The sequence below is a fragment of the Protopterus annectens genome, chromosome 2.part0 (genome assembly GCF_019279795.1).
Source record: "Protopterus annectens isolate FY-2018-M chromosome 2.part0, PAN1.0, whole genome shotgun sequence".
Lineage (NCBI taxonomy): Eukaryota > Metazoa > Chordata > Ceratodontiformes > Protopteridae > Protopterus > Protopterus annectens.
The window spans coordinates 1168378345-1168450433 of NC_056728.1; the positions used below are offsets into that span (position 1 = coordinate 1168378345).

At 40.4% G+C, this 72089-nt stretch overlaps 1 protein-coding gene across 1 annotated transcript; it reads right to left on the bottom strand.

Moving 5' to 3' along the window:
• Positions 1-3891: 3891 nt before the first annotated feature.
• Positions 3892-52553, bottom strand: LOC122793402 (alcohol dehydrogenase class-3-like). Its single transcript, XM_044061377.1, has 9 exons — positions 52458-52553; positions 50688-50789; positions 48224-48404; positions 44026-44113; positions 39379-39601; positions 38566-38826; positions 36634-36766; positions 15557-15691; positions 3892-4074 (listed from the first exon to the last, which is right to left on the bottom strand). The coding sequence occupies exons 1-9, from the start codon at positions 52473-52475 to the stop codon at positions 3998-4000; spliced, it is 1218 nt and encodes a 405-aa protein (XP_043917312.1). The 5' UTR covers positions 52476-52553; the 3' UTR covers positions 3892-3997.
• Positions 52554-72089: the final 19536 nt, after the last annotated feature.

Genomic DNA, 72089 nt, shown 5'->3' on the forward strand with positions numbered 1-72089 from the left:
GTGAGGAGTGGAGATATTAAGATAGATTTTCCCCAAAACATGAAATCTGTTAAGGGAGAGCTACAGAGTATATTCTGGAGTGGCAGTTCTAGAAATCCTGGCCAAATACTTCAGATGGAACATTACTTTTCTGGGTAAGCCTCCTTTCAGCTATGACCCAGGAACACTGCAGAGGCAAGTGACTCACTCAGTGACAGTAAAAGCAAACAGAAGTCAAAAGGAAAGTGCTGAAACAACCCTGTTAAACTAGTTCTTATTTTACAAAAAAAAAAAAAGATGTTCAGTGCTACAGCAACCAGCTTTAGATTTGCCATACATTACCATCCCATCAGGCAATACAGTGGCTGTAGTAGAAAACTATAGTTTGACCTCCATTTTGGGAGGAAGCTAACTGTGCAAGAGAGCATACCTCAACTGTTCAGATTTTTACCTAGTCTGTTCATAAAATGTGGTTTTCTGGCAAATCACTGAGGACTGAAGTCACTAAATTATACATTGGAGTTTCACTCCATATCCTTCAGAAAATGGATGCAAGCATAAGTCCTGCATTTATTAGTTAAAATTTGTCCATTTTTCAGGCCTTTGTCCCCCTCTCCATATTTGGCTTGTCCAGATTCTCGTGCCAAGAGGTTAAGATATGCCACAAGAGTAATGCTCTATTTCATGAAGTTTTACAGGCTGTTAGTATTGAAAGGGCTTTAGGTTCCTTTTCATCTGATTGTAAAGCAGATCAGTCTATATGTAAACTGATTTACCATTATCTACTTCCCCTCTTACTCAGCTCAGACAAGTGGGTTCTGCACACCACAGGTAAGCAAAATTTGAGTCTGCATTAATGCAGAATCAATACATCCCCATTATTCAGTATGAAGGCAGATGCCAGAAGTGATACCAAACTTACAGCATGCCACCCAACACTGAAGTGCAGGGATTAAGAAATGCACATACCAGATGTACAGATTCAAAACCTTGTGTAATGGCAACCAATTTAGAATTAGTTTGTTCTTCTGGAAAGTGTACTAGTACTATTCAGTTTCATACAAGGGACACATTTGGAGCCACATTAGACACTTGTGTGCATCTGCACTTTGGCAAAAAGTGGATTCTTGGACTCCCACTTCACGTATGAACATTCAGCTGTTTTAGTACTTGAGATTTGTAGGTTTAGTCACCACCTAATCAGAGGATCATAAGAGCTCATACAAGAGCCACCTTAGAGTTGCCCTCAGCTTTAAAAACAAAGCTCATTCCTGCCCTCCTAACCCAGTCTCAACTTAAGATATTCATTAATACTATTCAGTTTTAACTAGCTAGTGCATGCCACATGAATCCTTCCAACCTACTGTAGGAATTCAGAGTAAAGCTGCACATTTAGAGTCCGACAATGGTGAAACCTTAGGGCTTGAACCCCTTTTTCATGTGCATTTCTATAATTTGGTAGTGTTCCACTTGTGGAACTCTAAGCACACTGTCTAGTCTTGCTGTGTTTGAACAGTTTACTTGTACTGTAAAATTAAAATGGTTGTATCCCACCATTTCCCAAATTCAGGGTTGTTGCACAATTTTATTTAGTGTAGGAGTCCCCTAAACTGCAATAAAATTGGAAGTGAATTGTCTGTTCTTGTTTAACCCACCAGCTGCCTTGGAGAAATGGTGCAGCAGGATTTGCCCTTACCAAGTTTGTGCAGTATTGGAGTAGTTTGCAGAGGTGCTTATTCCCCCTGCAAAGTTTTAGATTTGATCTAACAAATTGGATTTAGGGGCACGAAACACTGCAAACCCATAATATCTAGCGCTATTTGAATGTGCTTTAGTGTTTCTGCAGGAAAATGAATGCTGGACTGAAACTGCCTGCTGTGTATGCAAGTTTACTAATTTTGCAATGGTTTCAAAGGTGCTTGGACACTTAGCTCAATAGCAACCCATTATGGGGGGTCAGGTTCTTCCAGTTCATAGAGGTGCATTTTCCCAGTATCATTTCCAATGTTCTTTACTGAGACCACCTGTTAGTGCCAATCCCCTTCCTACAAGCCTTTCACATAAGCACCAGAATGCATACACATCTCCCTTGACAGTTCGACAAAGGGGCACCATGTGTCTAGGTTGGTCCATACTATATTCTCCACATGTAGTATGGCAGAGTGCACTCAAAAGGTCCAGTAGGGTACCATCATAAAGGGAGGTCCAGGAGAAGCTAGTTTAGAATAGTTTCTAACCATCTGTAAGGAGACAGATGCTACTGTCCATATATGAGTAACCATTCAGGTTGTACTGGTAAAGTTCATGCAGAAGTGCCAAGTCAGCCAGATCCAGCATGCATCAATTTACTAGGCCTTATGCGCAAGACAGTTTCCAGTTAGTGATACTGAATCAGACTTTGCCATGGTTGTGCAGCAACTCCGCCATAGAAAAAAAATGGCCAACAGTACTGAAACCCATCCCCCAATATAGGACCCCAAGCAGGTACATAGGGAGGCCTTTGCCTTATCCAGCTGACTTCATAGTGGATAGCTAGGTTGTCATCTGATCGTAAGCCTAGCATTACATTCCCATGAGCAAACAAATAGCCCACAGGTGGGCAGTACTGGCTGGGACATTTACTAGTTGCCCAATTCATGAAGGACATTGTCCAAATTACATTTTAGAGTAAGAAATGCTTTGAGTATGAAAACTATTCCATACAATAGGGACGAACATACACCAGAAAAATTACAGCAGTCGACAGACTGCATAAAAAACTGACTAGCTACAGGACAGTGATTTACATGTTAAAACCCACCATCCAGGATTCATAAATGCATGAGTGTGGAAGACAAGCATGTTGGTTGAACATGGTTATTTACTAAGCATTGGTTATAATCAAGGACTTGCATTTTAGGTAGGTGAAGGACTGAGACTGGTACTAGATTCCTACTTTACCAGGACAATGCAGGATTTGAAATGCTAATCTATTCAATTTAGAGCTACAGGAGTGGGTCTACAAACTAAAGTTTAACCACAGAGTACTTCCAAGATTTAGCAAATATTTAGAACAAAAGGCCAGTATTTAGCATTTTAACTTTGCCCCAAGAGTCCAATTATGTACAACCTCCAAGCCCCAAGAGTCCAATTATGTACAACCTCCAAGCCAGTACAAGTGTCAGCATTCAGTTGTACCTAAAGCCTCTCCCAGATAAAGTCTTAGAATATTGAACTTTCAGGTCTATACTAGACATAGAACCCACAATTCCCCAGTCTAGAATTGGCTTACAATACTTACCAAGAAAGGGCAAAGATGCTGGTTAGGATGCAGGTATTGCTATATATTTTACATAAATGAAGACCTACTGCTAACAGAAGCAAGGAAATAGCTTTACAGGTAAAAGCTTAGATGCTGGTTCAACATATCTTAAACTAAAAGTAACCTGGCAAGACAATAGCCTCTGTCCAAGTAGCAAAAAAACAACTTACTAAAACTGTTGATTTGAGAAAATCCTTCTGTTAAAGATTAGTTTAAGGTCTGGTGCCAAAGACATTTTCTTATGCTTTATATTACTTTACCCCCTAGCCCCCCCCCCCCAGATTAGATACCACCATGCAATTAAGATTTTGGAAACTTCTTCCCAATGCCCAAGCTTTACAATTTCAAGTGCCATACCACTTTTGGTAGAAAGTCCATATAGCAGCCAAGAGCTATTGAGTCCAACTCAGGATTATCCAGAGAATAAAGAACCTTTATTAGCTGATAATTTCAGATTCTTTCCACTTCAGGTGGGGAAGGGAAAGAGCTCAACTGCTACTACTACATATTGGCATGACCTACATTGCCAAGTCACTGCAATGTCATTTACCCTATTAGTTTGTGCACATTGTTGTACTAGTCAATGTCATGTAACAAAAACCAGCAAGTCATTTGAGTTTTCCATATTTATTTCCACAATTAACATATGCTGAACCACATGTACATTAGCCACGAACTCCACTTGTAGATTAACAACCAGCTAATAAGTTCTGTAGATTATGAATCAGTGCTCTGGTCTTGTGCAAAACGCTTATTCCATTCACAGGTCTCAATACACCAAGACAGTTCGGAGACTAAAGGAAAAAAAGGTAAGTTAAATGCTTTGACCATTTGAGTTATTCCAAATCTACAGCCATTTGCCTTATGTCATGTTCAGCCTGTGCAGTAAAGAATGGGAAACCATGTACAAGACATTAAAATTTACATTTTCTGAATTTTAAGTCTTACAATCAGACCAGCTTACTTATTGCAGATTTTTTGTAGTTGAAAAGGACTGGAATATTGAAATGTTACTGCTAGGACTTCAAAACTCCTTCACTGAAATATTTGACAGGTAAAATTTACATTCATATAAAAAGTAAATCATACAAGATCATAGTGCTACACATCAAATCCAAGCAATGACAATTGAATTCTAAGATTTTTTATTAAAGACTTGCAAGTCATGCATATAATACCACACCGGCACAATCTTAGTTACCAACATTTTACATAAAGCCATACAGACACTCCCAAAACATCACTATCTGCCCATCTTTCAGTTCAGCTGCCACCTTTTAAACCTCATTCCTTTCTTGTATGTAGTGTCCACAATTCCCATTTTCCCCCCCCATGTAGTTTGGTCCTACCCTTTTCTAAAAGGTAGATTCCAGTTTCATCTGTTAAATCACTTCAGCTTTATTTACGTATTCTAGTAATTGCTTTTTTTGGCAGGCACCATAATTACACAAAGCCCTTACCATGCCTAGGCAATTCCAATTCTGTATTATAGCTCAGAAAAAGTGATCCCTCAGACCAATCTGCGGACCCAGCATATCGGTGCATTCTGCAGGGAATCCTTAGTCCACCAATCCACTGCATTCCCAGAAAATGTTCCTATTTACCCTTTTCACCCCAGTCACCTTTAACATTTGCTGTGCCTGAGGAAAAATGCTCTGGTATCTACTTGGTATATAGATTTATGCAAACATTTCCAGGCGAAAATAAATCTACATTTTTTGCATGTTTGGGACAGACCTACATCCTCCCATTTTTTCTTTGGCTTGTTTATCCAGTTTCTTCCCAGTCCTAACCTCCAATTCAGTTAAATCCAATATTTTGTGCCTTATTCCAATTTTAATGGCAGCTTTTCTAGATTCTGCTGGAAAGAATACCAAAGTCTTTCATTTAGGACCCACCCCCTTTTCTATCATCTTTCCCAGTCTAGGGATTTGCTCCCAATAGCTTGGTTCCTTTGCCATTTAATTCCAGCCACCTGTTGCCCATTGTCTATACCCTAATTGCAATCACTATTAACAGAATGTGTGGACAAAATATTCTGTACAATTGTTATTCTCCTTAAAGGCCTGCATCCAAAAGTCTCCTTGTTTGAGACACCACCCCATTTCATAATCCTTTTCCATTTTGTGATCTAGTTCTGCTTGCTATGTATAGGAGCCATACCTGTGTAGCTCTGAAGTAACCCTTCAAGTTGGGTAAACCCAATCTGCCTTTACTGAAGAATCAGCTTATCCCACTTGGCTTTTTTTCCCATCGCAGATAAAGCCTTCAGCTCTATTGCTATACACAATCTCTGGTGGATAAAAGTATGCCCGACCTCAGGGAGAAAAAAGGGAAAGTTTAACTGGTTGTCTTATCCATACAAGCTGATAAAATGGACGTTCTTTTTCTAGTCTCTTCCCAAGCTTCCTTAGCTGCCATTCTAGTTTCCATACTCCTAAATGCTTCATTTTATCATGTCCCCATAAATATGGAGATTCCTGAACCAGTTCAGGTGTGGGTTCACTTTCCACCATTGGCTTTATTTTAGCTTCATTAATTCTGCATCCCAAATGATCTGAAACTCTTGTTCACTGACTTTGTAGGTTATAAAATATTGGCAGAAAGCCATCTTTTGTCCCTTTTTTTTTGCCAATGGTTCTAAATGTAATGGAAAGGGAAAGGACACCCCCCTACCTGGTTCTCTGCTCAACCAGAAACTCAAATAGGACCCCACCCACTCATTTTTGTGGGTGATCCCTCAACTTGATACCTTATATAGCTTGCCAATTATTTCATCAGGAAACTTAAATACTTGCATTATCCTGCTCATTAAGTCCCAGCTAACTGTCAAATGCTCTCTGCATAAAGACCTGGCAATGGTTTTTACATTCTGCTTCACTCCGGATCAATGTTCCGTTAATGCTGTCAAATATTTGCCTCCCTTCTAGAAAACCACTGATCCATATACAGTTTTGGCTTCACTTTGGCCATTTGTATCCATTAGACATTTATGCAGGCTGTAGTGGTGCAGTGGTTAGTGTTGTCAGCTCACAGAAAGGTTCTCCCATTAGATTCCTGGCTGGAGCACCTTGTGTGGAGTCTGCATGTCCTCCCCATAGTAAAGTGACAAAATGCAGGTAGGTGCATGAATGGGTGTACCTTCTTTGAAGGTTGGCCATCAGGCTGGCAACTCCACATCAGAAACAATTCACTGCCAAATCAGTGGACCAGAGTTCTGCTGTGGTTGCCCCTAACCAGGAAAAGCAGACCGTAGGCAACATTTATAATCCTGGTTTAGTATTAAAATGGGCCATATGAAGCTGGATCGGATGGCTCTAACAGTATTTAAGAGAATCAAAGAGGGTAGAGAACCCTTCAGATAAGTTTCCCCTACTAGCTTCCAAACTTCCACAGGAATACTATCTATTCCTCAGGACTTTCCTGTAGCCCAATTTCTCATTTCCTCCTAACAAGTCATTGAGCCTCACCTACTTAAAATGGCATAATTCCATAAACATTTTCATTTGCATCTTTATTCACATTTCTCTGCTTTACATAGAATTTGAAATTACCTTAATACCTCTTCAGGATCTCATTACCTTTTAGGCTTGCTAAGTTTTTTTTAGTGGCAACCCCTAACCAGGAAAAGCTGAAACAAACGAAAAGTTGCTCAACAGCAGCCTTTCTAAACTCATGCATATCAAGGAAATACCTTATTTTTAGGTCTAGCATTCTGCAGTTGATCTTGAGATATTCCCCTTATTCTTCTATACTTTAACACTTATCAGCCCTCTAAATTGTTACTTTACTATAGCTCCCATTTCCACCTTATTTTTAAGCTCCACCTTACCTTTATCCCAGTCCCTAGCTCCTTTTACAGAAGAAAGTGTTATCCTCAACTCCTGAATAACTACCCATTCCTTATGCCTCATTACCCTGTGCTTTTATTTTAGCTATTGGCACATGATCTGAAATAGTTACTGGGGCAAGTATCAAGACTTTCCATTAAATGCACATGTTCCTATGAAATGTAAACAGAGTAGCATGGCCCAGTTTTTATATCCTGGGGGATTAGGGTTACCACTTTCAAATGGCCAAAGTGGGACATTTTTGGTACCAACAGATTTTACAGGCCAACATACCCACGGCCAGTACAAAGGCTAGAACTTTTTGACTAAACTGTTATTCTTGTACCATTTTAGTTGTTTATTCCGTTTAACATTTAGGTATTTCAGCTTTTATGCAACGATTGTATAAAATATAGGAAATCATTTTGTCCTCAGGTAATTTGCCATTATCAGTTTTGTCAGGAGACAACTGCCCAGAGGGACAGTCCCTCGCAAAGTGGGATAGGTGGTAACCCTAGGGGAATATGCAAATTTACTTTAAGTATTACTGAATTCACATAAATGCCTAATATTTTCATAAATTTTAAAATGTGCTGCCCTTTTCACTTCTGGACCCCCCAGACATCACTGCTGCAAATGATTCCAGTCCCTGCCTACAACTAATATTCCTTGCTGAAAACAGATATTAAAAGCTCCATTATAGTAATTTTAGGTGGAACACACTAGTGTAATCCTCCTGTGCCAGTAGCCCCCTAGTACTACAATCTGCCATCTGTTGGAGCTCCCTTGCAAATACAAGTGCTCTTTTTGTCCGATATTCTGCTGAATAACCATCCTGAAAACTTGTCGCATGTTCAGTTTGTCCTGTAACAATTTGCACTCTGCATTTTGTATACATCAGTACAAGAGAATTTACATTTAAAAAAGAGAAATTATATGAAGGTTATTCCCTCCTTTTATATACACCTTTAGTCTTTCCAGCTGTTAGCTCTCAAATACCCCCGTAACACCTATACTAAACAAAGCTATGGACACCAACTATAACAAAATCTCAAGACAGCCACACTCGTAGATGCATGGTGCAGCCTGTGCTTCAGAATGCTTTCAGAGAACATCTGAAACTTCCCCCTCACTCTATCCACCAGACTGTAGCCAGTTTCCATGGAAGCTAGACCAGTAGTAGAATTGGACAATGCATTTGCTGGAAAGTCATTAATGCAAGGTTTTCATTTACTGACAAATTTGATACCAAAGATGTCTAATCCAGTCATTCCCCATGCAAGAAAACATTAGTTATGCTTTTTAGCCAAGCTTTTGCATTTCAGCTGGTTATAGGCGCTGGAGAGAGCAGGGAAAACCCACAAAGCAGCACCAGTTTACAATCCCATTACACTTATAAGTGAACCTTTACTTTATAGCATGTAAAGAAAACCACATGCTGCAAAGATTAGTACCAAGAAAAACCTCCCTCCCCAAAACACTTTCCACACATTGACATGAAGTAGGGCATGGAGTCCCCCACAAGGCCAACATTCTAAAAGCCAATATTTCCAGATTCATGTTCAGTAATTTCACAAAATATGACTATTGCACTGTAGTCCTGTGTTACATTACTGCCGGTTAATCTCCAAAACCATGTCTCAATTCCTCTAGTCAACTCATGCTCCTCTACAATTGTTTAAAAATTTGAAGAGGCTTCACAGGTGCAGTCCCTCTGGTCTATTACCAGAACATGCAGAAGCTCCCTTTCACAGCCTACTGGACATATTTCTTCAAAATCTTCCAAGAGATAGATACAACCGTTTGAATCTCACCTGCATCTTAACATTACCCAATTAGTGGGATGAATTTGCTCCGTCTAGTGTAGAGACATTCAACATGCTCTGCCCTTCTGCCAGTTGTCTGGATCAATTCCTGCTGGCAGGAAGGCATTTATTAAAAAAATAGTTTTATAGCTAGGTTTGGAGGATACACAGTGTGCCCTTTCATCCAACTCCTGCTGTGGAATACCAGTCTAGTTGCTTCTTTGTGCCTTCAAGAGCAATGTAGTCTGTTCCTTCCATCTTCTCTGGTATAGCTGAATAAAGTTTTCCCCTACATGCTTAGTCCTCTAGTCTAATTTTTTTGAAATGGTCTCATTCAGCCAGCCTTTTCTTCATTTCAGCCTCCGATTCACAGCTTTATCAACTGATTATCCGTTTAAAGCTTCTTCCAAGTTACAGCCTTTTGTTTATATACTCTGCATTTTAACCAGGTCTGTATGCAGTCCACCTACCTGTAGGTTATTGAAATCTGTCTGAAGGCTGCATTGCTTTTTGATGAAAAGCAATGAACTTTACAGAAGCACTGAAGTCTGCTACAAAAAGTGGTCTTTGCATTTCTTTATTGCCGGCATCCAGGCAGTGCCCTTACTAACCAGTTACTAAAACTTAGCCATAAAACAAGTCTACTGGCCTTCTCTGCGGAGTTTCTCATCGGGAATGAGAAAAAAAAGCTGCTAGTGTGCAGCCATCTTGGCAGTATTGCTTGAGGTTTGATTCAAGCAGAAACCAAAAGCTTTTGATCTTGTGCTACATTGAGCACAGTTTGTGCACTCTAGCTCTGCAATCTATAGGTTACAGTTTACACCCAGAAGGGTTATACAGAAGAGCACACTGAGGACCTCAGATACTTTCCTCCAGTTTGTAGCCCTCCAGTTTGTAGCATGAAGCTTTAACTGTCTAAACTTTCTAATCCAACAGCTCTTCCAGTGACAGAATCCTATGAAAAAACCCTTTATCAGATTTAGGTCCAGCTTTAGGCATGTTTATACCCAAAGATTTGTCTGGACTCCTCTTCCAGATCAGGGCATCATTTAGGCAGGACAGCAACAATGCTAGTTAAAAGCTCAAGACTAACAGTTTACACAGGGACTTACTCCATGAACATAATTCAGGTATATAGTCATGGTTCTACATTTTTAGCTCTAGCTTGTGAAGGATCTTACACCAGATTTCCCCCCCATTCCAGCATTGAAGTAGAGTGCCTGCTGAATTTTACTGCACTGTTGCTGCAAGCATTGGACAGGTCCTTTAACCCAGTGTAAAGGAGGAGAACTATATGCACTCATTGTGCAGTAGTCTCAATTTCTTGTACGTGTTGGAACAGTGATCTGCCTCATACCCAGAGTAGGCCTACCTACCCTCTACAATACAAGGGGAATCCATCCACAAAATATGGTTGGACTTAAGTTACTTTTCAATAATGCTCCAGATTCAGATTCATACTGGCTATGAGACTTCATTGACTTTGCTAATCAAGTATACTTTGCTGTCCAGATTTCATACAATGTCTGGATTTTGCCTCAGTTTGCTCCTCAACTTTGGATTTCTGGCCAACTGACTGAAGTCAGAAAACATTAGGTTTGACTCACCTTCAGAAACATTCATACCAATACTAAACTATTTGTTCAATGTTCTACTTTAAGTGGGCCTTTGTCCCACCATGATTTAGGACTCAGTTCATCACAAGGTTTTTTTTAAAAGCGATTGGTGCACTAGCATTAGGAGCCTAATTTGCCATAATTTCCTCCCTTTCTAAAAATGAAATAAGAGCCCAGTGGTCTCAAGCACTAGTTCTAGAATGTTGGGAGTTACTTTGCCATGGTATGGAAGCACATTCCCTAGCATCCTCAGGATGTATACCAGCTGGCAGGATAAGGCAATTGAGCATGTAGGACTAGCAGGATTGATTCCATATCAAATGGTAAAGAGGTTGCCATGTAGAAGCTCACAGGAAAGGTTATACCATTACCTGAAGGGACTGAGTTATTGGCCAAGAAATAGGGAGACATTGGCTAGATACACAATACATTAATGGTCCGATTAGATGGGGACACCTTCCTTGATCTGGAGATTACATCTTTAGCTTGCCAAGTTGTAGTTTATGTAGGTCACAAGGGTTTAAACTAGTGTGCCTAGGTCTCCAAAATCACTTTCTAGCAGGAGTGTCATTTGCTGCAAGACTGCTTCCAAGAGTGAGATACTGTATTTATATATCCAAGGCCCTGATAAAGAAAGGATATTAGGCCCTATAGCAGTATATGGGTACTGATGGGTAAAGGTAATAGAGTCAAGTTTGCAAATTTAATTTGCAACTGTCAGCTGGGCTTATTCTGCAGAGTGGAACATGTACCCTGTAGTATTCTGGTACCAGAAGACTAACCTCAACTATGATCCAGTTTATCATCTAGGGTCAAGTTAGTAGCATGTGGGGTAGTATCAAACCCAGGTTAAGCAGTGTAGTCATTATCCAGTGCTAGTTTGGATCTAGATACCTTCAAGCCCAAAGTAAATCTGGTTAGATTGCAGGTTAGTCTACTTTGGTAATTTACCAGGTTCAGTGGTAGAGCCATTGTAGATGGCCATGGCCTACCCTATGCATTGGGCATAGATCTAGGTGTCAAGGCTGACTAGGTTAAGGAAAGTGAGGCACAAGCCTGGGACAGTTTCAGAAGGCTGTTGAAATAGCTAGTGACATTGGCTTGTACCAGACCCAAATCTGGAGGAAACTGAAACCATGGCTTGTACCAGACCCAAATCTGGCGTAAACTGAAACCAAGACTTAAGAATCCTAGAATGGGGAAAGTTTACAGGAATCCACAAAAGGAAGAGGGTGCAATTATGGGGGTGATTTAGATGTGAAGCAGACCGATTAGAATAGAATAAAATCAAATCAGGTTTCCTTGGAGAGAAGACATGGCTGTGGCATGTACACATTTGTGGTATACATTTACAAGTTGAATATCAGAGGACCGTAGACTACAGGAGAGCACAATGAGACGTCTTTGGAAGAGAAATAGTTTAAGCATCTTTGCACACAAAGGTGCAATGAGATCCTAGAGTGTATATATATATATAATTAGTGGGGGGGGTACAACCCCCCCCAGTATAAAAGTTTACATTTTTACTGGAATCATGTTCAGTGCTGGGAATTACAAATCAGGTCTTGCACTTCGAGACCCACCAGATGACCTCAAAGTAGGCAACCTTAAGAGCAGTGTTGATCCTACCTGCTTGCCTGCAAAGCTGTTGCTTAATGTACACAAAGCCTTCATACTGACAATGATGCAGCCTTGCTCCACTCTGGGGGCTGTGTGTCAATCTAGCCTTCAATTGCACAATTTTCCTGCAGAGCTCTTATGGTTGGCATTTTATATAATTGTTTATGCATTACTACATTGTCCAAGATCAGGGTAGTTAGCAGTGTTGTGGCATCCACCTCCAGAAGCTAGACTGACTAAATTACCAGTGAGGTATTTATACATTATAATCTGGATAATTCACATAACTGGTGGATTTGTGTTTCTAGCCATAATCAGAAATTTAGTACTACTATGCAGAAGGATTTTCCAGGTACCTAGTTGCCATCACCCTACTTTAATTGTAATTTCCTGAGTGGTTACCATTGACAAAGGACACAGGAAGATGCTGGTTTACCAAAGGTGTGGTGAGGAGATTGGAAGTTGCTACCCTAGCTGCAGTGCAGTGCATATCCCTTTATGCTCTTTGGGCCAGACTGCATTTAGTGAATTGGTTAGAGGCCATTAGACTTGTTTGAAAAATGAAGCAGATCTGTAGACCCCCCCCAACTGGTACACTGGCAATGGTGGGAGAAACTTGCCAGTCTGGTTCACACATTTGCTGACAAGTGGCACCATACACTGAGCATAACACCTAAATGAACTTATACATCCCCAGTTAAAGGTATGGAAAAGTAAGGTTTCTTTTTTTCTATATTTCCTACAGTGTACTGAAGTGGAGATCTATGCTGATAAGACTCCAAGAATTGTAAAAAGTTGGTCCTAAGCAGGAACTTTCACATTTTCAATACATGGAATCTGTACAGGTAATCCTAAATATACAATTATGAATCCACAAATTGGGTACCCATATTACAGTGCTAGCATTGCTGAATCTATTTAGGTGATCTATTTCACTGGGAGTGGAGTTGCTCACAAGTCAGTATGAAGCACAAACCTGTATAAATTGATGTAGAGACAATTTTAGCCACTATGGCTACATACATTGAAGTTCCATTTGCCCCCACTTTTAAATACTGCTGAGTACAAGCTGCATGTTCAAAATAGATGTTCATAAAATCTTTATAGTATCAATGCAATTTTTTCTTGCATTTTCCAGCTTCTGCAGACACCTAGTGATCAGTTTTTGGAAGGGTGCACAACTTCTCTAAATTGAGGAACACTAGCCCTCAATGTGGAACAAATGGGCAAAGTGTGGTTAAAATATGGTTTTACTCAAATATTTTAGTGAAGGATTCAGTTCTGAAGGGGTGACAAACCTTTTCAATGTGGAACTTCAACATAGAACTTTAAGATGCCGGGAGGGGTGAGGGGTGAAACTGAAAATGTCTCATTTCTAATGAGATTCATTAAAGAACTTGCAATAATTGGGCAGAAAATTATGCTCTACTTTGGACCATTTGGCAGCAAATTATAAAAGGCTGGACATTGTGATAGGACATTAAAACCACAGCTTAGTTGACCGTGGGCACCAAAATAGGATTGCAGTTGGATATACAGGATATCCAATGAAAAAGGACACTGGGTGGGAATGTGATGTTAAAGTGGGCATGAAATTAGGTTAGCTGTAGCATGGACCCAAATTTAAATGCTGGGATTGTCCTTGCTAAACATTGTTGGATTAGTCCCAAGATAAATGCTATATCCCTTTAGATTGTTCCCTCCCTCAAAGGAACAGAGTTAAAACCCGAGGGGAACAGAGTTAAAATCCAGGAAGACAGGGTTTATGAAGAGTGTTCAGGAAGACAAAGGTCTGGTAGTCAGACTAGTTTAGCAGTACCAAGCAGGCATCCTAACTGGATTAAGCTGGATAAAACGCTGCCTAAATTTTACTATGGGATAAAGTGCCTTTGCTAGTATTGAGAAGCCAAAAGGGGAGGAGTAGTTCCCCCATCTGCCATTTCCACCCACCTTACACATTAGAGTAATTGGCATCAGATGGTCAGACTAGATATGGCACCAGAAACGGTGGTGGCATAATACTGTTTTGCAGCCCAACACTTGCAAATCATAACTTCCCCACTACAGCTTCTCCCTAAACATGAAATTTACTGGTCATTCACTCCACATGGGTGATGACCAAGTAATACCAGAGACCATTCTATCCTAAGGTTTGGAGTGGCATGTCAGCATCTATCATACAACTAGGACAGTTGTGACTGCATGCTTCAGTAGCTTAAATGCTTGCAATTTGTGACATTGGAGAAGAAACAGTTACTGGTGCATTGCTTAAAGAATTTTAAGCAGCTCAAAGACACACAGTAGGTAGATTGAACACCAAATTGGCCCTAGGTGTGCACCTTCTGTGGAAGGCTGGGTGCTGGGCTGTCTACTAAACACTGAAACTCCACAGCCAGTTCTGCAGGCCATTCTGCTGTGGTGATCCCTAATGGGAGAAACCAAAGGGAGATTTATTCTGTTGATTTGCAGTGTTGGGAGTAGCAACCATGATGAAAAAATTTCTAATCTGGTTGGGTATTTACACTAAAGTGCTAACCATGTACTTGATAAATTGTAATGTCATTGTCTTCTTGCCAGCCTGCTAGCACCAAGATACCTTTAGGCAGTCTGATCCCATGGAAGCAGATATGGTAGAAAATGAGTGCAATACACAATAGCAGTGCAATACAAATATTTCATACTGTAGCATCAAGTGCAGCAAGAAACCAAAGTAGTCTAGCAGCTTTTGCAACAGGTAAATGCTCACCATGCATATGTAGTACAAGTGCCAACTTTAGGGGTGCAAATATTAGTACCATCAGAATTACCAGTACTAGTGTCAGTTTCAGTAATAATCAAATAAGCCAAACTATGTAATAAAGAAGCACTGGCTCTGTAGTATTTGGAAGTGCATATAATCAGGCAGATTATTAGTTTAATGCAATAGTACATTGAGTTAGTAGTGAGCAAGTTCTGAAGTGCAACCAAACACCATACCTCTCAACTCTCCAGATTTCTGTAGAATGTCTGGATTTTTGTATTTTTGGTTTGCAGTTTTAGGCATTCCCAGATTTCTTGAAGAGGTTGAGAGGTATGAGCAAAACTAGTGCTTAGAGCAAGTGCAGCCAATGTATCTGGTAACCCCACAAATGCAGATGGAAGATGGGCTCATTATGCACAGCACCTATAGTAAGGGGAGCATGGCAGTGCATGTGGTACAATGGCTTTGCTCCAAGTTCTAAATAGGGGACTGTAGAAGCATGCAGCCCAGCCAAAAATGCAGAATGGCACAGTGCAACTCGCCAACACAAACGCAGACGTGCAATACAGTGAAGCATGGCCATGCTACAGGACTCTAAATATGTAGCCAGTTAAACCAAGTGACAAGCTTCCTTTTCTGAACTAGCAGTTGTATTTCATATTTACCTCTTTCCACTATGCATAAGTTCAAAGGCCTCATTGATTTTTCAAAAGGCAGTGTGAATGTTATTAAATCTTCAAGTTCAATCTTCTTTGAAATGCAGTCAGACACCATTTTGGGGACATCTGCTCCTTTCCAGCCTGTAAAGGAAGTAAATAAGCCATGTACTGGTATGAGGTTAGATTACAAAATTTATTCTAGTTAAACAGGCAAGAGTTCTGACACCGAGTTCAGACACTGCATTAAAAGTTTTTCATACTAGACATTAATATTTAGTCACCAAAATACAGTCCATTAGAAGAAACTAATTCCCTAAATCATTCCAAGGTACTAAAGTGCAACTAGTAGGTTAGTCCTAAAATAGCCTTTGTGCAAGTCTGTTCCAACACTAAATGCCCAACCTGCAGAAAGAACCAATTTGTGTTCACTTTAAGAGCTATACCATTACTTGATAGCTGTTGTAATGGGTCTCAGATAGTGACTAGTTTGCAAAACCTAGCAGCTTGCACAATATTCACAAAATCCTTATAGCCCTGGTTCAGTTGATGAGTGCATGAATCCTATGGTAAATGCTACTGGAACCAGAGACCTCATTGAAGGGTTTTGCTCATTAAATATTTGTGTACCTACCCCTTGGGCATTGAGGGGAAGAAGGATTTCCAAATCCAACTCCAGTGGCGGCCTGCGATTTATCCATAAGAGGACAAACTTCAAGCATAATTGGTCCAATGTGCATCACCTTGTCAAGCAGAGGAATTTGAGAGTGATCAGGGACAATGTTCTGCAAAGGTCCTAGAGAAATCTGCAGTATTAATACTAGCCATTCAGATCTAAAATGACAAAGCTAAACTCAGTACCAATTGTAGTGCCTGCTTGTTCTCATCTTTCAATTGTGGTTGGTCATGAGAACCTGCTTCCTCCCCAGTTTACTGTTCAGAGTGGAATATGTATTCTGCATATATCCTTATCAGGCAAGGCTGCAGGAACCAGTTTTCACCAAGACAACCCCAATAAAGCTAAAACATAATGGATGCCATCAAGGGCAGCACATTTTAGAGTTATAGAAATTTTGAAGCCAACTTTGTTAAAACCTCCTTAATTGATGCTGGGGTACAGTGATTAAGTGTAGGACTCCAGCTTTTAAAGTGTGATCTGAACAGCAAGGAACAAATGACAGATTCCAGGTTTAAACTTAGCAGCAGCTCAAGTCTATAGGGAGACACTCAAAATGACACTAGCATAGCATGTAGACAAACGTACAATTATGAAGTGTATTCAGGTCACAGCATGACTTTTCAAAAGGCTTGCAGTATTTATGCTGCTCACACTGCAATCCATTCTGAATTTGTTAACGTATGAAATAAGCAGACAAGACTTTAAGTATGATCACCGACAGTGTAGGATAAAGCATTAATCTAAGAGACAGACAAATATAACTCATAGGTAAATTTCATTAACACTTTCCAAAATGGTACATTTACTTCTATTAAAATATATAGAAAATTATATCACTAGGACTTAATGTTTCAAAATCTCAATCAAGTAGAAATGTCTTCAATGAGACTGTCATTCAGACCATGCCCCCTGTCAGCTTGTAACCTGGCTATCCATTTCTTTGTGTAAAGAGAAAATAGAGAAAAGGATTGTGCTATGAAAATAATGACAAGGATTACTCTTAGTAGAAAATTCGTTTTCCTTTGTCATAATTGTAATCAATGTAGCTTTATTAACAGTAAAAACTTAGGGCATCCAGACATGCACATTAGATATGAATTTAATCATGTTGCTTGTAAATGCAGGAATGTTGTCTACTTAGCTATAAGTCAGAATTGCAGCAGAGTCAGAATTGCAGCAGTTTCTATGCAGGCAAGATGAATAGGACACAGAGAAAGGATAAGGGAACATGTTTATGCCATCAGTAGGGAAAATGAAAGCAATGCCATAGCTAAACATGTCTTACAGAAGGATACAACTCGCCTTTAAGTTCCTGGTACTAGAGCACATATGCCAAAGAGGCTAGGCAACACAACACTAGTAATTACACAGAGGAAGGGAAATGGAGTCAGGTTACAAGCTGACAGGGGGCATGGTCTGAATGAGTCTCATTGAAGCCATTTCTACTTTATCAAGCTTTGAAACATTAAGTCCTAGTGATAATTGTTAACATACCTTTTTTGGACACCACCAGAGACACCACCAGAGACACCACCAAAGGTTGTTGATGCTCAAGTGCTATACTCATAGGAGTATGAGATACAAATTTAGGGGCATCTATACTCATAGGAGTACGAGATACAAATTTAGGGGCATCTACACCACCAGAGACACCACCTAGGAACATTAGTCAAGGTTGTTGTTGTTGATGCTCAAGTGCTATACTTTAGAAGTATGAGATACAAATTTAGGGGCATCTATGCCTGTAAAAGGCATCTAACCAAGGTACCTAACCATCTGCAGAGACCAGCTTTAAAAAGTAAATCATAGTACTTTTACCTGTAGCAAGTAGGAACCTTTCCTTCAAGAGTTGCAGATTTAGGCTCTTGGAGCCAATGGCTTTAAATAGGATTTCACAGCTGAAAGTGAAGAGGGTCATCTCAGCAGTCAGGCCAAGTTAACCAATAAACTTTAAAGGTTAAATTTGTGGCCTTTCTAGTAGAGAGCTAGGATTTGTACACATCAAATGGGGCATTATATCAGATGGATCTAGAGTACAGTGGCAGTTACCTTTGGATCATAACCTCCTGAAGGTGGAAGAGACTTCCACTATGGTGGAAGACTTTACACCTGGTGCGCTATTCTCTGGGTACTTGTGAGAATGTATAGTCCAACCCTCCCTAAACCAGTCAGTGGAAGAGTGGAAAGTGTCCAGACTGCAGTCAAGTCAACCACAACTTTAGAATATCTGCCTGGGTGCCTGTAAGTTAATTGACCAGGACAGTTCCAGCACCCATTCCTGTGGTACCCCACTTATTACCACCAGCAACTTTCCAGTCTGGATCCATTTGATAGCCAATGTACAGTCCAATCATACCTCAACCACTTGAAACAAAGCCATGAATAATGGGGGACAAAGGCCCAAATGACTAAAATATTGCTTTTTCATAGAAAGTTGAAAGAAACAGGTTTTGCATTAACATGCATTTTCCAAAGGGTAAACGTTAAAGTCTGCCTGTCATTTTCAGACTTCAATGGAACAGAGCAAAACTAGAAAATCTGGAGGTTCTGCAAACACCTGCACAGCTGAGGTACATAGATGTTTGCATTTAGTCCAATACTGGTGTCAAATGCCTTTGCTAGGTCAAGGTAAAGTGACCAACCTATTCAAAAGGTTGGTCAAGAACCACCAGAATCAGTGAAGTTACCATGTCTGTATAAGTGACACTCTGGCTTTGCATACAAGGCTGGTGAGGTTGATGGCACTTACTTGGGTCTGCCATTATATAGGAAAGTGGATATTAAACTGGATGAGTCACCCCCAATACATACTTGTCAAAGATGAGAATGCTTTACATACCAGACTACATTTTCAGCCTTTAACAGGGACATTAAACATGCTCTGGGATGGTGGGGAAAACCAAACCGGTAGGATAAAGTAAACATTCTACTATATCCTTGAGGTAATTATGGGTAAACATGAAACATGTCCCAAATTAGAAGTGTCCTACCATTAGGTTCATGCTCTGCTTCAAGTGCTGTTGCATTCTTTGCTAGCATATTTCAGTATGGTCTGAAAGATTACCATTTTGGGGTATGCTACTATGATCTAGGTAGCCATTTAGGTGCTGGTAAATTTGGTGACTGCAGTAGTCCACTCATTTGGGTTAGACTGCTGAGAACTGTAGGTCTGTCCAGATAATGGTACAACCCCCACTGCCAAATGAAACCATGCCAGACAGCTGTCATCTGTGGTACGATTTAAATGGAGTTATAGCAGGGGCTAGGTTATAGTACCAGGTTCCAACAGTTTTACTATGTGCATTGGTATAATATGCAGCTTTCCCAATGCAACTGCACTCAGTGCTTGGGTTGACATTGCATAGCAAAATCTATGATAAGGCCTCACCTAGTATGCAAGCAATAGTTGAATTTGCTCAGTGTATTTGAGATCTCCAAATTATGTCCATGGTAACTGATGGGATGCAACCTGTTCTACATTTACTCAGGGGCTTCAAAGCACAATTGGTGCCAAAACCAGTGTACTGGGAGGTATCGATACTTTGGTCTTCAGCTACTTTATAGGATTGCATTAGCACTACCAGACAGCCAGACTACACTGCTTTATTTCAGCCTTCCTTATGTCAGTGGAAATTGGCTTCCAAAAAATGTAAGCATGATTTTAGTTTGCCAGAAGCAAAGACTTTCTAAACTTTAGAAAAATGCTCAAATTTGGGGAGGGTGAGCAGCTTCTGCATGCTCCACATACTACACAGAAAGCCTTTACATGCTCGATATTACATCTTATAAAATTAGATCTCAATTTCAGTTACTGTGCGAGGGTCACCTTTTAGATGAGGTACCCATCTGACAAGTTAGTCAGCAAGATTTACAGGCACACAAAGCCAGTCCCTTGTTCTAACCTAGGAAAAGTTGTCAACCCCCAGCTGAGGGGACAGTCATTACATATTTGTGGCAAGCATTTGAGTAATCATATGGCAGTAAATTCCACTCTTGCAAATTGGGAGTCCCCCCAGAAAGTTACATCAGCACAGGTAAAGATTTTTCCTAGCACATCCCCTCAAAGGTTTGCTGCACAAGTCTTAAATACAAAAACACTGCAAAAGCCTAAACTAATAAAATGGCATCCCTAGTCTAAGTGCTCAGATCATCCAGCCCCAGTGACTGGATTACCAATCCAAATTCCCAGATAGATTCCCTTCCAAGTGGGCTTTAGAATATCCAGACTAAATTTGAGCCATGCTATCCCTCAGTCACATCCTACCATATTTGTGAATGTACAAACATTACAAACATTAAAACTTCTCATCTTGTACTGGTGAGAAGCTAATCATGAGCTAGAGAGGTCCCTGCTAGCAAAATTGCTAGTCAAGATAATGGTGCCATCTAGTAATCAAATGAAAGTAAGTTCTCATCAAGAATTAGAGTCCCAAATCCCAGCCCTTTATCTCTTGTGAACAGCTGTTCAGTGGATATTCTACCATAGGTTACCAACTCCCAGCTCTTGCCTGTTTAGTGCCTTCCAATAAAAACGGATACAATTGCAAGACATGCACTTGAATCTTGCTCCTATAGCACAGTATCATTAAAAAGGAGCAATTTAGAGCCAAAGCAGCTAGGTCTACAGTGACAGACCGACCAATGGTAGTTGCATGCCAGACCCTGTCTGGCCCAAAACAGTGACATGCCAGACCCTACTAGAATAGGAAGGAAGCTGTAGCTTAGTCAGCATCACTTTGGTAGAGTGAAGATGTGTTGCCAAATATGAATATTGCCTTGGGTAGTAAAGGGCATCCTGAAAGCCTTAAAAATCCCACTCAGTATCAATAGTCAGTGAAACTTGAGCAGCAACACGTCAGAAAAGCCAGACTTTGGGCAGTTTCCCAGCCATGTCAAAATGGCCAGTTTAAGCAGAGCTTTCAAAGATTCTCCACCCTTCCATTTTGCTTCTAGAATGTTTTGAAGGATGCACTCGTCAGAGCTGCATCATTCATGCTTCCCCCCACAAAGTGGCATTACTTCAACATGCTACTGTATCAATTCATCCTCTAATCCTACAAATAGGCACTAGCTGTGTAGTACCCCACTGGTGTAAATGTCTGAAAACCTACCCTGTGCTTGGACTAGAAATGATGTGGTTACCAAGGGCAGGCTGATTCCATCATGGAAAAGCAGTGGAATATGCAGCTTTAGATGAGCAAATATGACTTTGTATAAAAATGCTGCCTACAGTTACAGCTTCCATAAGCTACCCAGATTCACTTATGAACCAAGGCCAACATTCTAAATACAATTCTACTATACCAAGATGGTCACATTAGTACCAACCACAAACGTGTTAATCCTAGAGATTTATTGCCTAAATTGGGCATTTGAGCATTTTAGTGCCAGTCAAAACCAGGTCTAATCTCATTTAGGCATACTACAAAGACTGCGAGAGTATTTCCTTGGACCTAGATTTAAAGTTCTGAAGACAAGGAAATTAAGAACTCACATTTGCTTGTATACAAAAGCAATCTCCATCTTACAGTTCCAACATTCATGCAGCTTCTAAAATGCATGAGGATTATCTGTACCACCCGCTCTGGAAACAATTCCATATAACAAATGCAAGGCATTGTTGGTCCCACAGATCTGCTGCCCACTCTCCTTCCTCCCAGTTTAACTCACCCTCTTCTGGTTGAGAGGACAGCTCTAGCTTCTGGCTATATTTTTTCCCTGCCATCCTACAGATTCCAGTGGACTCCTTGCAACTTTATGCCCTTGCCCCCATTCTAGTATCCAAAACTGCATGCAACTCAAGACAGTCCAATGCCTTAGAGTGTTACATCTACAAGATTAGACAAAGCAGGTGCAACTACTACTGCCCTCACTAGGCTCTGTTTTCCAATCCAGGTGACTGGACACCAAGGTCCACTGACAGCTAATCATGAACAACCTTGTATTTAGCATTCTTATTGAAATTCAGTCCATCCTCTGTAGCCTTTCCAAATGCTGCAACTGCTCAGGTGATAGTGGTGCTCCTTTATGCATTTGATGGAAGTTCTAGAAACCTGCTGTACTCTCCACTAGTGTCATTCTTGATCCCCACTTACCTCCAAATATGGATAAACTCCATCCAGTCCTCTTAATCCCCCTCAACCTTTTGGCATTGAAGTCAGATCTTGCCAACAGTACTGACTAGAGCCTGACACAGATTGCATTCCTAGATAGAAACCTTTTCCACTGCTTATGAACACCTATAGTGTCTAGTCCCCCAGATATTCCTCCACTTGAGGAGCACTAACAGTTTTTAGGACTTTTACACTAAGCTAGTCAGTGGCTACAAGAGCAGCAAAGGGGACACTAGCCCAGTTTAAGGCCATGATTGGGATCCCCCAGCAATCTAGTACTAGTGTGAAAAATTCCTTTGGGTCTACCAACCTCCCATTTCCATCTAGATTACTTTGGCCAGGAGCCCTTTAGTCTTTCAGCCTAGCTGTTAATGCCCTACATTTCCCCAAACAATGCTCAGACTAGAATGGATTTGTGCCTGACACAAGCCTCTGCAAACTGTCCACAAGAGCCACAGGCAACAAATGGGGGTGGGGGGAGTCCTCTGCCATTCCCCATCCATTGGTTCAAAATTGCATTTGAAATAGCAGTTTCACATGAATAGGGAGTTTGTTCCTGGAGGTGCAATCTTGAGACCACTATCCTTTCAACACATTATGCCAGAGGTGGTTTGATCCTTAGATTGGGCAATTAGGGTTTTTTTTTTTGCAAAAAAAATCCATAAGGATCTTACCAGAGAATGAAGAAAAATCAGAAGGATGACAACCACGAATAAAAGTGGTTTTGAAATGAGGAGCGCTTTTGTGTGCAGCTACAAGGCAAGCTTCTTCAGATCTAATGCATACATCTTCATTGAGGGTTTATATAAATATAAATATATATAAATATAAATATATATATATATATATATATATATATATATATATATATATATATATATATAAAAACACAAATGTCTCTTAATCAAGTCATTAATTAACTAATTTAAATAACCATGAAGTCAGCAAAAACGTTCAAACTGTCAAGACCGTTAGTTAAAATCAATATTTAGAATACAAATGCAAAACTAATACATATAAAAACACTATATTCAACATGATTAATAAATAAAATACAAACATACATATATCCTTCATACTAAGCCATTATGCATTATCACTTGCTTAATAAACATATGAAACAGTGATATACCATGGAAATAAACTACACAATCTGGGAATATATCATGGCACAATACATCTCATATACGGATATACTCTATAAATGCATAAGCAGCACATAAAGTACATTATATGTAACCCTGAAATGGGTGTAAAAACAAATCCTAAATTGTGTAACCAAAGTAGAATGAAAATAAATTAAACTAATCCTATGCTAAAAGTCTACATCCACTATTAGCCTCTACCTTTAAAGGAAAAGGGGGCACATTTCATTTAAATGTACGCCCCTTCAAAGTTGACCTAAGGCTGACCTAAGGCTGACATATAGGTTAAGTCCCGGTGGATAATGTGGCTTGAGTCTTAATATCCAATGCATTCTTTGGATCAGATGTTTTAATCTCATAAATATGGTTATGTATCCTGTCTTTGCAGTCTAGTGGTCATACCTATATAAAAGGCTTGGCATGACTCAATTGGCCAGGTAAATCACATTGTCATCACAAGAGGCTGTAAATGTAGGCATAAACCTATAATCCAATGAGGGATGTATAAATTCTTTCATCTGAAATCCAAGTACATGTGCTACACCTGCCACAAGGATATGTGCCTAAATTCTTACTAGTAATATTAATTACATTCACTGTTAAGTGTTCAGTGCACAACATCCTTTTTAAATTACTACTGTTCCTATATACGAAGACTGGTCTTTGGCCTATTAGATTTCTGATATTGTCAATAGTCAGTATATGCCAATTCTTTAAAATAATGTCAGTGACATATCTATTGTCACTAGTAAAACTAGTATGAAAACAAACCAGTGATTTATCAAAGCCTTGATATTTCAGCTTCGAGGATCTAAAATTGGTGTGTAACCTCAGAATTGTCATTAGACAATATTTGAGAATTCTTTACCTTGCTAATCTCAGCATATCCCCAGTCTAGGAACAATCTTTCTAGCCTATTATATTGTTCCATCTGCATCTTAGGATCTCGACAAAGTTTACTAACCCTTATATCTAGGATGCATGCTATCAAATTGTAACAAGGTATTTCAACAAGGTTTCCTGAAGAGTGTAGTTTTCAAATTACCTCTCCCTTCTTTTATAATACTAATGTCCAAAAAAAAAAAAATCAATCCGACTATGTGAATAATCTATCGTAAACCTAAGGAAGTCTGTTGTAGATTCTAATTCACATACAAATGTTGCAAGCTCCTCTGTACCTTTCCAAATCATAAGAATATAAACAAATCTCTTATATAACAGGACCTTATGGAAACTTCTATGAGTAAATAATGAGCAAGTTTCCCAATTATGTACTACCAAGTTCGCACAAGTATTAGCACAGGGGGTGCCCATAGCCACTCCCCATTGCTGTAAATAAATGCGTTCTTGAAAACAGGAGTATGTTGTTGCTCAATACAAACTCTAACAGAGCATTTAAAAGGATCTGTTCATTACCAGTGAATTTATCACTGATTTAAGATAGCTTCTAGCCCATAGATGTTAGGAGTGGAGGTAAAAAGATTTTTTACATCCATAGTAATTAATAAATACGACTAACACCTCACTTTCTACATTTCTCAAGTCATCTAACAATTGATATGCATCTTTCAGGACCATAGGTATTTGATACTAGCTGTCTCAGTTTCTTCAATGAATATGGAGATGTTCAGTGACCCATCCATTTCCCACTACTATGGTACTATCTTACCAGAGAATGCCTTGTAGCCTAGGCATAGATCACCCCTCAGTAGTCTGTTGGAGACATACTACAGGGACAGGGCTTAGAGGCAGTTGGCATAAGACATTTACACCCTATAAATAGGAAGAAACCTCTTGCTATTAAAGGATTGCACCCAGCTTGAAGTTGTCAAAGGCCCTCTTTCTTCATTTACTATTCAGGTCTGGCATTTACTCCACCTGGAAAATACTGATCAAGTGCCAAGCATCATTATGGCTTCAAGGATAGCCTCATGTTCATATGGAGTCAAGAATGTAAGCAGAAGGAAAAGAATTTGTGAAGTGTCAAGGAGTGTTTGAGAATGTGGAGATTTTATCTTGCCTTGTATGGTTGAGGAGTTATGGCTCTACATACTTAAAAATGAGGTGCACTACCTCTGTGGAACCCAGATCCGTTTAAGTGTAATATTTCTGCTTACAGAAGCATTTAAACAATTTGTGTTCCTTTTACCATATCTGTTAAAATGTTAAAGCCGAATGTGACACCTTTTCAATAGGTAACTTTTGAGCATGAACTTAAGACCAACTAAATGTTCCTTGTAATAAGGTGTCAAGTTGTATATCAAGTGAGCAAGGTTTGAGGCTTAGTTTGTGCTTTAAAAGGGATACAGGTTTTAAAACAGGAAGACAGACACATTTCAGTTTAGGTGTATGGAAATCAATACATACAACTTAGAGCATGTCCTTACTCCATGGCTATGAACAAGCACAGGAGCAAGCAAGGATATTTTCCCCATGACCTCAATCCACCTAGCATTTTGCATTGGTATGCAAATGTTTCCCCAACTAACTTTTCACCTGGACATCTATGGTACCTCTTTCACTGGTTAGGATACAAGATCTGTGCTGCAGTAGATCTTCAGTTTGCTCCTGGAAGATCTACTCCATCACTATTAGTCTCATCCCTTGCTGTGAGGGCAGTCAACTTTTTCCCCTGCCTTGGTTTTAAATGTTACTCTAGCTTTGACATTGGTACACATTTGCTTTACTCCTGCTTTGGATTTAGCATAGCAATGGATTTACTTGACTGCCTCATTCAAGTCCAGTTTTGACAGTCATAATGGACACATTCAGTAATTAAGGGTGAAGGAATAGATACTACAGCAGCATACTTTAGCAATGCATTAAACTTGTATTAAAACAATCGCATTAGCTTTTCCTTAAAGACTTGACAAGTGTTATCAAGTCAGAAAAGTTGCTTAGGATTCAGGCATTCTGAACTTGACAGATTGGTTCAGTGCACATGCCATTGGAGTAGTTCATAAGTAAAACTTTCATACCTCCCTCAATACTGGTTCTGAAAATTCATACCGAATTGAAATCCAAAATAGTCTGTACAAGAGCCAGCTAGCTAGTTCTGTAGCCAACTAGTGAGACATACTGGGAGAGCAATTGTCAAGTCCTAGATCATGAAGGCATGAGATCCCAGGGAAACTGAGCTGATGCCAGAGCATCTTTGTAGGACCTAGCTCACGGGATGGGCAAGGACCTCAGTACCAGCTTTAGTTTTGGACCCTACAGCACATTAGTACACTGCAAATGAAATACTGCCCAATAAAAGTTTGAGCAGTAATATTTGGGGAACTGCCAATGTCACCTGAAGTCTGTAGTAAGCTGGTCACTTACAAGATTAGAAAGTCAGAAATGAGTGACATCTTAGCAAGCTTGGGTGGGTTTCAGAAGTTAGAATCTGGCGCACTACAAGATAAGCAACTAGTAGGTCTTAAACAGAAGGTTACAGAAGTTACCAATACCCCTGTTAAGCTTGAGAATGTCCCCAAGCAAGTTCAAAACATTAAACACACTGCTAGACTGGCCATACTGTTCAGCCTCTTACAGAAAGAAATCCAGACAAAGCCCAAGTGGAACAAATGGCCAAGATAAGAGCCAACAAAATCCTGAAGGTATGAAGTCTGAAATTCAATTCTCATTTCAATTTGCCACTAATTTGCCAGAAGACCCAATTTTATGAACAGACCAAAAGATACTTTCTGCAAAAGTTGAGGTATGACTGGCTCCATTAGTGTTATGGCTCCCAATTACACCCAATAGTCTTGAAAGGCCTTTAAATTGTCCAAAATTGCCATCATACCAGTAAGTTCTCATAAGATCTCATTTAAAAGTCTTCATTTGAGAGACATTGCTGGGTTTGTTCCTGAACTCTGGAAAAAAGCCAGTGCAAATTACAGGAGACCACCAGGTCTTTAGTGCACTGCACTGTGTGCCAAAACCAGACAGTTAAAATTCAAAAATTCCCTTAAAACCCAGACAGAAATATTCACTTGCTTGGCAAGACCCCCCAGTCAAGTCATAGCCAGTTAGATACCTCCATTGGTCACCCTGAAGAGGATCCACATTTTACAGAACACACGTGGAGGATTTCAATTATCCCACCATCAACTGGGAAACCTATCCTAGTCCAAAAGTTCCTTGACATAGTTTTGAATTCAAATGCCCTGGAGCAAACTTCCCATACCCCAGATCTGGTCCTCACCAACATGACAGACTGGCAACTGCTGCAACTCTTGCACCCTTGTTAGTTAAAACGGACCACTAATAAGTCACCTTCAAAGTGACCAGACCAGAACTCAAAGGGTAAAATCAGACTAAACTTTAAGGCAAACTATACCCACAGGTAGTGAAGGTATAATGCATTCTCCAAGAGTCACCCTGAGCTGAAAGTGGCAACTATACAAAAGCTTACAAACTATACACTTAGTGGTTTGTACAAAGTCTACAATACCAGAGAGAATCAAAGCCAGAGTCCCAAGACCCAACAGTGAAAAGCACCCTCAGCCTTCACAGGCAAGAACTTACAAATCCTCCAATAGCTCATTTGAGAAACCTGCACAGCTTCTATGAGAAACCTAGCAAAGGATAACCATAAGGCCTTTTATGGTCATGTATAACCTAAAGGGTAGGACCAAGTATGTGCAGAACTGGTGGCCAATGGTATCAGACTCCAGAGATGGTGAACCTGCTAGCAGATAGGAGATTTGTCTCACTTAAATGCTCCCACAACTATGCTCCCACAACTCTCCCCCCCTTACATATTTAAAGAGCAGGTCCTCAAAGCCATAACCCAGGCAACAACTGCCTCAATGGGACCACATGACATCTCAGCTGTCTAAAAACAAGACAGCTAGCATCACCTGAAATTACCCTTTTCAATCAGCCTGACAGGCTTTGGTCCTGCAGAATGGAGAACAGCTACAATTATTCCCCTCCACAAAGGTGGCCTAGCAACAGACCTGGGGAATTAGATCCACAAGTCTGACCAGCCTCATCTGTAAGGCAACGGAATGCATTATGGACCTCAAAGACACAAGTGACCTCCAAACCCTGAGATCCTACCAAACTCTGCTTTGTGCCAGTTAAAAGAAATCCTCCACCCAAGTATGACCAAGGCCATCAAGGAGGGTAAATCTGTGCATGCAATATACTTTGCCTTGGCAAAGGCTTTCACAGTTCCATTCAAGCATTTTACTGAAACTTATTGAAAGGAAACCCTTTCTTGTAAATGGGTTATGAACTGGCTCACAAACCAGACACTATCAAATTGGGTGACAACCAGACCAGTTAGCAACAAGGTAATTGCTGGGCTCCCTACTGTTTGGTATGTACAAAAGTTAAAAGTATAAACTGAAGGGTTGTGGCTGAACAAGTTAGCCAGCAAAGTAGGTGCAAGCAAGTATACTCCAGGATGGTTATGACTGACCAACGACTGGCTTTAGTCAAACTGAAGAAATGCATCATTCCCTTTTGTCACATGTCCCTAATACCTCACATACCCATGGAGTGGTAAGGGACCTAGGATCACAGGTTGACCACAACCTTAACTTCAACCAACACATGTACCACTAAGAAAAGCTTTCCATGTAGCTCACTTGGAAAGTATAGGCATACCCTATAATCCCCCTATACATGGCACTTATCCAGCCCATAAGAGAATACCCCATATGGTTTGTACTGTACCAAGCACCTACAGCAAGACCTCAAGAGTTCTCCAACAAAGCAAGGGCCTCCAGCATGTGCCCTACTTGTGATTACCAAATTCAGTCAATATACTCCATATTGTAGAGACTTTAGGGGAGACTTGCTTGGCCTACAGAGCAACTCAAGACCCAATCCTAATAAATTTGCTGCATATCCACAAATTATGTCTAGGTCTACCCATTCCAGGGAATTAAATGTGGCCTGTGACGTGAATCTGCCCCTCTAGCATTTTCCATTACTCCCAGTGACTGCTAGGTCTTTGCAACAGTACCAATTCATGTGAAAGAGCACCTCTGACAGTATTCAAGAGGAACCTGAGTGGATGGGGCACCATAAATCTTACTGGGGATAACACCCATTAAGCCTCCTGGACATGGGCAGTCCAGGAAATACAATCTTGGATATTTACTAGTACCTTTACAGTATGACATTGGGTTGAAACAAATTAGGCTTTACCCCCAAACTCCTAGGATCATTAGATTTAGGCCATCAACCCAGATTACCTTCTGGGAAAGGTTTTTGCTACTATAAAACCAGGTGCTGGCGATAAATTGACTGAAATGACAGCTAGTTAAGGCAGCTGAAGCACATTACCAAGGGTTTAGGTCAGGGTTCATTTCTAAACCCCCATCTTTATGGCATTCCCTGCCCCATTTCCAGAAATCCGGGTCAAATTTGCCCAACATCCCAAAAGGTAGGGACATTTATAACCAATTTAACCAGTAAGACTACAGGAGCACATTGCCACCATTAATCAGTTTTTTTAATTGTCATTTTAGGCTAAATTCTTCCTATGCTCAAATTTAGTTCAGAGCTATTCTGTTTATCCCAAGATAGTAAGTTCAAAGCAAACTGGTCAGCTGTTACTCCATGTAGCAAATATCCCTGATATCCAGCAGTGAAAGGCCAGACATACTGTAGTGTTGTAGCCACCAGTACACCAATGGGACTGGAATGAGTTCAGAAAGTAAAAATCAGGGATTTTAAAATTTAGGCTTTTGTAGTTTTCAAAATGTCCTTTGGGGGAGGTGACCAGTGTTGATTTGCTATAGTGGTTACCATTGTATCACTCTGGGAGCTGGAAACATGTTACTGTTCCAATCAAGACAATGCTTTGCAGAGCAGGGATGTTGTTGGAATATACAGCTTTAAATGTAAGGGAAGTGTATACATTCAAAGTCTTAAGAGGCTCAAATTGACATACAACTTTTCTGAACTGGAATAAAGACATCTGTGCCAATACTCTGCAGTCAAGCAGAAAGTCAGCTTTTTCAGTCAAAAGTACAAACCTCAGTTAGCCATGAAATGTTACAGGCAAAGCATATAAAATTCAGTAGGTAAAATGTATGCAAGTGGCATTAGTACATGTTAAAGTACTAAAACTTGAAGGTTGAGGGGCAAAACTAAGGACCTAGATGCTTAAGTTTGAGACAATACTACAGATTATACAACCTCTTGTTTTTAAAAGAATTTGCCAGTGGCAAAAGCCTGCCTCTAGACTGAAATTACTGCATGGAGTGCCATTCAAGCCAATCTTTTCTGGCATTAGAAAGCAAGTGTAATTGCAAGTGTACAACCTTCTAGCATGAGAATATATAAAAAGTTTGCATGAAACTGAACAGCTTGAATGCTTGGAGTGCTCACTTCAATGCAAGTTTGGTCCCCACTAGAGTAGTGCCATTCAAGCCAATCTTTTCTGGCATTAGAAAGCAAGTGTAATTGCAAGTGTACAACCTTCTAGCATGAGAATATATAAAAAGTTTGCATGAAACTGAACAGCTAGAATGCTTGGAGTGCTCACTTCAATGCAAGTTTGGTCCCCACTAGAGTAGACCAGTACATTATCTTCATAGTTTCTTGCTAAACATACAGTTCAGCTCAGCCACACCACTCAGTAGCAGTGGGAAGCTAGTAATGGGGGGGGGGGTTCCAAGTAAAGGGTAGCCTACTCCAGAAACCAGGTACCCTTTGGATTAGGTAGCCATCTAGTCTTGGTAAGTTTAGGTCATCATGGACATTTACTTGGAATTCCTAAAAATAGAAGTGGTAGAGTGATGGGTCATTTTTAGCTCAGAAAACCAAGCATTGTCCTTTGTGTTTTTGCAATAACTTAGAATGACAAGACTTGAGTAAGGGTACTGAACAGAGATTTTGTTGAGGAAAGCTAGTTTAGGTGCATGCTAATGTATGGATGTGCCTAATGTGAATAAAGTGGGACTAGGCTATACATCTTAAGACATACCCAACTGTTGCCTCATTTTTGGACTGCAACTCAATTTGTGGTTTTCTGGCAAATCAGTGAGGACTGAAATCACTAAATGCCACATTTCATAATTGCATCCTTCTGAAAACACATGCCAATATTTGTCCTAATATTGTTCCAAGTTTAAACATTCTTAAGTGTATTTTTGGGAGTTTGTCCCTCATTTTAGGCTTTATCCAGATTTTTTGCACCAAGCTGAGGTATGCTTTAAGATGCCACAAAGGATAAGCTGTGCAAAGTGAAAGAAATGGACGTGGTTATGTTCAGGGGAGATTAGAGTGGAATGGTATTTATATGGCAAGTAGTGATGCTATATCAGAGCAAACTATGCTGCCACCAAGTGCAGTTATGTAGACATTAAAGATTCAAGGGGGTATAACTGCATTGTTTTCCAACATGTCATGCATGCCAGTTCTGAACTATAGAACTAGCTGAATAGTAAGGGGTAGCATGCTCATTTTACATTTTAACAAAGCACCATCTTCATTGTCAGGTATGGTGTTCAGTTGCATGCAACATTCTTGATCAAATCTGGCCTTTACCCTAGATGCAAAATGCTAAGGTTTACTGAGAAATCAGGACAAATTAAAAACTGAAGTCAAATAAAGCCTCAGGCATGAATGGGATACGCTACTGTTCTACAAAATTATTTCAGTCTGACAATTTAGATAAGGTCACAAGTTTCAGGACACAGGGTATATGCCAGCTATGTATTAGCAGTTAATACCAGTGTCAGAACTCTGAATGGTCAGTTTTTGATTAATGTGAAGCTCTATTTTTACAAGCTAAAGCTGGAACTCAGGGTTTAAGGAAATAGTCAATTATGTACATAAAGCTTGGAAATGAATTTTGTTTAAATTCCAAATTATGAATTCTAGAAAATAAAATCAAATTCCTGACAATTGCACAATAGCTTTAACACTAATATTCAAGCATTAGAGAACACTGCATTTGATGTCTGAGTGACCTCTTATTCAGATACTTTACTGTTCTATCAGGTGCACAAAGGAAAAATAAGATTCACAGTTCAGCCAACATTCTGAATTCAGAATTTATGTCTGCTTACATTTTCAAAATTACACTGCCCCTCAACATTTCCATGGAGGAAATTTTCTGCATATTGGATGGCAGTGGTGTAGGTTAGCATAGTCACCTCAGCAAAACATTCTCCAGTTCAGAGTGCCTTGTGTGGAGTCTGCATGTCCTGCACAGGTTTTTGCAGAATGTCCAGCCGTTTGCTTTTTTGGTCCGTTTCTCATACAATTTGAGCTCACTTTCTAGAAAATCTGCAAGGAACTACTCCAATGAGTTAGACTTCACAACCTTCAGAAATTGAACACAAGACCTTTTATTCTAGCAACTTTCCAAGTTAAGCAATATTTAGAAGGTCCCCCTTTTGTCCAGATTTTTAGTGCAAACTTTGAGCTAATCTCCCTGCATTCTCATGAGTTTCCTCCCACATCCCAAAAACATGTCTGGAGTCTCTCCCGGCCCTCCACTAAAAATGGGCTCTGTCCCAGTAAACTATTAAAGTTAGTAAATTCAATGAATTTACTGTTGGTGACAATAGGTATATGGATACTTTGTAACTAATATACATTACCAAAGGGAAATTACTTACAGTAGTGGTATTTATGACAGTCAAATTACTAGTTTACAAACTGGTGTCCACTTACTAGTCGACCCTGGTCAGAGTTCAGTAAGCAAAGTCTTAAGGTTGGTCAACTACAGTGTAAAGAGTACTTATTCATAAAGTTGGATGAATAAGTACTTATTTACACTGTAGTAGACCAACCTTAAGAATTTGCTTACTGAACTCTGACCAGGGTAGACTAGCGAGTGGACACCAGTTTGTAAACTAGTAATTGACTGTCATAAAAAATACCACTACTGTAAGCAATTTCCCTTTGGTAATATATTGGTTAGTTACAAAGTATCCATTATCTATCGTCACCAACAGTAAATTAAAGTGGGGCGGCCACAGTGGTTAGCATGGTTGCCTTACAGCAAGAGGTTCTCTGGTTTGATCCTCGGCTGGGGTGCCTTCTGTGCAGAGTCTGCATGTCCTCCCTGTGGTTGCGTGGGTTTCCTCCGGGTGCTCCAGTTCCGGGTGCTCCAGTTTCCTCCCACATCCCAAAGACATGCTGCAGGTGGATTGGACACTAAATTTGCCCTAGGTGTGAGTGCATGTGTGTGCCTTCTGTGGAAGGTTGAGTCAGGCTGGCAACTACACTGTAAAACTCCACTGCCAATCATGAGCGGACAGGTGATCTGCTGTGGCAACCTCTAACCAGGAAAAGCCCAAAGATTCATAAAGTTGAAAGATGCACTCTACCTAAATTGGAATCTTCCTCTCAAGTACCCCAGTCAAGTTAAGATCTATTTTTAGAATAGAGACAAATCAGAACATTCACTGCAACAACCAGCTCCCCCACCCCATTATGCAGGCCTTGGCAGAAGTCACTTCCACTTAAGTCACAAGTTCAGCCGAGTTGTCAAGTGATCACAGGAACCACAAGCCATAACAACCTCTTGAAGCAAGAAATCTGGACAAAGCCATAATGTGACAAAGGTCCAAGAATGGGGACAATTAATCTTGCAGCTTTAGAAAGTTGCTGTTCTATTTTTCAGAAGGGTATAAGTCAAACTAAAATCATTTTCCAACTCCTATCTTTAATTTGCAATTTGCCAGAAAATTTTAACAAACCAAAAATGAGGCACAAATCTGGACAGGCTGCAAAAATCTGTACAGCTGAGGTATGCCATAAGCAGTCTTAGGCAGACTTAATTCAGGTTTACCCTTGAGTACTCCCCCCCCCCTTATTACCCAAAGCGAATAGGGGTCATGCATATTCCTGGTGTAAAGGTTAGTTATCCTCCACAGATGCTAATCTACAATAGGTCCAACACTTGTCAATGCATCACTTGCTAATTTTACAGGACATTTCTAAACTTCAAAATGCAACTAAAAAGGTTTTAAACAAAAGCTTACCACATTTTCCTCAAGTGGCCCAAGTGTATCATGAGTACAAACAGCCATGTCATATTGTGCAATATTTTCCTTGCATGTAGTTCTTTACAGAACTACAAGGACTTTAATGTTGGGCATTTCCACTTTGATACAAGTTTTTTTAACCAGCATTTGTCTAATCACAAATTCTGTCAGAGGATGTAAAAAGAGTCCTCTAGTTCAGCATTATATTCAGAACCCTTTCCTCTGGAACTAATCTTGCAGAGATGGCAGTGTTTTGAGAGGTATTTTGCCCATGTTAGACTGAAGTTGCATCACAAATTAATTTTGCTTGTCCATACTTCTACCTCTGTCCAGATTTACACCCCATGTTTGGTCTGTTACTAAAGTTTGTGGTCCTGGAAAGCAGAGATTAGAGTGGACTTCATATCCTTCAGAAAATGCATGTTAAAATCTTAATTTTAAAAGTTGCCCCCTTAGTTTTGGCTGTCCAGATTTCTTACACCAAGTTGGGATGTATGCAGTAGCATTTATATCCAAGTTTACACCACTTCATACATCTTAAGCCAGCGGTAGTAAATGGAAGATTCTAAATATTTCAGAAAGGTATTCAAGTCCAACTGAAGCTCGACTGAAACAGCACCCTGTTGTAACTAGGTAGCTGTCCTACATGTGTCCATGTCAAAGCCCAGTTCCAAGGGCTATAGTAGTCAAAGAGTTCCTTCTCTTGCCACAGGGACCAGCAGCCACTGCATACATCTGTGCAGATTTTCGGTCTGTACCCCAGTGTTTTTCCAGCAAAGGAACCAAAGTCCATGACTAGTTTCAGACATATCCTTCAGAAAAACAGAAGTGCAATTAAAAATCCCATCCCCATTTTTGCAGCATCCCCCTCAATTTTTGGTTTTGTCCAGATTAAGAGGTTGAGGTATAGCTATTTGTACTATGCAACAATGCATAGAAAATACCTTCTCAAGCCATGTTTCAATACTGCAAAGGTTAGAGTGATCAAAAGCTAGTGTGGTTCATTAAGTGAATGAGCAGTAAGAGTTTATAATACTCAACCTTTTGAATTTAGTATAGAAGCTGCTGTTAAAGGGATAATTAGGGTATATACACAAATTACATAATTGCAGGAATCAGGTGTCAGAAAGGATTAAGAAACATTCACAATGGGAGGATACATGTATAGCTCCCAAATACAGACTAGAAGATTTAGGATCTTTGCATAGATATTTCTATACTCCAGACTCAATTCTTATGTCTATTGCAAATAGAGATGTGAAGGCAAAAAGGTAATTGTGAAATGGATCCCTGCAGACTGTCAGAAATACTAAGCATAGTTTTGCAACTAAAAATTGAGCTGTGATACAGAATTGCCTAGACGCAAATTACAGAAAACATGGGAATTGCAGGAGCAGTACATGCAAAAATATTTTCGAATAATGAAGTTTATAGAGGCAGTCAAGAATTGAATGAGCTTTGCAATGTCTTATGAATGTAAGTGATTTATGTTTGCAAATGAGGCATCAGTCTGCCTACAGCAGAAGCGATAATTCAAAGATTACAGCTAAAATGCAAAGATATAGTACAATAGAGATGCAACAAATAGTTTGGAGGGGGCAGCTAGGGGCCTAGAAATCAAAACTGGCCAAGTTATCACTTGAAATACAAGTGTCTTATTATAAAAGTTGCAGAAACCGCAATCCCTTAACCTGCACCACCAACTCAACATTTCAAAAATGTAATTATAACTTTGAAACCAATCATGGCAATCAAGTCATTAAGCTCAACCATTACTACTACAGAACAAACATTTCTATTAACATAGCTACACTTAACCATTACTAATGCAGAACAAAGCTACACTTAACCATTACTAATGCAGAACAAACATTTCTATTAACATACCTACACTTGACCATTACTACTACAGAACAAACATTTCTATTGACATACCTACACTTAACCATTACTACTACAGAACAAACATTTCTATTAACATACCTACACGTTTGCATTTTGTGAGGTTCTTTCCCACCCAGTCATTTCCATCCTCTAGAAGCAACCATGACATCAAAACATGTCACATACATATCCATTATGGATTGGGCAGCACACATTCAAACCTAGAGGTTTTACCTTTCTATTATGCAAGGTATAGTAAAGCTGCTAGAACAAGTATAGCTCAGAAAGGGTTACTCTATTGTCAAGTCCTTACCTCCAAAATAGCTTCCTGTCAGTACACGGCCCAGTACCATATGGAATGGATGGACAGAAATGGTTCCTGATGTAGCCACTCCAACAATTACACAAGTTCCACCTCCAATACGGCAAGACTCCAGTGCAGATTTCTTAAAAATAAAGCAGTTTAGTGTACACTAAAATCAGGAAACATTGACACTTCAAACTCAAATTTTAAATCTTGTTGAAAATACCAAGTACTGCACACTAGGGCAAAAATAAGGCCAAGTGCTATAGGTTTAATTATACCTGATAAGTTTGCAAATTAGCTTGTGGACTATTCTATGGCAAGATAGATCTGTACACAATGGAAGACAGAAGATACAGGCAAGCAAGTCTGCAGTCAATAGTAAACTCAAGGGATTTGTAGACTTGCAGACTGCCATGGAATGAGTAGTGAGCTCTGCAGGCTAAAGCAAAGTAGGTACTATATTCCACAAGTATACTGTGTTGAGAACAGCAAACTGGTTCCATTCACTATGGTGTTAGCAAGCCAAATGTCATCTAATACTGTGTCCAATTCCCTTGATACAAGATTCAAAACTGAAAGGAGGGAATCCAGCCATGTACCTACAGTCATGTACCAACCCCCCAGTTAGAGAAGAGATGGGGAAGATAGTGGGCCAAATGGCTCCAGATTAGGTCTGTAGAAGAGCAAACCTTGCAGATATGAAGTACAATCACATCTTAATAGGGATGCTGGGAACTGTACAAATGCAGACAGGTTGGAGTTGCATTAGGTTGCTCTAATTAGAGCAACCTAATGCAACTGCCCATGCTTTGTCGTTTAGCTGTAGTGCAGGTTTGTCCCACCCCCATAAAACAGGAACACCTTAAAGGTAAATCTTCATTTGGAGGAGGCACTGTGGACCCCTCCCATTTTTCTGCTGAGAAAGTTTACATGACCAGCTCAAGTACATTACACTGCTACAAAGAAACTGGGTTTTCAGGAGCTAGCAGAATGTAAAGGATAAAATCCTGTACCATGAGCCAAGGAGTTCAAATCCATGGCAAACAGTGGTACTAGGCAGTTGAAGTCAGTGCTGTTGGGATAATTAACACATTCAAGGGATAATGCTCTACAGATGGTAACAGTGCATCTTGTCTACAGCATAGAAGCTCCTCACTGCAGAATTTGAGGTACAAAGTATTCCATGTTGTATAGTTGTATAGCAGAATAGTACTCTGAACGCTATGCTCATATTAACTTCTGCAGGCAAGCAGTATACATCCTTACTGGTCACATCACATGGTAAACTGGATTGCAGATTGGGCCCACATCTAGATGTATTACCCTTAGCTGCACTCATCCAGATTTACTTTGGCCCCCTACAGGTGAAAAACATTATGCCAATGTTAAAACATACTGATACTACATTAGTTAATCAGTTCTAAGGTGCATTCTAAAGGACAGCCACATTTAACATTCCATTTTCCAGATCAGGCAGTGTTCACATTCAAAGTCTCTCCCTTTAGTTTACCTGAGTGTGGAAGCACCTGAGTGTGGAAGCTACACAGCTTGATATTTTCAGAATGTGCCCCTTGGTTTAATTCAGCCCCCCTTATTGTACTACTGTGGAGCGAATCATTCCTGCTGTACTGCCCTAGAGAGCATTTACCCCATCAGTCTTAAAAAAAAATAGACAAGTTCATATTTCCTGAAGGAAACCCTATAGGGGTTAATTTTCCAGTTTACATATTGTATCCCAAGTACTGGCATAATTAGTGTGCCACTACTATCTGCTTAATCTAGTCACATAGCAATGAGTATGCAGAATCAGTTTAGTCTACCTTCTAGAAACCCTAGATAAGGAGATCTGACATTTAAATTCCTAATTTTTGGCATCCATGTCAGTGAAAGTTCACCTTGTAGTAAATGCATCATATTTGAGCATTAAAAGCTACTTACCATAAGGCTCACATTTCCAACACATTCAAAGGCATAATCCACTCCTCCATCTGTCATTTCTAGGAGCACTTCTTGAATGGGCTTCTCATGAAGTTTGGGGTTGATGCACTCTGCAACACCAAAACCTTTAGCCTTTTCAAACTTTTCTTCATTGATGTCAATGCCAATGATTCGTGAGGCACCAGCTGCCTTACATCCCATAACCACTGCAAGGCCAACTCCTCCCAGTCCAAACACGACACATGTTGCACCTTCCGTCACCTTAAATAGAAAAAGGAATCTAATACACAAATGTTGGGAAGCATCCTTTAGCAATGTTACAAATACTTCCTATTAGATCCCACAGAGCCCAAATTTAGATACGATTATGGTCAGCACAGCAATACACTACCCATTCAGTACATCTACATGGCATGAAGCTTGCTGCTTGCAAAGATAAGCAGATTGAGTAGACAGCCCAGGTATGGAGCAGCTAACTGTTGTAAGAATTTGTTTTAGCCTGTGAACCTGAACAGATTTTCGTTTGGAGGCCCTGGATCATTAAAAATCAGGTTAGCACATGTTCCATTTCACCTTGTGCAGACTTGCCATCATGTATTCACCAGAAATGGCAGAAGCCACTTTATGGAGCCCTTGGTTTCTATGTACCCCATGCCCATGGGGATGGGAATTTACTTGAAAGGGAAATACAAATGCCAGTATAGAACCAAGCTAGCCAGTTAAGATTCCTAAACAATGGACCTGCCCGAGAAGGTCTGGGAGTATTCCTAGAAAATCAAAGTTCAAAGTGAAATCAAGGTGACAATAGCTTACCTTTGCGGATTTCAGTGCAGCACCATAACCAGTGGAGAACCCACAGCCTATTAGGCACACTTTGTCCAGAGCTGCAGCACTATCAATCTTAGCAACCGAGAAGTCCGACACCACAGTGTACTCTGAGAAGGTGCTGGTCCCCATGAAGTGGTAGAGCTGCTGTCCTTTGCAGGTGAATCTACTGGTCTTGTCAGTCATTAGGCCAATGGTTTGATTAGTTTCACTATTCAAGAAGTGAAAGTACACATTAACAAGAATCTTTCCCCATGTAGAAAAGAACCATATTTACATGCATGGCAAATACTCTATCCATACTCCATTTATAGAGTGATGAAAATGCTCATGTCCCAGCCCAGCCCCCCCATGTTAAATTCATGCAAGAATGCTCAATACAGTTCAGATGTGGCCAAACATTTTTTAGATTGTATATATGCAACAGCACAAATTCTGGGACTCCTGGATTCCAGGTACAGAGGGTTACTTACCTACAGAAAGTAGTTCTGAAAAGGTCAAACAAATTCAGTTTTTGTGGCACCTATTCTGAAACTGGTATTTTTGCGCATGATAGCATATCTACATCTGTCATGGAGAAAGTCCCTTAGCAAAGGGTTTGTTTTTCTTAGAAGAGAAAATACAGCCTCCAGCATAAGGCAGAAAACATCTAAAATCAACCTTATATGCTCACTCAGCACCCAGCAGTGTTCTAGCCTTGTCACACTGGATCTAAAATAGTTCAGATAGCCCAGTCCCAGCTTTTGCCTGGGTCACCACTCAGAAGGTAGCTTTTACTATTGCTGGTTATGCCTGGACAGAATCCCAAGTGATAATCTGGAGCCAGTAGCTACTACTCAGTGCCTTTTTGCCCAAGGAGAGTGGAAAGAGTACACTGTTGCCCCCAATAACCAGTCTGTTTTCTAAAAAGCCTCATGCAGTGCAAGACGCTAGCTTTTCACCCCCCATCTCACCCTCACAAACCCTGAAAAGCTCAAGGTCTGTTTTACAGAAGGACTGCCTCTGCCATTAAGTACAGAATTTTGGGAAGTACACCTCCCATTTGTTACATCCTTCTGCTAATCATTCCTCCAGCCTGGTTTCCATCTACAGGTCCCTCCATCCAATCCAAATTGGGAGAGCATGGGTCTAACCCATCTCTCCCCCTTTTTAAAGGCTGTCCAGTGTTAAACTTGCCTGGTTTTTAAACATCCACTCTCCAGCCATTATGGTTTCTAGGAATCCTAAAGCCAATAGATTTTCTGGCTCTAGCATTGAAGTGTTATTGTATAAAAGATGCAGCTCAGTCTGTTGGCATCCTGGGCAAACCCCCCTCATGGATCCCTTCCTAGACAAGAATTGGTCAGAGTGGAAGGCAGGCTCCAGCTATAGAAAATTAATGGAGCTCATCTTTCCTACAGGGAGGCCTTTTGGAAACAGTAGCATTCGGACATTTCTACTTCAATGGAAATTAGTTTCAAATCAAATGGCTTCCAATTGCTTTCAACTTTAGAGGAATCCCAATTATCTGTGCATGTTCAACCACACTCTAAGATGAAGGACCTGCTACCATTGCTCTATATACCCATACCATTGAGAGAAGCAATTCATGAGCTTTAGCTTTTTCCTCATCCTTCTCTATAGTCCATTTGAAACTCACATTTGTATCACTGTAGATAGGATGGAGATGCTAAAGTCATGGCCCTTCAGAATTAAAGAATCCAGTTAAATGGTCTGCATCACTACTGCCATTGACAGTTTGCCATTACAAATTATCTGCTGGCAGCCACTGTTTAACAGTGGCACAGAGCATGTGGTGGGTTGGCCACTAAATGTGGCTATCCAGACATTTTTGGTCCCAAACCACCTTTATGCCTATTCTATTAGTGCATGGACTGCTATCCAAGACATTTTAAATAATTTAGGCACTTACTATCTGAAAAGTAAAAGGATTTGGAGAACTAGGAAGCAAGTCAGAAGCTTGTTATTCTTGCATTAACTCACCACCTTGAGATCCCTCATCCAGTCAACTGTACAGACTCAGTGAACACCTTAAAAAGTTTTATCTGCTGTAGTTTACCTAGTGTTTGAAAAGGGACATTTAATACTAGATTTCCTAGCTTAAGGAGCCACCTACTTCCCACTTGGCTTAAGACTGAAGTTGGTCTATCATTCCAAATGTACTGAAGAGACTGCCACCAGTACTTTATTCTAACATGGGATGCATCCTCGAATCTGTCAATACCTTAATACTGCAATACATTCCTATTTTAGGACATTGAATAGCCTACATTAGGAATATAGTCTGAGGGAGAGTTTGAGCTCATTAGTGCAATGCATTGCAAGTAGACAGCTTCATTTAAAATGAGTGAAATGAAAAATACTGTTTGCTGCTGGAATTCCAGTCAGCTTTACTTGGTCTTCAAATTACTGTAGTGCCAAATGCAATATCTGCTGTTGTAACCAGCCACCAATGACATTTCTTCCATCTCTAATACTGTGCACATTTCTACTTTTACACCAATGCAACTCAAGCAAGGGTGTCAGTAGTGTTATTTGAATCATATTGTTGCTTGGACTTGCCCCCTTCATAACACTACCCTGGTTTAGATAATACCCTTTAGAACCACAGATGGCAGGATGGCCAAACTGTGCAAGGCAACTGACTCCCATGACTTATGGGAATTCTGATCCAGATGGAGATGGGGTTCAAATCCTACTTCTGGGAGATAATTTGGGAGGTTGGCATAATAGTTAAAGTGGCTACCTTATGGCAAAGGTAAAGCTTCTCATTCTCATCTGGGGTAATTGGCTACACTTACAATTGCCTTCAAGGGCAGTTAGCCTAGTACTGATCTATGAACATAACACTGAAGTATCAGTTTTTTTAAACTAGCACCAGCAATATGCATATGCAAGTGATACACTGATGGTTCAAACTTAATGTACAAAGTTACAAGTACGCATATCCAAGCAGCTCAAGTCCACATGCAGACAGCTAATGGAATTAGATTTCCAACAGAATGGACAAGTTAGCAATATAGCAATCTGTCTTTTCCTGGCTCCTTACTCTGGACACAGGCAGTCATATCATGCAGAGTGTTTACCAAGGTCTCCACCTTCCTACGAAGGAGGAACAGGTAGAGGTTAGACATTCAGGCCAGGTAGTAGGGTCACACTGCAGCCTTGCTAACTCCTATCAGGAATTTCATAACTGCATCATCCTGTCTAAGGGTGTAAGCACTATGCCCAAGTCTTACAGGATCCATTTTGCTCTGCCATTTCAGGATTAGGGACCTTCTGTGGAGCTGCATGGCCATTCTCATTGGATAGAGTTCAGATATGGCATCGCCAAGTCTGAACTCTTCAGAGATGAGGACTGTTCCAGCCCATCAGTCTTTAGCAGCTAGTTATCCCTCATCTGTGCCAGAGCAAAGCTCATCCACAAAGTTCAAAACAAAGCCTTGTCTCAAGACCAGGGCTTCACATATTTACAGGCACATCAGGTTGAAAGTCTCAAACACTGCAGGTCCAAAGAAAATGCATTACTCTGCCCCTTTCATGGGCAGAAGTTATTTAGCTAGAAGGGTGGAGGAAACCTGCACATTCTGCAATACTAGCAAGCTCACATTTTTGTAATTTATTGGAATGTACAGCTCTTGCTTGCATTACAAAAAGGCTTATAATGGCTCCATGATTTATACCCCATGTGCCGATCTGCATGTCTTGTAGGAAGACATTCTAGAAACCATTTTTCTCTGTTTGGAGGTAAAGGCATGCCCTAGGAAGATCAGTGTCAGATCTTCACCTAGTACAGTTGCGTTTCCGACCCAAAAGGCTTGGTTAACCTTTCATTTAACAGTTCTAATAGTCTGACTAGTAGTCATGCTTGCTCAAGCACAAAAGGCAGACAAGTTGTATATGCTGGGGATTCTTGCTCAAGTCAGGGACAAAGCCAAAAGTGTAGTGGAAGACTAAAGGCAAAGTGTAGCCAAATTGTGAGCATTTATTACACAAATAACCTTGAAACAGGCTTTACATCACCATACAGTTTTTGGCATTATTAAAAGTTCTAACATGTGGAATTAAGCACTATTCCTCTTAGGACAGTCTGGGACAGAGCAAATATTAATGCAATAGAGTTCTAAGGGTGTATGAAGTTACTGAAGCAGCCAAGTGTTTGCTTTGAAGCTATATTTCAATGGGTGCATGCACAAGGGATTTGTACACCACCTCAAGTTGGTTACAAGTCAAACTTTTATTCAAGCAAAGTTACTCTTCCAAGTAGTGCTGGGCTCCACAATGGAGAGTTTTACCCTTTGCTTCAACAGGGAAAAACTATACCATCTTTTACCAAAGGTCAAATGACCCAAATTCATTTTAATGAAAGTTAGCATTATGCAGCAAGTACTTTATACAAATTGCCTGTCCCCTGATCCATATTTTACTACAGCCACAATTAAGGATAGCAGAGGTATGTACAACCCTCATTGTACCCCAGGTGGATCTAGTCCTACTAAATGAAGTAAACGTGTCATTTTATCCCTAAAGGCCTTTGAGCAGGATGGAGTTGTCCTGAATGTTAAGACATGGTTAAATGCGACATGGTTAAATGCATCAGCAGAAACAAGCTGTTCAGTCGAATGTCCAACATACCTGAGCTTTGTGCACATGTTACTGTCTGGATTTAAACAGAACTTGCATTCACCACACTGTGGCAACCAGAGGGGAATAACAGCATCACCTGAGAAAAACAGAATAGATATACATTTAAATTCTTTATATACAAGTTACAGGCTTTATGTCAACTATGCTGTTGCCCTATTGAGCAGGGGTCTTGTAATGTAGACAAATCCAAAGTTTACAGGCATTTTATCAAGCTCTATATGTACAGCCTTAATAGCAGACTATAGTAACAAGCAAAGCATCCATACCACTTACCTTTCTCCACAGCCATTTGTGGAGACTTCTTTTATAGACAGGTTGCATATTGGAGTGGAGATGTGGATCAAGTTGGTCTCAGAATTGGGGTTTAGTAAGTTTGACAAGATCAGAGGATTCAAGTCAATTTAATGGCAGACCTTATTCTTAGGCTGTGGCTTTTTGACTAGAATTTTCTAGAGGGCAAAACTAATATTTAAAGTGTCCCTATTTTGAGGACTTTCACCCCCCCCCCCCACCTTATAGCTTTGCCCAGATTTCTTGTAAAGAGAGGAAAGTCTATACCTGCAAAATTTTATCAAGATGTATTGTCTTTATGATAGCTGTCCAGCTAAAACTCACTTTCTGTAGTCAATTTACTTAACATATGGCACAAAGGATTGCTGAACAGGTGACAATACTACAATTCAGTGTTTTATCCTTTACACAAAGGGTTTTAAAAAAGTGTACTTGTATATGTCTATCGCATTTCAACTCAGTTAGCAAGCCAGTGTCTTCACCTCTAGTCCCACTTTAAAGGGCCACTAGTCTACCCAGCCCTTATGGCAACTGACATTTGTGCCATTTTAAAACTCTCAGATCCCAGTTACTGAAAGCCCTACCCTCCACATCTTGTAAAGTGCTTACCTTGAAGCAAAGACTGTCCTACAATTTAGTCTTATAGGTGCCAGGTTGAATTTAAAATATAAAGGAGTAGACAAGAGTGCAAATTCTCCACTTCATTGAATTAGTCATCTAACCAATGTCATCCACACAAGTCCTAAACTATTAGGCTGCAAGGAATGTAAAGTGGACACTAAGTTCAGTTTTTGATAAGAGTCCCTCTTTTGAGTACCCATTTGAGTACCCATTTGATGTACTCAAGTAAAATCCTAAAAGGCACATAATTCTATTAACTTTTAGAATGCAATGGAGACCCCTCTAGCCTGGCTCAGTGCTAACCACAGCAGAACCCAGACTGAGCTCAGTTTTGTTCAGATACTAGACTATAGTAGGTAAAAGGAAACAAGAGTATTGATATTCTAATATGCTGATACCATGAGCAGCTTTAAGGGTTAGATATTCCCATTCAGAACAGTTTTAGGTTTAAGAAAACTGAATACTTTAAGGCAAACTTACCACCTACAGAATATTTATTTTCATAAAGTGCCACTTGTAGCAATTATCCTGTCAGGGGATGGTGGCCTTCAATTACTTGCACTAGGGACAGTGCCATCATACAAGGCACATCAAATTAAATATTTCACATCATAGTTGAAGGGAGGGGAACAGAATTCTTTGCTCTGGTGGCATCTTAAGCCTTAGAGATTGTTGTTGCATTTAGAAACTCACTAACAGCATGAAGAAAGTGTCCAATTCAAACCAGTTTAAGTTGGGGCCGAATGTTTGCAGAGAACATTCTGTAAAGTTAAGACTAATGGAAACTGTTCTTACATGCAACATCCCTGTGTTGTGTCCATGTCCCAGGTTTAATCTTTCCATCCCAAATTACATTTATGGCTACAAGATTTTACTGTATAGACTAACCATTCCAATTGGCTGTAATGGGTAGTGGCTTTTATATCCATGCAAGTGAGAGCACAAACTTAAAGTCTGCCTTGAAGCTCTCCCATCTGGCAAGATGGACTTGTCCCCATGTCCAAGTCTGACTACTGCAGCTTATGCATTTACTTAACAGAATGCAGAGAGACAGCCTAATCCCCACTATAGCAGCAAGTCTCCCTACATTCATTAAAATGGCCCATTTCTATACCCTAGAAGGCTAAAAACAGGATCCCTTGCTTACCACCTCCAGTACCGTTAACATGGCCCATTTCTATACCATAGAAGGCTAAAAAACAGGATCCCTTGCTTACCTCCAGTACCAACTTACTGAATGATCTGGGTGCTGTCAAGATCAGCCTCCTTACTTGAGCCAATAGGGGTTAACAGGAATACCTTTGTGTTACTACATGCAATAGACTTAAGGGAGGTGAAAGAAAACGTACATTTTAAAGATGGAAGCAGAATAGGCCTGTCCATTAACATACAGCCAAAGCTGTGCAAACTACAGCCCAAGTGAGGCATGCATTGCATGAGCAGTAGTCTTTAATGGGAGAAATCCTGGCAAATTACAACTTTTACATGAAAGCATATACTATGTGGACACTGCTGTGTAGTCATTTCTCCTTGTCCCCCTTCATAAACTAAAATCAAAAAGTTAGCAGGAAGTCATTTTAAGGGGATTTTGTTTTATGGCTACCATCATCTCCAAGCACCTTCTTAGAAAATGTTGCTTGAGTAGCCACTACAAGCTCAAACATTGTGGCTAAATTTGGCCTAATTTCACAATTATGAGGCACCTACCTGGAAGTGGCCTCCCCTAGGCACATTGCTTTGACAATTTGAGAAAGCTGTCACCTTATGTCAAGTATTCCAGATAATTTTGCAACTGCTGACAGTATTTTAGGCTGGCTGCATGGTTTCATTTCATTGCCATTGTCTAGCAGAAATTAGACTTTTGCAAAGGACACCTGTCAGTGTATACAAGTGCATCCAGGCTCTGTACAATTAGATCATTTGGATACAATCATTTACACATTCTAGTTTTTGGCTCTGTGCTCCCAAGGTAAAGGAGCATTGGATACTTTGCTTATATTGCCATTCCCACTCATTACAGGCAGTTTCTATCCTTGCTCATAGTTCAAATCATGACATGGTGAAATGGTGTTCAGAGAAGTAGTGTTTTGATCAGAATCCAGAGGACTTGTTGGGCAGCTTGGGATAGTTGTGCCCTGAATGGTCTAGCTTTTTTGGTGTGGAGTAGCATTTGAGTTTATACCTATAGTAAAGGTTTAGAGCCAAACCCTGCATGGTTAGGAGTACACCTTCAAAGATGTCCAGCTAGATTACTTTGATAAAGATTATCCTTCTCAGGACTGATGCCAAACTCTGTACAATCCCCACACACCTACTCTATTCTCATATGTGAATTGGAGTTTGGTGAAGTCAAAACACTACAAAGTGCAATTATCTTAATACAAGTATGTTGCAGTGCAATTCTCCTGCTTGATGCACTATATAGCTGTTTTTGAGCAGTGAAGTTGTCCTGCAGCACATCTATTCATTGCGCCAGTTAAAACTGCAATATTTTTAGGACTGCGAGGACACTAATTTCTGTAAAAGTGCACAGACCCACCCCCCAAAGTTCAGTTTCCAGATTAGTTTACACATTTGCCTGTGAGACTCCTTATCCTGTTGGGTCAGACATTCCAAGAAGCAATATGCATGTTAAAATGCCCCTTCCTGTAGGTATTACCAGCTGTGGAAGTGCCCATGGGCATCTTCCCAAGATGCTCACTTTTCAGCATAGAAGAGCTTACATGCACAGTACACATCTGGGGATAAAAACCTAAAGATTCCCATCATCCTGGGTGAAGCAGCTATACTCCCTGCTCAAAGATCCAGTTATCCTGTTCAATGACTGGAAACAGGCTTTAGCCAGCAACTCTGCTCACTACAGCCTCTGCTGCTGCATCCATCCTTGGTTCACTTCCTCTACACTGCCATTTCTAGGGGAATAACCATAATAATCCACTCAGTGGACTAGAGGCTACAGTTATTGATTCACTGAAACCAATGTCAAACCTACACAACTTTCTTTTGAGAATCTTTGCCAACCGACTGCCACTTTGCTACTTTAAAAAAGTGAAACTTTCTGGAAGTGGCACTTTTACCTTTTGGAGATGGTATACCTACATAATCTCACCCCTGTAGTACTACACATTTGGAATCCCCCACCCACACTTCCTCATCCAAGTAGTAACAGCATGCACACAAGACAAATAAAGATGGTACCTCCAGCAGCTTCGAGTTAGTTGCATGTAATTTATGTGCTTTGAGTATTTAAATGCTACTAAAAAAAGTAGCATACCTGGTTTAACATTAGTTACACCTTCACCAATGCTTTCCACAATTCCTGCTCCTTCATGGCCCAGGATCATTGGGAAGGTCCCCAGATTCACACCAGGTAGAGACATGCTGTCTTTGTCTGCAGGTTCAGCGGTACAATGTAGTCCATGGGCATCAGTGTGGCAAACTCCAGTGGCTACAATCTGCAGAACAGCAAGTGTTTTACAAATGGAATACAATTAGTTTTCACTTATTTGGCAAAACAAGTATATCTGCTATCTTAAGGATATTTGCAATCCTACAAAGTCGATTCTTGGTACACTTAAACTCATTGCTTTCAAGTGACGCCTCCAGTTGCCATCTGCAGTTGACACTAACAGGCACACAGGCATTAGAAGTAATGCTTGTTCATATTTACATCAATTCCAAAACCATGCTATGTACAAGGTTTTAAAAGACAGACCGTCTTAAAGCTTACACAATAGAAAACCCAACTGCATTAATATTTGACCTCTGTCTAGTGCAGGTAAATGTATACAAACATTATAACTCGCATTTTAAGAGTTTAGAAATCAGAAAATTAAAGGCCTCAAAAGCTCTCAGCTAGATGAATAAAATGCTGACTATGTAACCTGAGTGATTGCCGAGATACTGCTACAAATTATAAATCAGTAAACTGGAACCATTATATTTGTAAAATTCAGACCTAGAACTTAAATACTACCACTATAAAAGTTTATGCTGAAGTGTTTACCATTTATACTTCATAACCCATATGGTTCCAGGTATACATTTGTTTGAAATGTATAGACAAAGGCTTAGGCTCCACCCATTGGAAGTTAATGCAAACCAACTCCATTGGAGTGAAATACAACTTTCTCTCTGGGCAGTCTAAGGTGGCAAGCCCAAGAAGTTTTACACCTGAGCCCAAAGTTTTACACCCGAGCCCAAAAGGCAGTCTGGTACCCAGACAAGTTGTTACTGCTCCAAGAAAGTCAGTGGATCATGGAGTACAATTTTAAGTTATTCTATTGTGGAAACAGGAACAAAGTCCTACATCTCAGACATTCCAAATGCTACTGGAGCAGTATCACAAATCTAGCAGCATAGATGTGTATACCCTGTATATAAAAGGCACATTTGGAAATTAACTCCTGCAAGTCTAATTTTATCTGTAGGATCAAAACCACTGACTAACATTGAACCATGATCAGTTATGTCAGCTTTGTGACAACAGCATAAAAATACATCTTGATAAACAAATTATTTTGCCTTCTCCCCTTAGATACAGATGGCAGCTAACGTATCATACGGACCTGTGTCAACAACTCCAAAATTCAGACATTGTGCAGTACACTTTGTAGGCCATCTTCCATCCAACACCCAGCTATGGGTGTACTACCAAGTTATTACTCTGGCAGGATAGTCCTTTCCTCAAAATGGAGGATCTTAAGAGTTGCCAGTCATTTGCTTCAGTGCAGTCCTGGGGAGATTAGCAATGGCAACTGCTCTGAAAGTTCATTGCATAAATTTCCACTAGAGTACACAAGTTTGATCACAAGCCAAATACCCAAAATATGTTAAGAAACGTAATCGTTAAATGCAAAGCTGAACCCCCCCCCCAAAAGCCATCCCCATGCACAGCTTTAAATTTGTTTATGCGGGTTGCCATCCCCATGCACAGCTTTAAATTTGTTTATGCGGGTTGTATTTTGTTTGAAAGGGTGCAGTGGGAGGAAGTACTGTAATCAGGCCACTGAATTTATTAAGGAGGTGCTCCCATAGACCAATATAGGTAGCACAAAACATTTCTACTGGTCAGAATGAAATCTACATTAGTAGATCAGCATGCTTAATTGTCTTCCCTCAACTAAGTTATGGGAGGGCAGGAAAGAGTGCAGTGAAAACCTTCACCACTGAATGATTCTATTAGGAAGCTACCTTCCCAACTCTTGCTGCCCTTGTCAGATACAGCCAAAGGGAGTTACTTGACACTTGTGGATCAGTACTAGGCAACACAGATGGCAGTTTGAAGTGAAGTGGAGATTTCCAGCAAAGTCACTGCTGCACATGAATAGCAACCAATATTTGTGATAGGAGTACTAAATATGCAGATATAAAAACACCAAAATTACTCCCCTCCAAGCAGCCAACCATTTATATTGGAATCCACAGCCAACCATGCATTATATTGGAATCCAATAGTTTTGGGTGGGGGATGTTAACAACTACTAAAATCCAAATTGGAGCTCAAGTCACAGCACTCAGATATGGTGCTACAGTTCTCCCCCACAAAAGTGTTCTCTCCCCTACTTTTACAGGAGGCATATAGCTTGCATAAATAAAACGCATATTACAAGAAAATAAAGTGTTAACAGAAGAGCACTGATACCACCAATATCAGTTTGATCAGCAATTCAGTCCACAAATATGAAAACATGGATATATACTGGAACAAGTTTCAGCTTCAGACAATGTTAAATTACCTTAATACGGACTTCATGAGCCTTGGGTGGTGCAACCTCTATTTCTTCAATAGACAGAGGCTTGTCTGCTTCCCAAGCAACAGCAGCCCTGCATTTTATAACCTGTTAGAGGCAGTTAAAATGAAATATTATTAAACAAAAATGCCAAAATACACAATATGCCTTGTATGGTACTTTGAGAGGGTTTGGTTTAAAGAGTAAATCAAATGTTTGAAGGGATTTAAAAACATTTGCATACAGTTTAGTCCTCTGTATGAGGACTGGTTCAATGAACATTTCTCAGACAAGAGCTGAAAGTTCAAAGTTTAAACTTAAGGCTCCATTACAACACCCTTGACCTTTTTTTGACCAGATCAAACATCTATATAGTTCATCCAGAATGAATCTGGACCACTACTGGTCCATAACACCGGTTTGCTAATGAGTACTGGATAAAGCAAGAATTGTGTGCAGTTATTTCAGCCTTCCAAATGGGAAGGTATTATACCCTTTATAAAACATGCCCACTGTCAGATACAGTTTCATTGAGTTAAACCGAAGACTGAAAGATAAGGCTGCACTGCTCTGATGTGGATAGAAACGAGAGGCTTCCTAAGAATTACTACTGGAACTTTCAGCTAGTTATACAACCATTTCATGTTAAAAATCACCGTTTACTACACAGGCAGCAGAGATTATGCTAAACCTAGTGGAGCAAAACAAGAGAACTGGGGGGGGCACAAGTGCAAAGAAAGGACCAAACAGATATGGTGGGGTGGGGGGTAGGAAGTAAGTGTCCAGGAAAGAACTAGAGAAAACAGATTGGTAGTAGCTAGGAGGTTCTGCCAAGAACAAAGCAGATGCAAACAAGATGTGCAAGCAGCCAGCAGAGGGAAGGGTGACACTGAGAACATGGGAGGAGTAATATATAGGTATACACTCAGGTCACATCTTAAAGTATAAATAGCACATTCTGGCAATATACTTTAAAGTTTAAAGCAAGCAAAGATTTCATTGCAGCAACAGTTTACAAGAATACAGCTAATGTTTTTATAGTTGGGTCAATAAATCAATTTGTTACTAGCCTAGTCCAGGCTTAGTCAATACTAACCATTACTGTATTTCTTGTAATTTCAAACAAAAAGTCAAATTAAAAAGTATTAACATTTGATAGCCATTTATCATAAATCTGATAAAGCTGCACTATTTCACACATAGAAGGCAACTATGCACAACTAATTTAGTCCCCCCCCCATCCTTGATCCCATTTGTACCCAAACTAAGCCACTCAACTTTAAGAGAATATAAGTACCCTCTAAGCAGGCTTTCATCTACTTCAGTTAGACTTCATGTAAACAATTTTCTCTATCCATACTCATACTCTCTTAGTAATCTCATCCCCTTCTAGTTTATAGGAACCTCACTACAGCTAGTGAGGAAACAAAGTGCAGAAAAGGATGGAGTAGAAAGGAACTAACATTGGGGAATTATTTAATACAATTATAGCTAGTAAGAGAAACTCTACCATTCCCTAGCAAGGGCATTTTTTATAACCTTTTCATACACAGATATGAATAGTAAACACATTCTAATCTACATAAACAAAGCAGGTGAAAGCCAGTAATAGTCTACTGGAGTAGTTACTTCACCTTGCATTATTACACTTGACAAGATACCAAAATAAAACTAAACCACAAAATCTTGACTCTAGGCACCTCAAATCAAGTTTTCCAGAAGGTGAGCACTATATCACACAATACCACCAACAAGCAAAACATAATTGCATCTTACTGTGCCTGTAGTATCCATATTATGCAACCTCTTAATGCACCTTGATGCCCAAAATTCAAAAGTGCTACAATCACTCAGTAAAGTAATAGCATTTTCTCTACAGCCTCTATTTATGTACTGCAGGCAACAGCCTCTGATTTCTGCCCCTCCCACCTATAATGATAAACAGCAGTTTAATAGCTGATCAAGAGCCCCTTAGATTAATACACCATTAAGGTAGCTAGGCAAAGTCGTTAACAATGATTCTTAAGTTGTAACATGAAAACACTGCACTGGTTCTCTAAAAGTGGATTTAGGGTTTCCCCTCTTAAGGTCCCCAAACTAGGGTAGTTTTATTATTACAGAAACAAAACCTGTAAGAAGACAATAATCAGTGAAAGTTTTGTAGAATTGTATTTCATAGAGTCATAACTTTCTGTAACAATTAAAGTTACAAAGTACTGCTTGTTCTAAAATTGTAGGATATTTGCCATTTTTCTCATCTTTAGCAAGACATAACTATCCAAACTGGACCTGTCTTGCAAAAAAAAAAAAAAAAAGACAGGTGGTAACCCTAGCTGAAAGAGCAAAACAACTCGCAGTTTCTAGAACTTTGTATCTCTGAAGAGAATCTTAAGCAAAACAACAGGGGTTCCCAGCTCCTTTTATACATACACATATCTGACTTGAGAATCAATGCATTTCTTTTCTTGTTAGCCCTTATATAAGACTTGTGATGATAGCCGCTTCTTACAAAATTAGCTTGCCCCCACCTCATCATTAGCCTTTTCTAGCCCTTACCCGAGGGACAGGAGCAGAGTAAGGACATTCATCTGAGGCAGGACTAAGGAATGGGCATCGATCTTCATTCACCCTCACCCCCCTTATTGCTGGGTTAAAGTCTGCATGGAGGGAATGAGGCAGGCAACAGCTTAGGTCTGTGTACAGGGCGGTGAAGTTGAATGAAGGTACTGATGCAGAATAGGTATGTACAGGTGGTGTGCAGGGGGCTTCTGTGAAGAATCTGCTTTGCTACTGATGTTCGTCGTCTCCCATTGCTGCAGTCCTGACTAATGGGTACTCCGCTGCCCTCCATCGGCCCGAATACCAAAGGGCTAGATATGGCGTCGGTCATGGCGCCCGAGACTGACGTGGTGTCAGTAGAAATGCGCATGACCGACACCATAACTTCAGTCTTTCTTGCCGCATGGTCCTGAGCAGAAGCAGAATTTGCAAGTGCCGTTCGGCGTTCTGGAATTGTCGGTTTTCGAGTTTCAGACCGGAGACCAAGTTGGGCTAAGTACCCCATTGGGGACATTTTATTTTTGTCTTTTTCTTGTCTCAGTATTGTCGGATGTCAGAAAAAGTTAATAACTGTATTTCTTGTGGGAAACAGATTCCTCATAGGGATTACCATTCACTCTGCATTCCTTGTTTAGGGCCTGAGCACGGCGTTGTTGGGTGTCGCTTTTGTGCTACTTTTAATAAGCGTACTATTAAACGTCGGTTGGACTGTGCTAGGCTGGTGTTTGGTAAACGTTGTAATTACAACATGCCGTCGGATTCTCCGACGACTGGCTCTTCTAAGAAGCGCAAAGAAAAGTCTTTGCGGTCCAAGCAGGATGAGGCATCCGCTCCGGACGTCAGTCCTGTAGAACCACTGGCTGCTTCAGTGGCTCTTTCTGACAGTGTGCCTGAGTGTCAATGGGAGCCTTTGTTACTACAGGGGGTGGCTTCTCCTTTGTTAGGCCAGGTTGAGGGTGCTCCTCTGTTGTCTGTGGCTCCCTCCCCTCGTAGGGTGGTTAAGCCTCCTCCTTCTCTGGGCAGAGGCCATTCTAAGTCTAAATCTGCCCCTGAGGGTGCTTTTCCCCAGGGTCCAGCTCCTAGGAAGCGCATGTTGAAGATGGCTGAAGATTTGATTACTTTAATTAGGGGTTCCATGCCTCCCCCTCAGAAGAGGCCCAGGGTAGAGACAGAGTTGGAGGGTTTGGTTCAGTCTTCCATTGAGTCAGATTCCTCTGTGGAAGACCTTCAGGATTTCCCTCCCTATTCTGATTCGAAGCTGAGGATGCTTCTCCTCTGTGTCCCCTCCAGAAGATTTTTCTTTCTCTGAAACTTTGCATTCCATGAGGGAACATTTCAAATGGGAGGGCCAGGATTATTCTGATTCTCGTAAAAGGCTGAGAGAATTTTTGTTTTTGCCTCAGCACAGGCCCTTGGCTATTCCTCCTGTACTGGATGTTGTTCAGGATGTGTTTTCTGAGGCTGCCCTTAACCCAGATTCTCTGCCTCCTGCCCCTGTTAAACCAGATAGATACTACAGGGTTCCGGAAGCTCACAAGTACTTGTTTAAGAGCCCTAGAGCTGATCCTGAAACTATTTCTCAAGGCCCCAAGGGCGTTAAGGCCTCTGTGGTTAAGAATCCAGTTCCTCTGGACAAAGATGCTAGGGCCCTGGATAGGTGGGGTAAAAAACTGTATACCTCTTCTACTTTGGCTATGAGGGCTTTGAATTGTCAGTTTCATATGCTCAAGTATCAGAATTTTTTGTTAAGTCAATTGAAATGTAAAGTGGATGCTTTAGCTGAAGGTATTGACTGTAAGGAGCTTCAGGATTTAGTGCATGCTTCAGACCAGGTTGGGAAGCATTCTCTGCAGTGTGGTTTTGATGCTTTACAAGCTTCTTCCAGGGTGGCTGCTACTAGTTCTGTTGTTCGCAGACATGCCTGGCTTAAAGGTCAGTCCTTGTCGGAGCATGTTAAAGCTCGTATTATGGATGCTCCTTTGCAGTCTGATGTTCTTTTTGCCGCCCTGTGGAATTAGTTTTGAAAAAAATGGAGGAAAAAGCTAAATCTATGCAGACTGTTAAGGAATGTTTACAGGTTCAGCCTCCTAAGTTCAATAGGAATTGGCCTGCTAAGGGATGGTCTTTTCCCTCTTCGGATTTTCATTCTAGAGGCAAGTCGAGGCATGGTAGAGGTAGGGCTTCCTTTCAGGGCCCTGTTACTTCTAGGTCTTTCAGTTCCTCTACCCCTTCTGCTGGGGAGGGCAAGGGTCAGTCCTTTCGGAAGCAGACCCAATGACCTGTGTTTTCGGCTGCCGGACTCTGCTTTGCTGGCAGCTCCTCTGGGCGGAAAACTGGGACTTTTCAACGGGAATTGGCATTTGGTTACCCAGGACAAATGGGTGTTGGACATTGTAACTCGAGGCTACAAATTTTATTTTCACACTTTCCCGCCTTTCAAAGGTATGCCGGATGTGCCTCATCAGCAAAAATTGGAAGCACAGGCACAGGTTTCTTCTCTGCTCCAGTTGGGAGCAATACAGGAAGTTCCTTCTGCGGAAAGGGGCACAGGGTTTTATTCCCGTCTTTTCTTAGTGCCAAAGAAGGGCAATACTTGGAGGCCCATTCTGGATTTATCCATTCTAAACACCTTTCTAGAAATTCAAATTCAAGATGTTAACACTGCAACAGCTGTTGCCTATGCTGGGCAGGGATCACTGGATGGTGACTTTGGATCTCAAGGAGGCCTATCTCCACATTCCTATCAGGCCCAGTTGCAGGAAATTCCTGAGGTTTCGGACTGGGAATTTGCATTATCAGTTCTCTGCATTGCCCTTTGGCTTGTCTACTGCGCCCAGGGTATTCACGAAAGTCCTGGCTCCAGTAATAGCTTTTCTCAGACTACGGGGAATTCAGATTTATCCTTATCTGGACGATTGTTTGATACTGGCTTAAGGCAAGCACGAACTTCTTTGACATCTGCAGTGTGTGATGACAGTTTTCAGATGCCTGGGGTATTCTGTGAACGAAATAAAGTCCAGTCTAGTACCCTCACGAGAGATGTGTTTTCTGGGTGTGAGTCTGAATACAGCGACTCAGATGGCATTTCTTACCCCAGACAAACAAAGAAATCTTCACCAGTACTTCCTACAGCTATCAGTCCTGTCCAGGCTGACTGCAAGGACAGTCCTTCAAGCCTTGGGGTTCATGGCATCTTGCATTCTAGTACTTCCCAATGCCAAACTGCATATGAGGAAGCTACAATGGTATCTCAAAAGCGTTTGGACTCAACACAGCCACGATTTGGACACTGTCATTCGGATTCTTCCTTGCATCCAGAAGGAATTTGTGTGGTGGGCTCAGGAATGTCACCTAAACAAGGGACTCTCTGTGACCCAACCAGAGGCAAGTCAGATATTAACGACATACGCCTCGGAGTCAGCCTGGGGTGCTCATTTCAAAGGAAAATGGATTCAAGACCTTTGGCCCCCGGAGTTGCTTCACTTGCATATCAATATGAAGGAGATGCTGGCAGTTCAATTTGCCTTAAAAGCATTCAAGGATCTGCTTTGCCCGGGACTAGTGTTGATTCGAACAGACAACACAACTGTCATGTGGTACATCAACAAGCAGGGGGGAACTCATTCTTACCCTCTTTGCAGACAAGCAATGCTGTTATGGGAAACTGCTTTGGATCTGCACATCACTCTTCGAGCACAGTTTCTGCCAGGGGAACAAAATTCGTTAGCAGATGTTCTGAGCAGACAAATGGTGGATCCTCACGAATGGAAGTTGGATCCTCAGGTGTTTCGTCAGTTGGCCATGGCTTGGGGAACTCCAGACATAGATCTGTTCGCTTCTCCTCTGAATTTCCAACTACCTCTGTTTTGCACAAGGCTGTTTCATCTGAAAGCCTGGAAAATAGATGCACTATCCTTCAGTTGGAGCAACCTTCACGTGTCTGCCTTTCCTCCTCTGCCTCTTCTTCCAAAAGTCCTGTTGAAAGTCAGGAGGGACAAACCGTGCATGATCCTTATAGCACCGGATTGGCCTCGTCAGCATTGGTACCCTCTGTTGAGGAGTTTAATTCAGGGGGCCCCTTGGCCATTACCACGGATTCCTCACTTATTGTCTCAAGAAAACAATCATTTTCTCAATGTCAGGGTGCAATCCCTACACCTGACAGCCTGGCACATTCAGTTTTAGAGAATGAGGGCCTTCAGCTCCCTCAACAAGTTTTGGATGTTCTTTTGGAAGCCAGGCGTCCTAGTACTCGAAAAGTTTATGCTGATAAATGGAAGAGATTTTTTCTTTGGAGTTCAGCTAAAGGCTTTGATGTCACATTGCCTGATTTGAGTTGTACATTGCAATATTTGACTATGTTATTGGACAAGGGTTTGTCTTTCTCTTCTATTAAAGTGCATGCTGCAGCTATTTCTGCTCACTATGATGGTGACCCTCCTTTATTTTCACATCCATTGCTTAAACAGTTTCTTAGAGGGGCAAAGAATATAAGACCCCACGGAGGGCTCCTACTCCTACTTGGGATCTTAATTTTGTTTTGGAGAAGCTGACTCTGCCTCCTTTTGAACCTGCAGCTACGGCTGACTTGAAGTTGTTGTCTTGGAAGACTGCTTTTTTGTTGGCTGTTACTTCTGCTAGAAGGGTATCTGAATTACAGGCTCTCATGGCAGTGGAACCTTTTCTGATTTTTCACAGGGACAGAGTTTCCTTGCGTACTAATCCTACTTTTCTGCCTAAAGTGGTTTCTAATGTGGCATTGAACCAGTCTATACATTTGCCTACTTTTTATGCTAACCCCCAAACTGAAGGGGAAAAAGTTTTGCATTCTTTGGATGTACATAGGCAGTTACAATATTATTTGTTCAGAACCAAAGAGTTCAGAAGTTCTCATCAGTTGTTTGTTTCGTTTGCTGTGACTTCCCGTGGAAAAGCTGTCTCGAAACAAACTATTTCCAAGTGGATTGGCCATTGTATTGTTTTTTGTTATTCTCATCATGGTGAAGAAGTTCCAGTTGGGATCAGGCCTCATTCTACTAGGGCTACGGCCACATCTACTGCTTTTTTAAGAGGGGTAGCTACTAAAGACATTCTAGAGGCAGCTACCTGGAGTTCTGTACATACCTTTACAAAGCATTATCATTTGCCTCTTTATTCTAAGTCTAGGGCTGGGTTTGCCACTGCAGTCTTACAGGGCATGTCTGCAGCTCCTCAGGCTATTTAGTTGTCCGACCTCCCTTTTTGTTTTTTCCGTTGCTCTGGGATTCTACCCATTAGTCAGGACTGCAGCAATGGGAGATGACGAACATAGTACAGTTTTGTACCTACCATAAATGTAGATGTTCGAGGATCTCCATTGCTGCAGTCCAATTTTCCCTCCCTCCTTCCCCCTTTTTCTTTTTAGATTGGGGTTTTTGGGTGGTGTTTTTTTTTTTTGCATTCTGACATCTGAGGCAAGAAAGACTAAAGTTATGGTGTCGGTCATGCGCATTTATACTGACACCACGTCAGTCTCGGGCGCCATGACCGACGCCATATCTAGCCCTTTGGTATTCGGGCCGATGGAGGGCAGCGGAGTACCCATTAGTCAGGACTGCAGCAATGGAGATCCTCGAACATCTACATTTATGGTAGGTACAAAACTGTACTTTTCTTCCTTTCCTTTCCTGCTATTGAGGTTATCACTTTTGCTATGGTTTCTGTCTTTGCTAAGGCTCCTGGTGGTCTGATTCTGTCACTGTTTATATGCAGTGTAATTTCTGTAGTGGAAACTGTCATGGTTTTTCCCTTTAGTGAGATTCCTGATGGAATAAATAATGGTGTCTTCCACTTGCATTCTTTTTTTTTTTTTTTTTTTCAATAATAATTCTTTATTTTCTTTTTATTCTAAATGTTAATACAATACTACAACCTATTTACAATATATACATGAATGCTTCCAACAGTTACATAGAGCCATTATACATAACTATACACTTCTAAATAGATATTACAGAGAGAAAAAAAAAAAAAAAGACTAAAAATCCCGTATCAGTATAATACTTATCTATAGACAACTCGATAGTTAGTCTGTACTTCCCGGAGAAAAGTGGAATGGAACCTTTCCACTTGCATTCCAATTGCCATCACACATACAGCAGTACAGAGTCAGCATATATTACAGATTATTCTAGCATTCGTTTTACCATGGTCTTAATAATTTAGAGTGACCACAGTGACAGAAAATGTCTCCGGTATCAGATAGCATTCCATGGGAGCAAGTCCTTTAATTCTGTCTCTCTCTTCAAGTTTAGTAATGTCATAACATTAATGGGACTGTGGGGGTGGTGGTTTAAATTTTGTGTGTGTGTGATTTACTGTTTGATGTTTATGGAGCAGTATGTGTTGTTTAGGCTTTCTGCATGTAAAGATGATACAGTGGTGATTTAGGTTTGCAATTGTTTGAAATGCATTGACAATTCAGCTGTGTTGTAATTAGCAGTCCTGTGCTGCATCTGGAGTGCAGGAACAGTGTTCCACTTGATGGTGTGTTCAATTCAACCATGACTGCAGATCTTGGACTCTGTTTAAGTAAAGGTTGTATGCGAAGGATAAGGCCTCCTCCCACAAGAGATGGCTGAAGGCTTACCCTCTGCAATATCTCTTTTCATCGTGTTTATGGCATTCAAATTCGCTGGGATATCAGTGCTATTTTCTCACTCTTGGTAGACACTATGTTTGTGACCATGATGTTTTGATACAAATCTTTGTTTTAGATACCCATCTAGAACAGAAATATGTAGAGTTATGCCACAGTTTGAGTGTTTTTTTTTTTTTTGTTCTACATCATACCATATTGCCTCAAGAACAGTTGCTGGGTACACTGACATCTTCAAATTCTTGAATATGAGCATTTACAATTCTTGAATATGAGCATTTACAATTAGCAGTTTACCAACTACCCTATGAATTCCCTTACTTCCTCCAGCTCCAGTAGGTACTTTTATAGGAATAATGTATGAACTGTAGTCTTCTACTGCTGAGTGTGTTAGACCGTCCTTGTCTGGGCCATTTGGAGAAAGTATTTAATTTGGGGGTGCATGAGAGTTTTTCCTCACTGAAGACACTATCATCAGGTGTTCTAGTCTTTTCACCTGTTAGAAGCTAATCTGTGGCCACCTCTGAGGCCTCTGCATCAGCTGTAGGAAGGATCCACTTTTACTTGCATCCAAGAGCCTTATGGCCTTCAGCCATTTCCTTCCTGCACTTTAAGTACTGTTCCATGTTCTGCCACAGGTGATCAGCCACTTCCCTAAAAAGATCTGTAACCTTTTATTGGTAAAGAAATGGAACAAGAAAGAGCTAAGAGACAGATAAAAAAGGTAAGATGAATGGTAGGGATGGAGGGTGGTAGGATGTCAAATTCAGCTAAAATGGGAGATGCGATAGATTATTGTGTAAATATCAACAGCACAGTAGTCAGCGACCGATTCACTGAAAAAAATGCATCAGCTAAACCCAGTTAACATTAGTGTGCTTATCAGCTTCGCAATCCATGTAACAAATGCAAACTTGCACTTACACACCTACCTACCACCCAAAACACACACTAAAATACTTTTGGCATGGGGAGGTAAGTTAGTCTGAGATCACAGCTGCCTTGGAGTGGGTGCCACTCGGGACAAAATGTCACACAAATGCCCATCTTACATACTACTCACTACTCACACAACTTGCACCAAGCACATCTTGTATACTTTTTTGTTTGTTCTCTGACCATTCAATTCAACACACTTTCATCTAGTTATATTGACAATCCTGCTTACAAACACACATACACCCCAGACCCTTAATTACTCATTAATTCTTTATTCACACAAACACACTTTTGACCACTCATGCTAATCACTTCTTGCACCCACACAAACCGCTCTCTTAAATTAAATGGTAAAACTCAACCACTCACTTTCATTCACCCCAAGCTTATAATACTTAATGAAACACACATATGTGGAAAGATTAACAAAATGCTGCTACACAAAAACAGATTGCTCTGATAGACCTTGTGTTTGTATAAACCAGATACTATATCAGCAGCAGTGATGCCCCACCTGTGCGGAATCTTGATGCCTATACTGATGACTATATATAATCAACCAATATTATAGCTGCCAAGAGTGTCACTCTGATGCAGGGATTTTGATGAGCTGCATTGTATAAGACAAGTTATGATAAATAGGTACACATTGTAAATTCACCCTGGTCTGCTTCCTATGTCCCTAATGGACAGAGGCAGCCTGTAAATGCTTGACCACTCATGCTCTAACTTGTATATACTCTAAAAATCTTGGGCACCAAAAGAAAGCTCATTAGATACATATGTCAGGCATAGCTAGATTTCTATGGCTAGATTTCTAAAGGCCATTGTTGTCATTAGCATAATATATACCTATGAACATCTGACTCAACAGGGTTATTATAGGTTCATAGGTAGGTACTAGGCTATTGGCACTAGGGCCTATATAAGCCTAACCAAAAAGGTACCCTGGCTTTCGCCACCCAAGAAAATTATTTTCCTGTGCCCCTGTCAAGCAGAGCTACAGAGGTGATCCCCTGGGGTGAATTTCCTATTTCCCACCCAGTCATCAAGATTTTTCTTGAAGAGTGCTAATGAGGAGTTTTGTTTGATATAGATAGGTAGTTTGTTCCAGAGTATGAGAAGTCTCTGGTATGGGAATCTATCCCTCCAGCATGTTCTGTTCATTGTGGTGACAAGATTTAGGTCCCTAGGGTGTGTAGCTCGGAGGGATTGGGATTTCTTTATGTGGAGCATGTCCAACAGCTCTGGGTTTGACATAGCTTTGTATGTTAGGCAGAGATCACCTCTGAGTAGGCAATATGCGACAGAGTAAAGCTGGAGTTTTTTGAGACGGTCTGCGTAGCACATCTGTTTGAGGCCGGTAATCCTCTTTGTGAGGTATTTCTGCGGCCTTTCCAGTTGTTGTAGATGTCTCGTGAGGTACATACCAAAAGGGGCATTGTACTCTATAATGGGTCTAATGAGTGATGTGTAGAGGGGAACAATGACCTCTTTTTTTCCTGGATGAAAAACCTTTTGTGATGTGCCACGTAGAAGGATTTTCTAACTACTGTGGCGATGTGATTATCAAAGGAGAGACTACTATCCACCTGTGTCCCAAGGTCTCTTATCACACTTTCGGTGTTAAGTAGCCTACCACCTATCTGGTAGCTCATGATACAGAATTTTTACCAAAGGGGATAACAATGCACTTTTTGGCATTGAGCTTGAGGCCATAGGTTTGACACCAGGCATCTGTCTCAGTGAGGCCCTATTGTAGGATGTCCACATTGTTAGGAGTTTCGATTATGGCTCGTAGTTTGCAGTCTTCTGTGAACTTTATTAGCCAAAGACCTTCTGTGTTAGCCTGTACTTCAGAAAAGTAGATACCAAACAGGAGAGGACCCAGGATTGAACCCTGTGGTACTCCACTTGTCACTGGTCTGAAATCAGATTTGGAGTCTGCTACATTCATAGTGTGGGTTCTGTCAGTTTGCCAGCTGGCAACCCATCTTGTGACATAGGGATAATTCCAGAGTGGGGGATGGTGTCAAAAGGCTTGGCAAGATCTAGATAGGCTGTGAGAACCACCTTACCATCATCTACGGCTTTGGTGACTGCTTCAAAGATGTCTATCAGCTTTAGGAGACATGATCTGCCTTTTACAAACCCGAACTGGGTGGGGTCCAGCGTTTGGAGATTACCAATGTCTTTGTTTATAAGTCCCATGATGATACATTCCATGGACTTTCAGACCAGGCTCATTAGGCTAATGGGGCGATAGTTCCCGGGGTTTGTGGTGGCTCCCTCTTTGTTGAGTGGGATAACCGTCACTGTGTGCCATTCAGTGGGTGCAAAGCCTGAGGTGAGGCTAGGATTGAACATGATGCTTAGGTGGGATGCCAGTTCATTCTGTAGTTTGTGTAGAATGCAGCCTGGGATGTTGTCAGGTCCCATGGATGCTGTGTTCTTGGCTTTGGAGAGTGTGGTTTTTACCTGTGCAGCCATGATTACAGGAACTTTGCATTCTTCCAGTATAGAGATGGGCCCTTTAGGGGGCGAGAGGGGGGTAAAGTTAGCACTGAACCTATCTGCCAGGATGTTGGCAATATCAGTTGGGTCTGTATATTTAGTGCCATTGTGCTGTAACACAGAGCAGATCTGAGTGTTGCCATTGTGATTCTTGACATAGCTATAGAATGCTTTGTAGTTGTCTTTAGAATCAGTGGCAATTTTGTTTTCGTAACTAGCTTTGTAGGATTTTATGACAGATCTCAGCTTCTTACTGAGGCTGACCAGGGAGTCCCTCCAATCATGAGATTTTACTCTTTTTTGCAACAGTTTCTTTCTTCTGTTGTAGAGTTTGTTTATGGCAGGGGGCCAGCAGATTGGCTTCCTTTTTTTGGAGGATGGCATCTTGGTTCTGTTAGGGATAGCACGATCCATGCACTTGTGTAAGTGCTTATAAAGTGCATTCGTGTAGGATTCAGCAGTTGTACCTCTATTGTCTGTCTACATGGGTGTCGTAAAATTTGCCACTTCTGTCTTAAGAAGCATGAAGTTGGCTTTGGAGAAATTTTTTTTTGTGGTTTCCCTAATGGGGGGGGGGGGGGTCGGGATGTGGATGTCTAGGGTGATTAACTTGTGGTCGGATCTGACCAACAAGGAATTGACCTCTGGTGTGGAACACCTGTCACCCATGTTGGTAATGACCAGGTCTAGGATATTGCTGCCCCTGGTGGGGGTGTGGATAAGTTGATCCAAGGTGTTGGAATTTATGAATTCCAGAAACCGTTGAGCAAAACAGTTGGCACATGAGTAGTTTTCCCAGTTAATGGTGGGGTAGTTGAAATCACCCATTATTAGGGTGTTGGGTTGTACCCTAACATTTTCCAGTGTATCAAGAAATGAGGAGTGGGAATCCTGGGGCATGGTGGGGGATCTGTAGCAAGTTACAATTTGTATTGTGTTCTTGCCCAGAGTTAGTTGCACTTGGATAATCTCGGATGCATTATGCTGAGCAACTAGCCTGGAGGTGTGGATATCCTTAATGAATACGGACACACCTCTGCCTTTAGTGTTTTGGTCCAGGTTAGGTGGACGACAGGTGTGGTATGAATTATAGCCTGGTAATGCAGGGGGTGCTCTCTGGAGCCTTGGACCAGGTCTCTGTCACTGTACAGATGTTGATGTTCTCCATTTTAAGGAGTGCCTTGAGTGAATGCATTTTGAGGTTTAGACTTCTAGCATCGAGTAGCATTATCCTCAGATTTTGCTTGCTTGTACCTGTTACAGTGGTGAATTTGTCATTTGAATCATGCCTAAAAAGCACTGTAGGGGTGGCAAGAGCCTTAGCCAATATCCGGAATACCAAGGGCGACAGGTACAGGCAATTTTTTGCAAAGTATCGTGGTCTGTTGATCATGTCATCCCAGGCAGACAGATACTGGATCCCCTTAGAATGACACCAGAAGCTTAGCCAATTGTTGAAGTCAATCATTTTGTCCTTGTACTGTGGTATCATTCTGGGTGATGGCAGGATGCTACTCAGGGCTAGGGTCATACCTGCCTGGGCTACAAGATCGGAGAGCACCTCCATGTTTCTTTTCATGTAGTCCAGGTAGGTACATCTCAGGTCATTCACACCAACATGGACAATGACAGTCATACTTGTACTTGATGTGGAGTGTCCTGAGTGCGTGTGTTATGTGGTGGATCCTGGCACCCAACAGGCTGCTGACAGTAACTTTCTCCTTATTTAGCCTGGTGCGTAGAACATCAGTGTGCCTGACTATAGAGTCACCTATGACTCGAGTGTTGGGTACGTTGTTATGCCTTATGGGCTGTGATTGAGTGGCACACTGAGTTTGTGGGCTATGTGTCATTTCGGTTGTGTTGTGGGGGGTGGAGGTTGCTTGCATTTATGCTTTGGAGGTCTCTGTTGCTTGAGCAGATTTTTATTGAGAGCTTCCGTGAATGTTCATAGGTTCATACTAGGCTATCTGCCCAAGGGCATTTATAAGCCTAGCCCATAGTTATGTGGCTTTCGCCACCCCTTTAGTTTGAAGAAAACTATGCCTATTAATGTAGGTGTGTGCTTTGTGTTTCTATGTGTGTGATTTGGTGGTGTAGGTTTTGAGGGACTATGTGATGAGTGCAGTGTGATGCAAGTGTTTACCTTATCCTCTTGACTGTCTAGTCCAGTCTTGGGTGAAGAGAGCTTTGCTTCCAGTTTGGCTATATAAGTGCATCTCTCACAGGTTATAGTTTTGGTTGGTAGGAGGACAGGGTTGTCTATGTAGATGAGGCAATTGCTGCATTGCTCCAAAATGCCCAGATTCATCAGGTAGACAGGAGAAAACACCGGGAGCTGACCCTTAGACATGCCTGGATAGGTGCTTATTTATTAAGTCTTAAAAACTGTTTTCCTCTAGACAAGTGAGGAAAGTTGAGTGCTGTAGTAATTTGTAGCTTATTTAGTGCTTACAACAAGTTCTGAACATGTGCTGAGCTCAAAGAAACAGATTTGAGTGCTAAAGCTAAAAAGCTGGCTAGTTCTAAGGGAAAATTTGAAGAGCACACTTTATGGTGCCGGGAATACTTTAACCCTAGCTAAGCGGCAATGCATAAACTGTATTTTTTTTAATATAACAGTAGCAAATGAGCAAACTGATTTAAACAAATTAACCAATAAAAAGCTAAAAACTGAGCCCCTTTCCAGCAGTCTTTGATCAGACAAGTTCTAACTGCACACTCCTGCCACTAGGGTGTAGGGGAGCCTTCTCCAAAAAATGATGGTCTGGATTAGTGCTCAAGTTATACAGACAAAGCTAGATTCAGAAGGATTGAATTTAGTCTATGCTACAGCAAACAAGACGTACCAATTTCAGAAGGAAACAGTTCAAAGAAGCAGGCACAATAAGCCTGTCTGTCTTCAAGCCTATTTAATGTAATAATAAAACTCACTTGGAAAGTAATCTGGAAGCTTTTATTAGTTACTGGGAGTTTCGGACGTCCATATCTGATGATAAAATACTGACCCACGGCTGCAGAGTAACGGGTGCCTTTCTCTGGCACTTGGACACTATCCTCTCAAAAGAAAATGTATTGAGGATTTATGTCTAATCAAGAATGAGCTGAACATGATCAAGGATGAATCAGGAAGTGGATCCAGGAATACTGATGTTAAAATGTCAGTTTTAAACTTCTTATACCACTTTTGTAATTATACTGTAATAGTGTTAATCACATATTTTGAAATCTAGCTGCCAATCTGCAAGATTATAATACCAGTGAATGGTTATTAAGTGAAATGTTATCTGAAGTGTATCATAACAAGAAGTTTCTATGAGACGTGCGTATCTCAGAATGTAACTATCTACCCCAAAAGATAAGGGAAGGTAATCTGCTTTTGAAAATGGGAGAGAAATACAAGGAACTTCTATGGCAATTTAGATTAGATGTAATGCACAAATCGGGTTTAAACGAACATGCCACGATCAATCCTGTACTTAAATGAGAGCTGCCAAACTGTAATGTTTTACTAATTTTGCCTACTTTAATAGAGTATATGAATTTTAAATAGAATTTTAAGCAGAATTTTTGTACAATAGGCACATGTTGAAATGTGGGTATATTTATGTACATCTTGTTACAAATATTGTAGGAAGACTGCTTTTTTGTTAGGTTTTCATTATGCTTCTATTACATTGTTTTTTGTTTCAGACAGTGACTTTATTTTCCACTGATGGTAACATATGATGGACATTCATGGGTTAAGGAGCTGACATGAGGATGTAATGTGATTGGGTGATGTGTGTTTTAGGTTGCATATAAGTCATATGATTTTATATGGTGGCAGATTCTGATGAAGTCCTTGAGGGGACGAAAGCGCTTAACCTGTAGTTGTATTAATAAACAGTTGGAACACTCTTGACCTGGACAGCGTGTGGTTCTTCATGGTTAATGATCTATTATCCCAGTCTGAGGTCAGTATCTGGGATGCTGCCACCGCAGGGCTTACTCCAAGTGCAGACCTGATGTACAGCAACCAGAACAGAAGTGACATAACTGCCAGGACACTGTGTTAACTTACCTGTGCATGGAAGTACATATATGATGACCGGTGCCCAATACATTAAACAACTGCTGAAATCAAATAAGCTTAGAATACCTCTCTCTGATTTTGGCCCCACAGATGATTTTCTCAATTTGATTTTTACTCCTGGCATCAGCTAAGGGCAACATGTTTTGATGTGCCATGGACAGGGTATGTGGGAATTTGGGACACTATACAAAGGAGCAGGATGCGTTTCCAAGAGGGTAGAGGGCTGGAGTCTTAAATGCTCTAGCAAATCAAAATAAGGAAGAGACAGACAATACTGATAAAAGGAACAGCACAGATGAGCCTAAGTTCAGATATGGAAAAGCAGGGAGGTTAACTTAAAAAAATAAAATCCGTTAGGTTTTCTGGACTCAGAATAACTACAGTACAGAACCATTTCCCATTAAATTGCAGGTTACCAAAGATCACTTGTTGCACTGAACAATTTCTTACTTGCACTAATGAACTTCCAACCAGTTTGATTAATTGTAAAACAATGATACACTGTACCTTCTTAAACTTGTTGGTTAGAATCTTGGTCTTAACACCTTACTAATAATAATAGCTATTATTAATTAAGTATTAAATGAACCACTCAGAATAACTTTTCACAACAATCCATTTGATGAGACTCATCCCACAAAGTTAGCCCACACAGTAAAATCAGAAGTGAAAACTCATCTTGCATGGTACAGATACAATGCAGAAAAATTTCCATAGGATATCTACATATTATAATTGCTGTGGCACTGGATGCCTTGTGGGGTACTCTCAAAATATGCCACCATGCAGAGATGAAGGCCTCTGCACACACTTACTTAATATGGCATTCTCAGAGGTCACACATCCTCAGGGAAATGTACATCTTTCAACAAATTAGTCTACTGTCTAATATAAACACACCACACACACACACACATACACACACACACACATACACACACATACACACGCTCGTATATGGGTTTCTCTGTACTGGCTGATGGTACGATTGGTAAACCACTTCTAGTGGCTAAAAAAGAGAGTGAATGCACAAGCGTGCAAATGCAGATACATGCAATGACTAATAGGGCAAATTAAGTTTTACTGGGAAGTGGGTTGGTGTTTAATATAGTTTGTTAATTAGATTTTCTCTGCGGGGGAGGCCTGTTACAGTATTTTTGGCATTGCTACAGTATCAATTTTTACAACATTTTTTTTTATAAAAGGGTGGCAGCACTACTTTTGACTAAATGCTGGATTTACATATTTTACTTTGTAGTGTAGGTAGGATCAGAGCTGCATTTAGGAGTAGGTGTGTGATCTTTAATGTGTGTCAGGTTTGGGAACCGTGTTTTATGTAGGAGATTAGGCTTGTGCAAGATCACGGTATAGCAGGGATTGGGAAAGTGCCTTTTCCTTGCAATTGTGCAGTCTAGGAGTTGGCATATATAGGTTACTGGGAAAGTGGGGGGAGGGTCAAGGTTTTTTTTTTTTGTCTTTTTTGTATGCATGCCAAGGCTAGTCACTCGGTGGTGTAAACACTGGCTCTAGGTGATTTGGTTACATTGATTAATGTCACTGTTACTCCTCAACCCCATGTAAAAAATGAGAAAAAGAGGGTTGTTGATGATGTATTTAAATATAGGTAATGTATTTTTAGGTTGGTATTTTGTGATGGGTTTGCTTTTGTGTGATTTGGTAATTTTATTTTTTTCATTTGCTGAAAGCTGTTTTGGTTAATTCTGTTCTCTCTTTTATAACTATTGTTTTGTGTAGTCAACCAATGTTTCTGATAAACTGATATAGATATATATTTATTATACATACACAGTCACTTCTCATATACATTATTAGTGATGGGTGAATGACATACATATACAGCACCAATGTAAAAACATAAAAACTGTTGAAAGTGCATACTGATGTACATTTGATCTTTGTGTGTGTGTGTGTGTGTATAAAGAAAAAAGATCAATCTTTTTGTGTGTGTGTGTGTGTGTGTGTATAAAGAAAAAAGATCAATCTTTTTATATTGAATCATAAAATAATGAAAAAAATACACTACTTTATGCAGGTTGAAAGTCCCCCCTGAAACTTCCACCCCCCCTGCCAACTGTATATACCAACTCCAAGATTACACAACAATGGGGAATGGGAAAATTACCAGATTCAACTGTACCAGAATATTGCACACAGCAACAGCAGGTAACAGGAAAAAAATAATAAAAAAGAATATTTGCTCTTTTAAGTGTTCACACTTACAAACTGCAACTACATATGTATTTATAAATGTTTATAAATATGCATTAAGTGGTTGAAAAAGCAAAAGACTGAGTACATAGTACTTGACATAAGTCTCTGAAACTAAAGTACTACAAAAATAAAAATAAAATCAGAAAAGTACAAACATTTTTTTTTTGTCAGAGAGCAAGCCCCCTTGCACTCCTCCTAACTCCCAGCAAATTATATATACCAATTTATCAACTCCAAGATCACAATACAGTGGGGTAGGGCAAATTCCCATTCCCCACAACATAACAATCTCATACATGAAAGAAAAACAGCAGTCTTTATGTATTCAATATATTTTGCCGGTCTGTTCAATATTCAATGTTCAGCGCTTGATTTACAAACTCAAAAGTCATAGAGGAGCAACTTAAGACTTTCCTTTAAGACAGAATCAGTTAAAAAACACAATAACCAAACCATTAACCCAAGGCATTCTTAAAATGGTCTGTGCTCTCCGCCATCTGACATGGGGTGATAGGTTATTCCATATTCCACCAGCCCTTGAGGATGTTTGCCTGGCTAAGTTCTCAGAACCTCCCAGAAGATGTGAAAAATTAGATTTTAAATTCTCCTTTAAATAGAGATTTAGTTTTTAGTCCCACAGCTGCAGAGGTTATCAAAAAATATGATGAGAGGCGTAAGCTGATACAGAAAATCTCTCAGATTTTTCAACCCTCCTTTTCCAAATTTTCCATGGGATTCTCTACTCCCACATCTAATTTTGGTACAAGTTTGAACATTTCAACGGAAATCTCTGTAAGGGGAGGTTTCCATTCTGTTGAATGAGGTGCAATCTTGGAGTTGGTATATTTAAGTAGCGGGGGGTGGGTGGGCTGCGGGGTGGCTTGCCCCCCCCTGCCTAAAACAGTTTATTTTGTTTTTCCTTCTTTTTTTTTTTTTTTATTCATAGTCGAGGTTTTGTATCTTCAAACGGAAAGGTTCATAGATTTTGTGTTCGAAGTTATAAAACTCTGACTATGTGATATAGACTCTGTACATGTCTGGCAGATATAATCATTGCATTATTCATTATATTGTGTTTCAATATCAATAATGTATTTTTCCCCATCTAATAAAGTCTACGTATGGCATTACCATTTAACAGTTATAAACATAGCATGCTAAACACCCCTCCAAGCAAACAAAATCAAAACACAGGCAATCAACTTCACTGTGGTTCCATCTTACTTGCATCTTTCTTATCCTCTTTTCCTTACCTGTATTTGTTCTACATTGCTTAGTCTATTTCACTTCTCTGTATATCTTTTAGTACTCTTGTTTGCTCACTATATTCATTTATTTAACCTTGGTTACCCTAATCATTACATACCCTGTTCCAAATTTCCCATTTCTTGTATGTTTGTCTGCTACGTTTAAGTTGTTGTTTCTCATTCATCTCCGTTTTCTTATCTATTAGCATCTTAACATCTTCAACTTTTGGATTTTTTATTTCCAGTTTTTAGTTACTCCTTTTTTGCTTTTATTTATTTATTTATTTTATTTACATTTGTTTACCAGGAAATTCCGACTGGACGCAGGTCCTTTTTCAGCAGATGCCTGGGGAGAAAAGCTCCACATCATGTACATGATAAATAGAGATACAAAGCTGCAGCAACAGTAAACAGCATTACAGGTTGTTGGCTTTAATACGATAACACAATATTGATTATATATTGTATATACAGTATATACAGTAAATGTTGCAAGTTAAGATGGTTTCTTGTTTATAATATTAGTAACAAAGGTGTCAGACAAGATTTTAAAGTATGTAAAGAGAACTAGCTAATTCTGACTGTGGTTTTAGAATTAGCAGCACTATTATGTCTATAAAGTTCTGGGGTACTCATTCCCTATATCAGCTCAAGAGCATCAGCTATAGATTTTGTAAACACCTTCTATATTATTGCAGAACTTCACAGTTCCAGAATATATGCTCCTATGCCCTTATGTACCATTTTCCTCGTGTCACACCTCCAACAAGAGTCCTGAACATCAGGAAATATTTTTTAACCTATGCAGTATGTAGAAATACTTGCACAGACATTTTCAGCCAAAGATTCTAAACTTTCTAGCTTTAGTTACTCATCTGGGAATTAAACATATTTTAAACAATTCCTAGTCTGCATACTTCTTCTCTATCAGTCTCTCCTAAGGTTGGCATCTACCGACTCCTTCAACCCTTGACAAGCCATGCAGCAATCCCAGGTATCTTATACTATCACCTTTGTTCAAGTGAAATGCCTTTTTTGACTCTTCTCAAACCATTACCCTCCACCTGCCTCTGCTCCCCATATCTTGGTTCTTCATTTTTTCTCCACAATGTTGACACTGAATCTCTCTTCCTAACCTGGCTTTTCTTCTGGTCCTGTCCAAAAGGAATTATCAACTTCTCCCATTGCCTTATGTCTTTATTTCT

Excerpts from the sequence above, each read along its gene's own strand:
- LOC122793402 (XM_044061377.1), bottom strand. Across the intron at positions 44,114-48,223 it reads TGTAACTAATGTTAAACCAG|GTGATGCTGTTATTCCCCTC; the intron begins GTATGCTACTTT and ends TGTTTTTCTCAG. Across the intron at positions 4,075-15,556 it reads CTTATGCATAGTGGAAAGAG|TCTCCGAACTGTCTTGGTGT; the intron begins GTAAATATGAAA and ends TTTTTCCTTTAG.